Here is a 72089-nt window from a genome sequence, read left to right as displayed (position 1 = left end):
ATGCCCCCCGTGACAGTTACTATTATGGCCATTAGCCATTTTTTAGGTATAGCATGGATATTTTCTTTCAGATTAGAGATACTTACCCGATTTGCTTTATCTTCAGCCTTGTCACTCGTGGCCATCATTCCTATCACTTCCTCTTATGTCTTGCTTTCTTCAATTGCTATAAGGGCAACCCCAATGATTTCATTTCCATAATCAACCTCCAAAGTCCTCCATATATCATGAGCAGATATGCAGGAGGACACCTTGTAGAGAATACTCCTTGGCAAACTTCTATAGAGCAGATCTTTTGATTTAACATTTTTCTTGATTAACTGAGGATCCTCAACATCACATTCCTCCTCTCTTTTGATACTCTTGTTTCCATCACTATCCACTTTAGTGGGTGTAATTGGTCCGTGATTGATAATTATCCATAGGTCAAAATCAGTCACATCCATATGTATCTTTCATTCATTGTAGTGGTGTCCATCAAAAAGAGGGTGTCTACCAATGTGCATTCCTAACTGTACATGGGGGCTCAACTTCAACACCCTCGAATGAATCAATTACAACATAATGACTAATAGCCTCGTCTTTCTTCTCCTCCCCTTTGTCACTTCTACTGTCTTCATATGCTGCAAGGGAGGCTTGTTTCATGGCCTTAGTGAATCCCTTGCCTAGAATTTTGCATTTGTTTAGACCTTGCTCTTTCATCTTGTTCCTTTTTTCTTTTTCAGTTTTTTCATTCTTCCATTCAGTTTTCCACATTGGATAATATTTGACCATGTGGTCCAGTTTGTTACACTTGTAATACCCATCTTAAGAAGACTTGTCAATCTGCTTAGGTTTTCCATTGCTTTCTCTTTTAGGTGTATTCTTGGAGTTCTTTATGAACCTTTTGAACCTAGCAAAAATTGCTAGGTCTAGTTCATCATTATCAGGCTCATCTTCTTCAGACGCTTTAAGAACCAGTGTCTTATACCTCTTTGGTTCTTCCTTGCGTAGTTCCAGACTTCTCATCTCATGAGTCTTTAAGTTTCCAATCAACTCGTCCTGTGAAATCCTGTCAAACTCCTTCGCTTTCTGAATGGATGTGACTTTTGATTCCCATGATGCAAGGAGAATCCTTATAACCTTGTTGACTAGTTCCTCAGGGGTAAATAGCTTTACCAATGATTTTACTTCATTTGTTACGATAGTGAACTTGGTCATTATTTTCTGAATAGGTTAGGACTCCTTCATGGAGAAGAGCTCATAGTTTCTCATGAGCAACTCAATTCTTGATCTCTTCACTTGATTGGTTCTTTCGTAAGCAGTTTGAAGTGCATCCCAGATCTCTTTTGCATTGGAGTAAGCATATATCCTGTTATACTCATCAGGACTAAGTCCATAGATGAGAATCTTCTTCGTCTTTGCATTCTTTTCTATCATCCTGAAGTCTGCCGCCACAAATTCAGAAGAGTCTTTAGGAACATTTTTATTTTTCCCATTTTGTTTGGTGGGAATTACTGGTCCTCGATTCACTATTGTCCATAGTTCATAGTCCTCAGCCGTTAGGAAATCCTTCATTCTTACCTTCCACCAACTATAGTATTTTTTGTTAAATAGAGGTTGTCTGGTAGTTTACTGTCCTTCGTTGATTCCAGGTGGAACACTCATTTTCTTCCAAGATCTCTCTAGGTTTTAACCACGTTTGAGAGAACTCGCTCTGATACCAATTGTTATATTGAGTACATTCCTAAATTACTAAAGAACTTGGTTCTTTATCTTACTCCTTACGCGTAAATAAAATAAATACTAAAAACAAGAATATCAATTTTTACATGAAAATTCACCCCGCTCAAAAGTGCAAAAATCACGATCTACCACGTAGGATTTTAACTTCAACTTCACTAGAACTGATGAGCCAAATGTATTAATTGCGAGACTCGTAAATCAATACCTACACAATTCTCCTACTTCTACTTCTTGTATGAATTACAAGTTACTCTAACTTGCACACTCAAACAATACTCCAACTAACATGTTTCGAATAACATCTTGATTACAACTCAATCTCCTAACACACATGAACTAAACAGACTCGAGAAAAGTGACTTTCAGAACACACTAATTATAGACTTGAGTGTTGAACTGAAAATGCTATGTTAAGTTCTTCTGTTGATGTGCAAAAGGATGGTCTTCACCGTCCATAGGAAAAACATTTAACTTCCCCGTACTCCGAGAGCTTTGGGAGTCCTACATACAGTCAAACTCTCGTTTGCTTGCAATCCTAAAGTTCTAAGGACTCTACGAATCTTGTGACACATGTCTCTCAGATATGCAAGCAGATATTCTTGGGCAACAGTCCTTACCGCATCAAGAGTCCTTTCCTATAATATCGGGTGGCAGTAACTTTGTGTCAAAGTTATCGTCTTGTAAGAACCTTCAACGGTTACTTTGAGAACCTGGTTCTTAGCACACGTTCATTGGACATAATTTTTTAATCATTAAAACCCAATTATCAACGGTATTGAGAACAAGTTTGTACCTTTCTCTTCTTCTTATTTACTTTTCAATGTCAATTTAATGGACTCTCAGTCAAAAGTCATATATGTATGAAATCGCTTGCTAAAAATTGTTTTACATAAGCAATGTTATAAGTTTTACAATTTTTTCTTCTCAAAGAAACAACATAATACATTTCAAATGTTTAGTCGAAAATTTTCTTTCTTCAACTATAAGGGGGTAGAAGTGGTATTATAAGCAATAGTAGTATTATAAGTAGGAAATTACACATAAATACAACTCACATATGTACATTGCAACTAAGTGGCCTATATTTAACTTTGCAAAGTTGTAGCCCAAAAATAATAGGCTAAGATTCAACATCCAACTCCAAATAGGTTCTCGAAATTACTATTTAATTTTTTTTTTTGAAAATGCTCAAGCTTTTAATCTAATCTTCGAATTAGTAATTGTGACTCAAACATTAGTTCAACAAACCAAATCTATTTGGGTGGTAAAAATTAGATTTTTAAGATATCCACCATTGTTGAACAAGTTTAAATAAGTGGGTTTAAATTTTAAATCTGGCTTTATAAGAAATTTGGAATGGATGTTGTTTAGACTTGTTAGAAATAGTATAAGGAGGTTGTATACAAAATTTGAAGTCATTTAATGAAGATCTAGATTGGTCCACCATTGTTGAACAAACTTAAATAACCGGGTTTAAATTCAAATATGATCTTGTGAGAAATTTAGAGTTGGATGTTAGTTAGACTTGTTAGAAATAGTATAAGGAGGTTATATATAAAATTTGAAGTCATTTAATGGAGATTTGGATTGGTTTTGAACAAGAATTGCAACTGAAAATCGTGGAAGAAGCTCGTCTACAGATGCTTATATAAAGGTGTATAAAACTGTATAATAGTATATAAGAAATGTTTATACATCCATATACACTATTATACAAAAATTGACCTCGTCTTCTTCCTTGAGCCTCTTCTGAAATTTAACTCAAATCTACTGCAAATTACTTCACATTTAAGTTTTGAACTCCTCTTGATATTTTCAATCAATTGGAGCAACACTCAATCCAAACAACTAACAAACTCTAAAAACCCAAATCTAAATTTTAACTCAAAGATTAAAAAAGAAAAATTAAAAAACTAAATCGTGAAGAGTCTTAAAAGCCACAAGCCTCTGGAACAAAAATATTCTTAGTTCTTGCAGTAAGTTTGTCTTGTCGTAACATCAAACGTAATGGGTAACTTGACCAACTACATTTAACTCCACAGCTTTTAGAAGTAGTGGTTGTAAGAAAACGGATTTTGAATTAAGGTTTGTCAGCTAATGCTGGTGCTTCCAAAATATGTACAATATGGATTAGGTCGGATAAAACATAAAAATAGGGGTGTACAAAGGAAACCGAAAAATCGCACCAACCCGATAATCCGAGTCAATCCGAGAAAAAAAACCCGACTATGGTTTGGTTTGATTTGGTTTTGTATTGAGAAAAAAAACCCGACCATAATTGATTTGGTTTGGTTTTAACTAAAGAAAGTCAAACCGAAACCAAACCAACCCGACATTACATATATATAAATTTTAGATATATTTAATATATAAATATACTTATTGTGATGTAATAAATATATATTTCTTAAAGAATTTCATAATTTTAACTTTTAAGGTATTATTTCAGTGTTGGACTTACAACTTTTGAATGTTCCAATAAGTTTTATAGCCATTAATATTAGTAAATTAAATAATGCTAACAAAAGCCCAAACTAAAATCAAATCAATACTAATACTAACAAAAGACATTCAATTCAATACTACGAACGAGAATGTATTGAATATCTATTTTTTGTTTTGCAATAATTCAAATAAAAATGCATAACCTATTTTTATTTTTTCTTTAGTGTTTAGTCATGTAATTAATACTCCCTTATTAATCTACTTATTTTAGCATGAATTAATACTTTTAGATTATATTTATTTTTATTATGGCTTTTTAATTAGCAATATTTATATTACATAATTTTATTGTCTTTGTTGTTGAATATTTTAGGATACGTCATGACATATCTCATATTTTGTATTATTTTCTTGGAAAATACTTTATATAGTTGTATCTTACTAGGATTAAAGAAATACTTTGAGCACAAGTTATATGTTTTGTTCTCCGAAGATTTTACCGGAAAAACCCGAATAACCCGAAAAGCCGAAAAAACCCGAGATTGAAAAACCCTAGTTTTATTGGTTTGGTTTGGTCTTTAGATTTAATAACCCGACACAATTGGTTTGGTTTGGTAATTATAAAATCCGAACCAACCCGACCTATGTACACCCCTACATAAAAATATGGGTCATTTTTTGTTATGATGTGAAGTCAAATATATTTTATTGTAATTCTTTTTCTATCATAAGCAATAGCCATCTGGCCATAAGTGATTATAATAATTCTTCGAAAAGTTGATATCCATGGTAAAACTTCATGATAAAGCAACGTATCTACTTGTTTATTTTTTCACGTTTACTCTTTTTAATCGATCAATACCTAAAACGAAAAAAACATTATTTTCAATTCATCAAACCTGATATTTCCATTATGAGGAAGGCTAGTTTGATGGGATTTTATGATTTTATCACTACCAGCGGATGAAACCTTCGAATTCTTCGTAATAGGCTCGACATTCCCTTACTTTCCAACTCCTACAAAAACAGAAAGCATACATTCCAGACCACTTGACTGGCGTATCCATAGATTAAATGCATCTCAAGAACTTAGCATTAACTCCAAATTCCTATTCATGCCTCAAGGCAGAAAATATAGCTACACCTCATTTATTTGCAACAAAGCCCTAAGATATTACGCCATCAGAATTGACAGTCATCACTCATGGCCAGAAACCCAAATCACACCCATTAGAGATGGACATCGGATTGACTGGTGGTACAGCACTTATTTAATGAACCATACATATAAAAGAAACAACTTATGCAGCAACTTCTTTTCTATATCCACAAACTTGCGGAGATCTTCGACAAGATACAATAGTTCTTTGGATAAGTCCTACAAGATACAACCATAGAATTATCATTTTTGTATTTAGGTGCGACGGAAAACCAAGGTTATGCGTCTTCAGCATCACTCATGCTTGGACGAGTATCAATATAGAACTCAGAGTCAACTCCATCAACAATCCTGCCTCTGTTCACAAACATTATCAACAGCATATAAATGTTATATAGGGAACATTGAAAGTGTGAATACCATTTTTAAGGGGCAAATGTTAATGCGAATGAACATAATAATTTTGAAAAAGAGAAATGAACCTTTCAAGGACATATTTCCCTTCTTTATACTTCTGGCTTTTCTCATGGGCTGCCTCCTGTGTGAAAGATGCACCAAATACTAGCCGTTAACAAGTCTAGCAAAACTACCAGTGTATGTATATTGTTTGAGTTTAAATACATTATTACAGTGTAAAAGTTCAGATCACCTAAAAGATAGCTATATGTACATGAAAATAAGGCAGGTTACCTACAACGATAGATTAAAGTGCAGTGATAGTGTAACAAATCTTGACACTGGCAGTGTGTATATTATTTATCTGCACAACAGAACGTGTGTATGGAATGCAGGAGGGACCGTTTCCCTCCATTTTATTTTTGTGTGTATTCCCATGGTCATGTGTTTTGATTCTGCGTCGGTGCCAACAAGACGGGGATTAGAGGGAACAAAGAAGTAGAAGGAAGAAGAGAAATTACATATTTCCAGCCAACAATCTGCCCACAACAACAACAAAATATATCTGCTACTGTGTGCATTCCAGAAAGCATCATCCTCTCCTCATGAGGTCCAAAAGTTATATTTACCCTGAATCATAGACAGACAGAAAGGTGAAAACTTCCACATATACTGGAGGAGAAAAATAATATGATCGGACTGCAAAGGAAAATAAAAATACTAAAAAATTGGTGCTAACAACACACATATATTGCACCATGAAGAAGGCAAAATAAAGGAGATCATTGAACTAGATGTCTTTGATGCGAATCTGAAAATTTGGAGTTCTCAAAATAAACTGTCATTGGAAAGAGATTGCTTCCCAATCCTAACATAAACTAATTCATTCCATCCTTAATTGAACAACCAGCTTGAGCTGAAAGACGATTCACCTTAGCTTCCTATCAGAAAATAGGCTTTAAAAATAGCAGCATCTTTAATGAAGTAAAGTGATCTTCTACCAACTACAGCCACTAAAAAACTCATCCTACACAGCAACTATGCAATAGAAGTACAGAATTCAATCCAGCATGCTACATTATCTTTCATTTTGACTTCCTAGGTTGCTAGCACAATAATATGGACAACTAATTACATCAATAATGAACACTTGAACTATATTTGTAGGCATCCAGGGAAGCCCAATTCTTGAAGATAGGTGGGCAAGAAGAAATGCAAACATACATGTCGAACATGAAATATGTAGCAACCTTGTACAAGCGACCAACAACAACAACAACATACCCAGTATTATCCCACACCGTGGGGTCTGGGGAGGGTAATGTGTACGCAGACCTTACCCCTACCTTGTGAGGATAGAGAGACTATTTCCAATAGACCCTCGGCTGAGGAAAACATAAGCACCACATTAATGAAAATATAGACAAGAAGGGCATGTTGTTGTATAGACAAGAAGGGACAACACCAAAAAGTCATATAAAAGCAGAATAAAAACAACAAGATAGTAAGGTGATCAACAATAAAAGAAAACAACGGCTTGTCATAAAAACCTACTACCAACAGAAAGCGAGACTGCGTGCCAATACTACTGTTATAAACACTCAAGACTACCTACTCTACTAACCTAATCCTCGACCTCAATACCAACCTATTAGGGGCCATGTCCTCGGTCAGCTGAAGTTGCGCTATGTCTTGCCTAATCACCTCTCCCCACTCTTCTTTGGCCTACCTCTACCTCTCCGTAGACCCTCCAATGTCAACCTCTCACACCTCCTCACCGGGGCGTCTTTTCTCCTCCTCCTCACATGACCAAACCACCTAAGCCGCGCTTCCCGCATCTTGTGCTCAATAGGGGCCACACCCATCTTGTCGCATTAACCTCATTTCTAATCCTATCTAACCTGGTATGCCTGCACATCCATCTCAACATCCTCATATCTGCTACCTCCATCTTCTGGACATGAGCGATCTTGACTGGCCAACACTCAGCCCCATACAACATCGTCGGTCTGACCACCACTCTGTAGAACTTACCTTTAAGTTTCGGTGACACCTTCTTGACACACAAAACACCGGAAGCGAGTCTCCATTTCATCCACCCGCCTTAATACGATGTGTGACAACTTCATCAATCTCCCCATCCCCCTGAATAATAGACCCAAGGTACTTAAAACTTTCTCTCCTAAGGATGATCTGCAAGTCCAGCCTCACCTCACGTCACCTCCCCTTCCCCCCTTGAGTCTCACCACTAAATTTACACTCCAAGTATTCTGTCTTGGTCCTGCTCAACTTGAAACCTTTAAACTCCAGAGACGGCCTACATACCTCTAATTGCGCGTTCACACCGCCTCGTGTCTCGTCAATCAATACAACATCATCTGCAAATAGTATGCACCACGGCACCTCCCTTTGGATGTGGCGCGTCAATACGTCCATCACCAGGGCAAACAAAAAAGGGTACAAGCGACCAACACTTGTGTGAAAATGTGGCTAAGCCAAACCGTCATGCTCAAATGCACATAATAACTAGCTGATGCTTTTGAGACATTGAAACTTAACTCAAATGTGAAAAGCTCCTATATGCCTCAAGCTCGTTTCTTTACAATATCCTTTTTTTCCTATTTGTACATTTTTGGTTAAACTTCAAACTCCCGTTGTACTTTGCTATCATCCTCTTCTCAACAACTAATTTCATAACCCCACCCCACCCCACCCAAAAAAAAAAAAAAAAAGAAGAATAAAAACAAGATTATCAAAAATTAACTTGTAAGAATAACAAATTCATTCATAGAACAAGAGTGACTTGGTATCAATCCGAAGTTAAAAAATAATTCAAAGGCACTCACGCATTACTGAATAGGTATGCTTTTCCGCTTCGGCAATGAAAAGCCTGACCAAATAGCATAAAGGAGATTTCATCAGACGTAATTAACAATGCAAATTAAAGTACTACAACTTATGCGGCAAAATTCAACTCAAAAGCAATTTTCTCAGGCAATATACCACGGCAAAGCAAATAAGCTGACAGTTACACAACGAGATAGAAAAGTTGTTGAGTTAAGAGTTAAAGAAGTTTCAGCTAATTTTGGTAGCAAAAAATGGAACTGTCATTAACATAGGCAACAACAGAGAAGAATCTGCAATCTAGTTCTAATCAAAAGCAGTGTTCAATAGGTCATCATTGCAAAGGCCAAATCTTTAACCACTTCCTGGAATTTAAAACTTTCTAAATTAACCAGAAACAGGAAGTAACATTTGCAATAAGCAACATAAAAAAGCTAAGAATTTTAGTTGTAGCCAAAATATACACGGTACAAACAGGGCGGACTTTACCCTGGAAACAAGGTCATCAGAAAGGGCAAGTTGGGTTTTGCAGAATTTGCAATTGTAAGTTCTGCCTTCAAGATCCACCACAAATATCCTCCCCATTTTTAGACTTTATTACACAACCAGGGGTTTGAGGTTTTAGCCACAGAAAAAAGGAGTCCAAATTCCAAAAAACAACAAAAGTACACCGACTTACATTATATGAGTGCGGAACCAAAATGTGATTCTTTTGGACAAATAGTGCTTTAATAGGCGTAGAAAAAAATGACATTTTTATATATAGCGCCCAAATACTGGGCGCTATACATTAACGTTAACTGTGTTGTTAATGTATAGAGCCCAGTATTTGGGCGCTATATATAAAAAGCTGACAGTAACAGGGCGCTATACCCTTTTTTTAAAAATGAGCCGTCTTCTTCAAGACGACCATTCTGCTTCTTCTTCCTCAATATTTTATACCTTGTTCTTCTTGGTCCCCCACTCCCATACTCGCTGCCTCACTATTTTAAAAAAAAAGAAAAAAAATTTGGGTCCCCCGTCACATAAAAGGTGAAGAACGTAGGTCCCACATTCGAGTAGAGCTTCATATTATTGTTGATTCACATTTTCGGAGTCAAAATTTCAATCTATTTGCTTTCCGAAAATTCTAAATCGAGGTATTTCGGTTTATTTTAAGTTGATACTTTTATAATAATGCATATTATTTGATTTGTATGTGTTCTATTTCGGTTTGTGTTTTTTTTTCGAAACTAGTATGTTAAATTTATCTAGATTTAATATTAGTGTTTTATAAAAAAATATAAATTTGTCAAATAAATTTGTCTGTTAATATCCTAATTTATATATATGTGTTTTCATGCCGTTTTGTGTTTTATTTGCAATTAAATTTATTTGTTGTTTATGTTTAGTTTAGATTATTTTTTAGCGTAGTAAAATTTAGACCTTTTTAGCGTAGTAAAATGTAGACCCTTTTAGCGTAGTAAAATTTAGAGCATTGTAGCGTAGTAATGTGTAGTATTTTAGTTTAGAATTCCTTTTGTTTAAGTATCTTATACTGATAGTGGAAAATGCAAACTTTGTACAATTAAGTTAATAATTGTATCAACACACATAATTACTAATGTTAATTTGGTGCCACTGGGCCTCAAAATATCGAGCCCGGAACCCATAGGTGTATATATATATATAATTTGTACAATTAAGTTATTAAAAAATATGAATTTAAATTATAAAACAAACACATAATTATTAATGATAGTTTGGTGCCACTGGGCCTCAAAATATCGAGCCCCGAACCCATAGGTGTATATATATATATATATATATAATTTGTACAATTATGTTATTAAAAAATATGAATTTAAATTATAAAACAAATACATAATTATTAATGATTGTTTGGTGCTATTGGGACTCAAATATCGAGCCTGGAACCCATAGGTATAATTTTTGTATAACGCTAAAAATTGTGTATCTCAAAAAATTAATATTTAATATACAGAATAAAATACAATTAATGTTGTTTTAATTTACAGTTGACGACATGGACGCGACTATACATCCCGGCCTTCGGACGTTGGATCTATTAGCCCTACAGCCCCAGCATAGATCCGAGTATATATAGGACAGACAGTTGCTTACGCAGACTTTCCGGGCCAGGAGAGTGGATCTATTGTGGGACTTTTTGAGTCATAGAGTTCTACATCCCCGCGTGGTCCATTACCTAGAGGAGATGGTATTATATAGGATTATTAGGATTGGCCGGATACAGCTCGACTAGGCTTTGATCACGGCCTTGATTGAGTGGTGGCGATCGGAGACGCACACTTTCCATCTGCCCATTGGCAAGGCCACCATCACACTCCAGGACGCTGAGATTTTATATGGCCTGTTCGCTGATGGCTTGCCAGTTTTACTGCCTGCGACCATGAGATATTATTCGCGGCAGTCTTATTGGGATATGTTGTACATGCTCACGGGTTTCAGGCCGGAGGACGAGATTGTAGCGTCTAGGTCTAGTCGTATGCAGTTGGTACCCATTAGAGACCACCTGGAGCAGATCCACCATACTATCACCGACGAGTCAGCGGAGGTGGATGTACAGCGATATATGAGACTGCTGTTGCTCCTTCTACTTGGGGGGGGGGTCTTGTTCCCGAACACTTCGGGGATCCTAGTGAGCCTCCGTTTTCTGCATCATATTGGCCGGCTCGAGGATACAACCATCTACAACTGGGGTGGTGCTGTCATCTCATATTTGTACAGGCAGATGTGTCGGGCTTGCATCGGCACACAGAGAGACGTTGGTGGCTTTCTGCCGCTTCTACAGGTGACAATATATTCAAATAATATGTCAATTAGTTACAATTCTACCTAGTTATAGTTAATCTTATACTTTACGTCAACTTTGTATGTTAGGTTTGGGCCTGGGAGCGATTTCTGCAGTTTCAACCACCTCTACCACAGCTATCGCCTAATGTAGAAATTCTGCATCTCCCTCTAGCCTTTAGGTGGGTTATGCGTCGTACTCTTGCATGAGAGTATGATGCCCCTCATAATCTCCCCTTCTGCAGGGATATGTTGGATCTATTGGAGGACGCACAGGTGAATATCTAACTAAACTTACCTGTTATAGATTAACTTAGTGTTGCGCATACTAACGGTTTGTGTTCTTATTTGATAGTTCATGTGGACGCCGTACAACGAAGAGGTGATAGGTACCCTGCCAGCGTATTGCACGTTCGGCCAACATATTTGGAGGACTTCTGTCCCGCTCATATGCCTCGATATTGTCGAGCATCTTCCCTCCGAGCGGGTATTTCGTCAGTTTGGCCTGCTGCAGCCTATACCGAGTCCGCCTGCATGGCTTTCTTTACATTATGAGAGGGATGATCGGTCCAGGGCAGACGACGCATTTATGGCATGGCTTGACGAGCAGTTGGGTACTTGGGACAGGCGAGGGGACTTGACCCCACCTCCGCAGCACTTTCCTATTCCACATTATATGGCATGGTACCGCTCTGTTTCCCGACTTTTTATCGGGAACCCAGTTCATCAGGCACACGGTCGGTACGTCCCATACACCGGGAGACACGAGGCCCTGGTATGTTTTCTGTTATTATTAATTATATACCTGTAATTTAGTGCCAAATATGTAGTTTATATTTTTTACTTTGTGCAGGCGATTGGATTGCATACCGTATATCATATGGGGCAGCAGATGCAGAGTCATATCTCCGATCTTGTGGCCATGCAGGAGTATAGTCGTCGATTCATAGATGTGGCTGCCCAGACACTGCAGCGAGCCCGATCGGATCAGCATTTGGCACACGAGGCTGATTATATGGACCCAGCGCAGTACCAGCAAGGTCGTGGTATCCCACGAGTTGATGTGCCCGACGAGCTGGTGGTGTCGGACGACGTGGTCATGGGCGGAGAAGAGGTGGTCCCCAGCAAGGGGGTGTTGAGGCTCCTGCTGATGATGTAGCTGCTGATATGGCAGGTGGCATGCATGAGACGGACATGCCGTCTTACAACCTTGGAATTTATCGCACTCCAGTGCCATCGCAGGTGACCCCATCGGGTCAATTATTGATCACGGGCTCGGATATTCAAGGAGTGGATTGGGGTAGATACTTCCCAGGCCCGTCTACCACTGATGAGGATCGACCGACCCAAGAATTTTATAGTGGGCGCCGACTGAGTTATGGCTCCACATCACATGCGCAGGTATGAGTTTATTAGTATTGAATTTGAATTTGTTTTAACTGTAACTTATTTATTTTCTTTAACTTTATTAATTTCCTTTTAAGGCTTCATGCGATGTTGTGACAGATGACTACATTCAGGATCCAGACACGATGATGGTAAGACAATATAAATTGTTGTGAATTGTTATGTAGTTTTCTATACTAAGTTTCATATTATTATGTAGCCTTCTACTGGACCTGACAGCACCACCGATACATGTCATCCTGCGCCGCATCCGGCTATAAGGAGACTACTTGATGATGATGATCCTGATAGCGCACCCGGGTAGGAGGGGATGCGCCTCAGGCCAGCGGCTGCATTGAGACACACCGGATGCGGGACACATTGATTCGGCCTTCCTTTTTTTTTATTTGGTGTAAATAATATTTTTGTATACATTAACAACAATATTTAATCGAATATGCCCATTACTTTTTTTAGTTCTCCATTCGTTTGATAGTTTCATATAACAACATAAGCATTTAAACTTAACTTCCACTTCAATTAAAATAAAATTTAGTACAACAAACAAGGAAAACATTACTACAAGCACAAACACAAACACAAACATAGCAGGCCAACATAATAAAAATACATGAAATATGAAAAATACACTAAACACATACATGTCAATGTTTAGCCCCGGTTGCCATTTATTCTCCACTCCAACTACTTAAATAGTTCTTCCAGTTGTTCTTTTTCTTCTTCTACCTCTTTCAGTTTCACCTTCACCTTCGCAAGTTCCCGTTTATAATTTTTTTACGTTCCTTTTGTGCTTCACAATTCCATTGTGTTTTCCATTTTTCTTCTCCCACCTCCTTCAGTTTCGCCCTCAAGTCTGCAATAATTCTATTGCTTTCTTTTTCATGTTCCGTTGTCTTAAACACACATTATGAAGATACTGCAATTGTTCTCTGTAGCATTCCTGATAACATGGTTCATCAACCCATTCCTCAAAATCACAAATAGGTTCGCCGGGAACCTTGTAAAACTGGTTCATATAGTGCCAGTAGCGGCGTCCAACTTCACTACCGTCCCAACAATTTTGCATCAAACATGCTTTTCCACACTTGCACTTTGGTGGACGAAGAGGTTGAGCTATTTGTGAAATATTTGCTTTTAGTAAAAAAACCTTACTTTTAATGAAACATTTACTTTTAGTAAATTTTGAGCACACAAAATAACTACAATGAGCCCGTTATTTATAGGCAAGACAACACCCACATAATGTAGTGTTTAACTGCTCTAAATACATAATGTACTATGTAATGGCGCTATATTTTGCGTGTTAAATATCATGATGTTGACAAGACAACTTTATGTCAGCTGGTCAGCTTTTTCAGTTCGACAAGACAACACACATATAGGCGAGACAACACACACATAACGTACTATCTAATGGCGCTATATTTTGCGTGTTAAATATCATGATGTTGACAAGACAACTTTATGTCAGCTGGTCAGCTTTTTCAGTTCGACAAGACAACACACACAAAACTATATATTTAACCGCGCTAAATATACATATAATTTTATTAATTTATTATTTAAATAGGTAAAACGGGAAAGTACAAATCATAATTAACAAGCATAATTTTATTTCATAATTCTTGCAACATAGACATAACAACTAATTATTACAACATCAACTCATGGGTAGTTAGGTACACTAGAAGAACACCCAGCACGAGCTTGATTAGTTTTGCCACCCAAACCAGCTGAAGGACATTTACGATGGTCGTGTCATGTTTGCGAGCATATACCACATTTGCGCGCATAAACGGTATCACTAATATCCATTTGGTTCTGTATAGGCGTGCTCTTCTGCACCTGTATTTTACGCAAATAGGACTTGTTACACGCCATTTTAAATAGTTCCGGAGGCCAATGATGCTCAGTACCCACTGGCTGCAACTGACCACTATATGTGTTTAGGTACTTGGAAACAGTATATTGTTGATCAACATAGTTGGTCTCTGCATAACCAACACGTTGAAAAAACTTGATGGCATGTGAGCAAGGCATGTGGTAGATGGACCATTTCCTAAAAGAGCATAACCTTGCTGATTCATTTATAGTATGTACATTATTACCCCGATTATTATGGATAGCGGTGCGAACTTCAAAAACACCTCTTTCGTTATCATACTGCAAAAATGAATGCCAATGTGCTCGTCGTCTGTATTTCTAAAATCTCTGCATCGGCGCTGGCATAAATTCAACACCCCTTTCCATCAATTCCGTTGCAACTGCAGACCGTTCAACAAACCTCTCCGCCATCTGCTTGAACGACATCCGCACCATGGCTATGACGGGCAATCTCTCTTGCCGACTTCAGTAACCCGTTGAAGGACTCTAACACGTTTATAGTAAGAATTCTCCATCGTCTACCACCATCCGCATGCAAAGTCCACTTTTCCGGGTGATGTCGCATTAACCAACAATAGGCTGCCTCGTCTTCTTGCCTGATAGAATCCATATGCCTCCGGAATTTATGATGTTGGTGGTTTGTTGCTGCCATCCATATCAAATCATGTAGATCCTTGTTGGGATGTGCCTTCTAGAAATTGACCTTAAAGTGCCTCACACAGTAACGGTAGTATGCATAAGGTTCTTGCCATGCAGGCAAGTTCTCCACAGAACTTAATATACCACCGTGCTGATCAGATATTAGACAAATACCTGAACGCTGTTTGACAACGTGCTCTTTAGGTGGTTCAAAAACAGCATCCACGTCTCTGTGCTTTCAATGGCACAAACATCAAAAGCTATTGGAAATATCTGTCCATTAGCATCCACTGCCACGACTATCAATAGCTTGATATCGTACTTTCCATAGACATGAGTTCCGTTTATGGATATTATGGGCCGGCAATGCGAAAAACCATCAATTGCTGGCTTAAACGCCCAGAACACGTAATTGAATATGTATTCTGGTGTTCCCGTACTCCGCTCAAGCTTCCATTCAACAACTGTCCCGGGGTTAAAGTGCTGCAGTGCGGCCATGTACTTTGGTAGAGATGCAAATGACTTATCCCAATTACCGTAGATAATTTCAAACGCTCGTTTGCGCCCGAAAAATGCCTTTCTTTTTGTAATGGTATGGCCATATTCCTAGTGGACTGATGTAATGCACTCTTTGATTTTATACCTTATGGACGCTTCGAGGTGCGGAATAAGTACAAGAGAAATCAAGTCAATATCCAAGTTGAAGTGATTCCCGTTGAATGTGTCCATTTCGCATGTGTGGGTGGAAATGTATTTACCCACTTTCCACATACCTGTCTTCTTCTTGGTCACATGTAACATCTAATTACATGGCCAAAACCACCTGCGGCAAACAGCCTTGTATACCATCGAACTTGACTCCTTACGTTGTGCATTTTACAAGCCCTACTTACGCGCGCTTTATCAGGAAAAAACATCCCCTTTGCAAGCACCGTTGGTCTAGACTCATCCCACATTGCTGTCCGGATTTCATCAAAATCTCTTGTGAGAGCTTCCACACTCGGCACGGTTGGCAAGTTATCAATGTAAGGAATCTCTCTTGAATGAAACGGCACTTCGGACTCGTACACTCTTCGTCTAGGGGGGTCTCTCTTCAAATCAGGTCCTTCCTCCTCATCCTGCGCATTACCATGCTCACGAGGAAAGGATGTCTCGTCTCCGGATTCATCGACATTGTTATCGTAATCACTGTTCTGTTTCTCACTCTGTGCATCTGCCATATCCCGATGTAATACGTTGTTTTTGGGCAATTGAGTGAGTATGGGCAGTTCAACTTGCTCGTTTTCACTGCACAACCAACAAAAATATAAGCTACTGAATTAATAAATGCTTTCCATATGGTTATATCACTTCACTTAGAAGTCGTAATGTGATGAAATTCCACGATGGATGTTTTCAATTAGGTGATGACTACCGGATGTGCCACTTGTAAAATTCATATCCGGCCGGTACCCCCTATTAAATATATGAGCGTTAATACAAATTCAATACACCAAAAATATACATAATTAACACAAATGAAAATTGAAGTTTACCACTCGTCTTGTGAATTATGGAAAGCAGGGTATAAATTATTTTCTCGCTGCTCATTCGCCGGCGGTGATAAGTTTAAATCAAGGAAAACTCTTTCATCCGGAACCTGTCTGGCAAAAACTACTCCAGAATAACCACCCGATGACTGGGGTTATCTCTACTATGCACAACCTCGTTTTTTGGAACGTCTTCGACCTTCACGTACATCTCCAATATTGTGATTACAAGAAATTTCCGGCATTCATCCGGAGTCCTCAGAAAATCACTCAAAGTTTCATCGTCGTCGATGTTAAACTCCGAGTAAAAAGCAACCCCTTACGGAGTGACGGAATACAGATATCTTCCGGTTACTTTAAGTATCACTGAACGTTTCCTCACACTCATTTGTTTGCATAACAACGATATCAATTTATCGTACTCCATTGTAAGTGGCAATTTAACATGATACTGAGCAGGTAAACTGTAGCCCACGGAGTTATTCTCCATCACAACCTCACCCCCCCAATATAATGAAACTCTTATTCTACGCTCTTCAGACATAGTGAAAAAATGCTGGAGAATTTAACAATAATAAATGTTTCAATAAGAGTTAAAATTTTTTTTGAATGAATTTCTATACAATCCTAACCTCTTTATATGGGAAATGGCTAGCCGTTTTATTTTTATTTTTATATATAGCGCCCAAAAAGTGTTTTGAATTATTGAAGTCAGGAATAATTGGTGGGGCCAAAAAAAGGTGTATAGCGCCCAAATACTGGACGCTATACATAAAGTTTTATGTATAGCGTCCAGTATTTAGGTGTTATACCTGTTAGTGTCAGTTTTCTATATATAGCCCCCAAATACTGGGCGTTATACATTAACGGCACAGTTAATGTTAATGTATAGCGCCCGACATTTGGACGCTATATATAAAAATGTCATTTTTTTTACACCTATTAATATGCTACTCGTCCAAAAGAACCACATTTTGGTTCCGGACTCTACATTATATGTGGTCCTGATTGCTCTAATTACAAGGTTACCTACCTGCTATCTTTTCTGATTATGATTGTCTGTGACCTAAAGCTTTTTGGTCTTACTACAGAGGTTAAGTCGCAATATCACTTTTATTTTTTCAAAGTAATTGCATACCTTTTTGAAAAAAAATTACGTACTAACAAATATTTTACCCAAATTCTCCTTATTCACTCAATTATTTGTAAACTTACTTGGTACTGGACGAATTAGATTATTAGAACAGTAATATTATATTTTACCAAAAAATAACCTTTTTTTTAAATAAAAGGTTAAATCGTTTATTTCCAACAAAGTTTTGAAGTGTAATACCTTCTATGCAATTGTTAAGATTTTATATATATATATATATATATATATATATATATATATATATATATATATATATATATATATATATATATATAGTTTGTCCTATGTTTCGGTCTTTCAGAAAGAGGATGCATACATAGATGAGAGTGGAAATTTCAACTGGGAATTGATGGTGCTAACTGCTAAAAGATTGTAGGGAAATTTTAGTTTCGCTGATGCAAGTAAAAGGGACCAACCTTGACTGGTTCGTGTTCTTTCTTTTCTTTATGCTTTTTGTATAATGCAATAAGAATACAAGATATATAAGAGGATCATCGAGGAAAAAAAGGGTATATTTTACACTAACTTCGTTCTATTATCGCCTAGTAGATAATTCATTTGATATGTTTGACCACGAAGTAATTGTGGATGAGTCTAACCTATACTTTTTTTTTTGTCTCAACGGTGAAATCTAAAGCAAGAGAGTTGAAATATTCAATTTTAAAGTGAATTCAAACTAAGGGCGACTAGGGTCGGTCCGGGCACTAAACGGGCCAAGTGGGCCAGACCAAACGATCCTGGTCCCGATCCAAATAGTCTTTTTGTAGGATCCGGCCCGGGATCGGACCCATGAACTCATGGTCCCGGGCTAAACGGTCCCGGCCCGCGGGCTAAGTGGGCCCAACGCATATTTTTTTTTATAAATTAAATAGAAATAAGAGACAAAAAGATGTCAAAAAAATATCTAAGGCAATGCTTTGTAAATTTTATTATAGAATTGTGACCTAAATTTTTTAATTCAAATTTAAAGTCTAAAGACAAAAATATTGTAAAGAAATATTCAAAGCAATGCCTTGTAATTTTATTATAGTATTAAAAAAATATAGCAATATCTTTCTTAGTCTTCCTCCCCCTTATGGAATGAGCACAACAAGGTGCTCATACCACCATTGAAAAGAAAAAGAAACTAATCAAGATGTGCCAAAATACAAGTTACATAATAAAGACTAATTTTTGTTCATACAAGTGACATAGTATCTCTTACAAACTTCATAAATCCATCAAGGTCCGGAGGAATTTTCGTTGGTGGTGACGGAAAAGTAGCTTGGTCATCGCCGCTTCCGGGCGATGCAGTATCCTTCGCAAGTTCAGCTAGCATTTCTTCGTAAGCTTCGTCTTCCTCTGGTTGTGATTTAGCAAGTCCAAAATTTCTTCTTTCCGAACGGATCCAATCTCTGAAAAGTACTGATTTTTCCAAGCTTTCCCTCATAGACTCTCTATAATCACCGAGTTGAAGTCTTGCTTCACTGAAAGCACTCTCCGATGACACTATTGAAGCTTGAATAGTTAAAATATCTCGGGCCATCCTTGAAAGAACCTGAAAGTGTTTTTCTTTGTCCTTCCACCATTCCAAAAGATTAAATGAGCCGTCGGGATTAACTTCCTCAATTCCCTGCAACAAATAAACTTCAAGCTCTTTTAGTTGTGAAAAATCACTACTACTAGAACCTTGAGAACTCCTAAACCTCACCCAAGCACTAAGTGATCTTACTCCCACAATTCTTTTATATGATTGAGAATCAGAAGAAGATGAAGTTGAAATATTTGGTCTAGCATGATTTAATGCAACTTGATAAATAATTTGAGCATTTATTTTAATTGAGGCAATTGCTTCTGGGAGTTTAGACAACTCCTCATCTTCAAGTGCTAAACCATTATAAACAGTTTCATACCAAAATTGAGGACCTTCTAATTTCATACAAGGATTTAACAAAGCAGCAACACCATAAATATGGGGAATAGGGAAAAAATTTGCAAGTTCTGCAATATGAACTAAACAGTTAGAAATAATAGGATAATATTGCCCAAAAAATTCATTTGTAGCAATATGAAACTTTCTAAAAAATACAAGCATTTTAACATTAGTTCAATCCGCATTCGTAAGGTACTCATCATCATTACTTGCATGAGCATTAAGCGTTTAGTTTATGGGGTTTCTATACATATGCAACAACTAAACTTTCATACATGTAATTCTATCTAGTTAGACAAGGTTTTGGAACCTTTCTTTATCTTAGGCCAAATTCATAGCATCTTTTAAAATATTCTCTAAGTCTACTTCTACGGTTTGAATAAAAAAGCCAGTTAAGAGCCATTTTAACCTTTTCAATTTTAATATTTAAAATTCTCATACCGTCACCAAAATTAAATGGTAAATATGACAAATACATCTAACATGAAAAATATTAATAAATGCAGGACTTAGTATAGTGTTAAGCAAGCCTATAACATTTGTATTACTAGTAGCATTATCCATTGAAACTGGTATTATTTTATTACTAATGCAAAAATATCTGCAAATATCCATAACTGTGCTAGCGATAAACTGCCCTGTATGATGTGAATTAATTATTCTATAAGCAATAATGCGTTTTTGCATTATCCAATCCTCATCAATCCAATGACTGGTAACAGTAACGTAATCACAATCGTTGCCACTTCTACCAATATCAATTTCAATAGCAACACGAAAATTTATATGAGTAAATAAATAGAGCAAATATTGTTCATATTCATGTTTATATTTATCAATATCGCTCTTTACGGTTGTGCGAGAAAAACCTTTATAAGTAAGATTAAAAAAAATTCTAATATAATGCACAAAGTTAGGATCAGAAGAAAAACTATAGGGTAAGCACATAACAGTTACCATTTTTGCCAATTCTTCCCAATCTATTTTTGGATCATAATATAAAATACCTCCGGTAACAGTGTTAATTCCCGGTTGAAATTGATTTGAACCGGTGCTAGGGTCAGCCTGGCTAGAAGTAGGTACACTTTTTCCCTCCGCCAAAACTTTCAGATTAAGATATCTAACTCTATCTTGAGGGTGTTTCAATATGTATCTAGCCAAAGTTCCCGTTCCCCCTCGAGATCCAAAATATTTAAAAGCTAACTCCATGCCACAAGTTTTACACTTAGCCTTATTTTGAGAAATTAGTTGAGTAAAAAAGGGTCAAACAGGAGATGTTTCCATCCGTTTGGTAGGTTGTCTAGAAAAAATAGGGCCAGTAACAAGAGTATAAGATGGGGCATCATTTGGATTAGCAGGGTTATCACTAGTTGGGTTAACATCAGGAACAGGACTAGTGGGTGTATCATCATCCGGTTGAGTTTTATCAAAATCTATTTCCTCATCATCATTTTCATCATTAGTTGGACTAGAATAAAGAGCATTCATTAATTCATGGTCTAACTATTCACCAGCTGCAATATCATGGCAAAATTGACTCTCAGTAAATTGTAATAAACTATTATCACTATCAAGAATAGCATGTGTAGGACGGATATGGGGTTTGGTTCAGGGAGTCGGGGGCAGTGGAGGAGGAACAGATTGACCATTAGATTCGCCACTTTTGAATTTTCCCTTATTGTTACCAAAAAGTATTTTTAAGGAAGCCATCTTAATTAATCAACTATAGAAAATAAATAAAACAAACAAAACTATAATATTAAAACTTAAGAGTTGGAATGAATTTACCGAATTGACAAACAACTTGTTGAAAATTGATTATCGTTGAAGACTTGAAGACTTCAATTCACCAACTTCACAATTTTTTCACAAATTGTAACAATAAAGTAAGCAATAGTAGCAATTATAGAAGAAAATTAGAGAGAGATTGTCACACCTCCTTTTTACACACCTGAGGGGTATAAGGGAGTTTTTCCAATTTAAGTGACATTATTCGAAATGAGATTATTTATTTAATTCTAGAGTCGCCACTTAGAATATTTTAAATGGTGTCCCAAGTCACCGGTTTATTTTAAATCCCAAATCGAGGAAATTTCGACTTTCCTTTTTGAAGCCTACGAACCAGAAATTCTAAGTAAGGAATTCTGTTAACCCGAGAGAAGGTGTTAGGCATTTCCGGGTTCCGTGGTTCTAGCACGGTCACTTACCAATTTATACTCGACTTAAATTGTCTAATTACTTATTTTAGAACCTATGTGCAATTATCTTTTTACCGCATTTAAATCACTTGATTTATTCGTAATTAAAGAATTGAGTTACGCGTACGTATACTCTTTTCCTTTGGCACGTCAAAAATCATGTCACGCGAACGTGTCCACAATTAATAATGCTTCGTTGATTCATTAGGAAAACTTGGTTAAAGGTGCGCGAACGGATCCCTTAAGTCTTTTAAGAGTTAAATTTGCAATCATATTACACGAAAGTATATATAATCGCAATACTAATCTAAATCGGGCCTAAAGCAAATTACGATTGTTCAAATTTTTAAAAGCAATATTTGTGAGGGCCATGGATGATTTAATTTATTTATGGCACACCTCAAACATTTTCTATAAGTGTTAGTTCTTAATCTAATCTTACAAGTGCCATGAATTATAAATTTTGTTTGGCATGACACACCTCACTTATTTTAACAAAAGGAAGTTGCGTTTTTATTTTAACAATTAATCACGCTATATTAATTATTAAGAAAGTTTTGCCGAAGTTGCGCGAATACATACCTCAATTTATTTTATAATCATAATTATATCACGCGAACGTGTACACAATCACGATGGTTTATTTATTAATCATGCCTAAAGCATGCTACAAACATTTGTCATTTTATATCTAAGTCGTGAAGTTAATACGGGGGCCACAAATGATAAAATTGTGAATGGCACACCTCAAGCTATATAAACTAAAAATTAATTAATAGCCCATGGAAACCCATTTTTATTATTAACAAAAGTTTGATCGAAGTTGCGCGAAGACATACTCCGAATTGATTATTAAAATCATGATCATGTCACGCGAACATGTACACAATCACGATAATTGCTAATTCAACTGCAATGACTAACTAAATTACAGAAACTACATATCCTCCAGTCCAAGTAATTATCAAAACATAACTCGTGGAAGATTATTATAGAATTCCTTTTGTGAAGATGAAACAGTGTAAAAATCACATATTGCACTTCTTAAAGCACTTGAAAGATGGAAAAATGCTAAACATTATAGAAAAGAAAGAGCTTTCTGTTGGGAAAAGTTCTTGTCTCCTGTGTATATCATTAATCAAAAAAATCACAAATAAGTGTCATCACAATATGTATACGTCTTCCAAATGACACTTATTACAATATTACAAAATGTATATATTAACAATTACTTTATATGGAGGTCGCCGGAATTTCTCGAACTAACTGAAGTCCCACGAATTCCTGTTCTTTCTTTTGTTGTGTGTGTGTGTGTATCTGTTTCCAACAGTGAGGGCGAAGAAGACGAAATAGTGGTCATCTGGGGTGGGGTTCATGACCTTGTATTTTTCAATGGATGCCCGTGTATATCTAGTGTATATCAAGAGTATCTCTAGTGTATATAGAATGTATAGGGACTGTATATCGAGTGTATACCCCCTTCTCCTTTAAGAAGAAGCCATCCCTTTTTTTCGTCTGTGTTTTGAACTTCTCCTCTCGTTTCTTCTTACTTGAATTTTTTTTCTCTCCCTTTTTCTTCTTTTTATTTGTGAAGTGTATTATATAGATGTGTATGTGTGTTTTTGTGTAAGATCGTGTGTGTATGCCAGTGATTGTGTGTGTGCGCATGATGTGAGACGTGAGGGACTGAGCACTAACATGAGGAAGTGGGGATTGGGACATGACCACTAACACGAGGAAGTGGGGAAGTCACTAATATGAGAAAGTGGAAAAGTCACTAATATGAGGAAGTGGAAAAGTCACTAATATGAGGAAGTGGAAAAATGGGAGTTAGGAGGAGAAATCGTGGGGCGGTTGAGGAGATCATGGGTAAAAGGGATATTATTTTGTATCTTTCTTAATTTACTGATTCTTGTTCTTCCGTTAGTTTATTATTTATTTTATTTTAACTTTTCTTGGCACCCCCTTTTTTTCTAAAGTAAAACATATTAAAAGTAAGATATTTTTTTAAAAAAATATTAAGATTAGACCTAAAAGAAATATTTACACTAAACTAGTATAAAATTTGAGTGCGGTAAAAAATTAGGTGTTCACAGCTACCCCTCTTTGCTCGGAAACACGAAGAGTTTTCGGGAAAAGATAAAGTGAACCATGTGACTAATTTTTTGACCATATTGGTATTCAAAAGAGGAAAAAAATAAATAAAAAGAAAAGGTGCAACCGAGTCCTGGTTTTGGATAGCCCACATATCCCGGATTATAAGGGAATCAGGTCGCGTGTAGTTCAGAAATGGATGAGGTGATGAAGTGATGTTCGAGAGTCGAGTGAGGTTCCGTCCGAGGCTTCGATCCGCAATCCTGATGTTACATCAAAAATCAAAACATGGAAAAAACTAGTTAAGCCTATCAACTATGAGTTACAAGATTCCTATCTATAAGTCTTCTGAAGCTAGATCTTGAGTCTTGAATGGTTCTTCATGCAGACTTTGGATTTGAATCTTGACGCTTGCTAGTTGCAGGTGCTAGCCCGTTCTTCTTCAGATTTTCGGATCAAGACCGGACATGTAGTGCGTGTCACCTTAACCATGTCTTGAGAATCTCACATCTTTCATCAACTTCTGCATTTGGATTCACTTCTTGCCTTTCTCTTTCTTTTTTTTTGGATCGTGACTAACTTTTGTTGATTAGCTCGGACTGTTGACTCGCATTCTTGCCGCGAACTTCTTTTGTTGTTGACTTTAATTGTAATCTGAGATGTTTTCCCTTTCCTCCAAGTAGATGCCTGACCGCTGAACTTGAATTATACTCCCATGCTCTCCAGGTGGGCTCCTGATTGCTGAAACTTGAATTGTATTCCCTTGCTCTCCAGGTGGGCGCCTGATTGCTGAAACTTGAATTGTATTCCCTTGCTCTCCAGGTGGGCGCCTGACTGCCGAAACTTGATTTGTATTCCCTTGCTCTCCGGGTGGGTGCCTGATTGCTGAAACTTGAATTGTATTCCCTTGCTCTCTAGGTGGGCGCCTGATTTCAACAAAATAGACAAAAACAAAGAAACATTTCTGCCCCAGTTTGGTAGCTGGGCATATATATAAGTGTAAACTAAATCATGTTACCAAATATCAGTAAGAACTTGAAAGCTGAAACTTGAATTGTACTCCTTTGCTCTCCAGGTGGGCGCCTGATTGCTGAAACTTGAATTGTTGTTCCTTGTTCTCCAGGTGGATGCCTGATTACTGAATCTTCAACTGTTTTTCCTTGTTCTCCAGGTGGACACCTGATTACTGATACTTCAACTGTTGTTCCTTGTTCTCCAGGTGGACGCCTGATTGTTGATACTTCAACTGTTGTTCCTTGTTCTCCAGGTGGACGCATGATTGAAGATATTTCAACTGTTTTTCCTTGTTCTCCAAGTGGACGCCTGATTGCTAGTACTTGGTCATGCTCTTATCTTTAACATCCGTGTTGTTCTCCCTGTTCTTCAGATGCGCGCCTGACTTCAGCAAAAATAGACAAAACAAAAGAAAATTTTCTGCCCCAGTTTGGTAGCTGGGCGGATCTGTGAGTGTTAAACTGAATCATATTACCAAATATTACTAAGAATTTGAAAGCTAGGTCCCATTATCCAGGGGGTCCTAACAACTCTTAACTAAATGACAATTTTAAATCTAAGCTATATCTTTTAAAAGTATGACTTCTACTAAATTTTATTATCTAAGAAGGTCTTAAACTACTCCCCATTATCCGGGAGAGTCCTGACAACTCATAATTAACGACAATTTTAAAGCTAAATTATATCTACTGAAGGTATGTCTTATGCTAAATCTTGTTATCCAAGCCAGTTTTAAACTACGTTCTATTATCTAGGAGGGTCCTGACAATAAAAAATCAAGTCTTATCTTAAGAGTAACAATTTTACAGCTAAATTGTACTCTCTTATAACAACACTTACTTATCTAATGGAATGCTTAAAGTTACGTCCCATTATTCAGGTGGGTCCTGAAAACTCTTATGCGAACTTTGAAGCCAACTTATATCCCTTTTGGTGCACATTTGTCCTATATTCACTACTTATGTTTTTTTTGGATTTTAACCTAGGTCCCATTTTCCAGAAGGGTCCTGAAGTTTCGAATTGAGTCTTGTCTTAAAAAAATGAAAAATTCAAACCAACTTATATTTTCACGAAGTAGAGCTTATGCTAGATCTTGTACTCATGAATGTTTTGAATTAAAGCTAAGTCCCATTTTCCAGGAGGGTCCTGAGAATTTATAGGATCAAACCTGCATGGTACTTGCTTTCCTTACAGGGTGCTTCCTGAAATAAATGCCATCTTTGCCCCTGTTTCAAATCAAAGAAAATCTTGTTAGTTTAAAATGTGGTGGTTAGTTGTGGCATTCTTGCTGGGCATGGTTTTCTCTTTGCCATGCTTTGCTTCAACAGACTGCCTTGAACTGGTCGAAAGGACTGTTTTGACCTCATGACTAATCCTTAACTTCAGGATCCCCAACTATTGTTTTTCACTTCTGACCCTTTTATTCGTAACCATACATCTCTCATGACATTACTGAACCATTCCACTGATTTATCCTTTGCTTACACCCTAGGTCCCACTTTTCATCATACTATCTCCAACATGTCCTATCCGTATTTTGCTTTGTGCAATTTTGAATCTGGTAGTACACTTTGATATTCCTTCTTATTTGTTGGAACAAGGCTAACCTTGGAAGAGCTTTAGAGGAGTAAAAATTAACAGCAATGAAATGCGACGATTTTGAGAATTAAGAATAAAGAAGAAAATCCAAATTTGGATAACTGTTGGAGATAGGAAAAAGGAACTTATCTGAGTGGAGTCACTGGCACCAATGATCATGGTAAGCATTTTGGATTAATCAGCCCAGTCTATTTAACCAATCTCCTTTCCAATTGTTTTACTTTGTTCTCCAAGATTTCCACAACCCAATTTTACTTCCCGCCAACTTACGGACCTTGTTCGACTTGCAGTGCCCCGAAAGGTTTTCACCGACAAACCTCTCTCATTCGTTTGTTCCTCAATTCCTTATCGCCTTATGGTGCCCGCGAAGGTTTTCATCGATAAGACTCTCTTATTTTTACTTTCTCTCAGCTTTCGTCGCCTCATGGTGCCCGTGAAGGTTTTCACCGATAAAACTCTCTCATTTTTACTTTCTCTCATCTTTCGTCGCCTCATGATGCCCATGAGGGTTTTCACCGATAAGACTCTCTCATTTTTACTTTCTCTCAGCTTTCGTCGCCTCATGGTGCCCATGAGGGTTTTCACCAATAAGATTTTCTCATTTTCATTACTTTTCCTGCTTGGACCAGAGTGTTATCCTGATATGAATCACCTCTATTTGCTCAACTTGGCATCTCTCGAAGACTGATCGGAAGGTCTTTCTTTGGACCGTAATGTGGGCTTTTGGATGGGGTTAGAAAGAAAGGGTATCAAAGGCTCAAAACAATTTGACATGGGTTTAAAATTACAACTCTTGGAATCACATTTCTTATTACAAGTACAACTTCTGCCCCAGTTTCTTGCTTGGGGATCTTTTGATATTTTATTTTACTATGACCGAGCCGTGAGGCTGCCTACGTATCCTTAACAGGAATCAGGTCAAACGTAGTTCACACTTGAATTTCCTTGTTGTTATACTTTCTCTTTTCACTTCTTTTCTTTTCCCTTTTCTCTTTTTCTTTCTTCTCTCTCTTTTTCGTTATTGATTCCAAAAGAGGGGTATGAAAGAAAGAAATAAAGATCAAAAGGGGGAAGAAAGGGTAAAGTGTTTAGATAGCAGAACGAATTGCCTTCGTCATTTCAGTCTTCGAAACAATGCCCGGTACAAACAATCAACAATTATAACAAAGAAATCATACATAATATCTCTTGACTGCATCGGAATTGATGGCCATGTCTATGCATTTTCCTTCGATATCTGTTAAACATAGAGCACCATTGGACAATACTCTGGTTACAATAAATGGCCCTTGCCAATTCGGGGCGAACTTGCCTTTTGCTTCAACCTGATGTGGAAGGATACGTTTCAACACTTGCTGACCCACTTCAAACTTTCGAGGACACACCCTTTTGTTGTATGCTCTTGCCATTTTCTTTTGATATAACTGGCCATGACATACTGCTGCCAATCTTTTTTCATCAATCAAGTTCAACTGCTCCAAACGGGTTTTGACCCACTCATCATCATCAATCTTAGCCTCAGCGACAATCCGAAGGGAAGGGATTTCAACTTCTGCAGGTATTACTGCTTCAGTGCCATATACTAACAAATAAGGAGTTTCACCTACCGAAGTACGAACAGTAGTGCGATATCCTAACAACGCAAATGGTAATTTTTCGTGCCATTGCCACGAACCTTCTACCATTTTCCGAAGTATCTTCTTTATGTTTTTGTTGGCTGCCTCGACTGCTCCATTCGCCTTGGGACGATATGGGGTAGAATTGCGATGTGTAATCTTAAACTGTTGACATACCTCTTCCATCAAGTTACTGTTAAGATTAGCACCATTATCTGTGATGATCGCCTTTGGGATTCCGAATCGACAGATGATATTTGAGTGAACAAAATCGACCACTGCTTTCTTGGTCACCGATTTGAAAGTTTTGGCCTCAACCCATTTGGTGAAATAATCAATGGCTACCAGAATGAACCTGTGCCCGTTGGATGCTGCTGGCTCAATTGGTCCAATGACATCCATGACCCAAGCAACGAAGGGCCATGGTGCCGACATTGTGTGCAATTCCGATGGTGGAGAATGAATCAAATCTTCGTGTATCTGGCACTGATGACATTTGCGCACAAAATTGATACAATCTCGTTCCATGGTAAGCTAATAATAACCTGCTCGGAGAATTTTCTTTGCCAACACATATCCGCTCATATGTGGTCCGCAGACTCCCGAATGTACTTCGGACATGACAGCCATAGCTTGTCTAGCATCTATGTATCTTAATAATCCAAGGTCTGGTGTTCTCTTATACAAAACTCCTCTACTTAAGTAGAATCCATTTGCCAACCGTCGAATTGTTCTCTTTTGTTCCCCCGTGGCTTGCACTGGATATATCCCCATTCTGATATACTCCTTGATATCGTGGAACCATGGTTCGCCATCAAGTTCTTCTTCAATCATGTTATAGTAAGCATGCTGATCTCGAACTTGAATATGCAGAGGATCGATATAAGCTTTGTCCTGATGGTGCAACATTGATGCCAGGGTAGCCAAAGCATCGGCGACCTCATTATAGACTCTTGGAATATGCTTGAACTCCACTAATCGAAAACATTGACAAAGATCATGCAAACATTGTCGGTATGGTATGAGCTTCAAATCTCGCATTTCCCATTCTCCTTGAATTTGATGTACCAGGAGATCCGAGTCTCCCAAGACCAAGACTTCCTGGATATCCATGTCTGCAGCTAGCCTTAAACCCAAAATACAGGCTTCATACTCAGTCATATTGTTGGTGCAATAAAATCGAAGCTGAGCCGTAATAGGATAGTGATGCCCTGTTTCAGAAATAAGCACAGCTCCTATTCCGACTCCTTTCATGTTGGCAGCCCCATCAAAGAAAGGTTTCCAGTCTGGTTTTTCAATTTGCTCCAGTTCATCGATATGCATCACTTCTTCATCGGGAAAATAAGTTCTCAATGGCTCGTAATCTTTATCGACCGGGTTTTCGGCTAAATGATCGGCCAATGCTTGGGCTTTCATCGCAGTCCGAGTCACATAGATGATGTCAAACTCTGTGAGCAATATCTACCACTTCGCAAGTCTCCATGTCGGCATAGGCTTTTGAAAGATATACTTCAACGGATCCAAACGCGAAATGAGGTAAGTAGTGTAGGATGACAAATAATGTTTCAATTTCTGAGCCACCCAAGTTAGGGCGCAACATGTCCTTTCCAAATGAGTGTACTTAACCTCATAAGCCGTGAACTTCTTGCTAAGATAGTATATAGCCTGTTCCTTTCTGCCGGTAATGTCATGCTACCCCAGTACACAGCCAAATGAATTTTCCAAGACTGTCAAGTAAAGAATCAAAGATCTTCCTGGTTCTGGCGGAACCAGTATGGGTGGGTTTGACAAGTATCCTTTTATCTTATCAAATGCTTCTTGACACTCATCAGTCCACTTGACCGCAACTTCCTTCTTCAGCAATTTGAAAATAGGCTCACAAGTTGTTGTGAGCTGAGCAATAAACCTGCTGATGTAGTTCAACCTCCGTAACAGACTCATCACTTCAGTCTTGTTCCTCGGAGGTGGCAATTCTTGGATGGCTTTGATCTTTTATGGGTCCAACTCGATGCCTCGCCGGCTGACTATGAATCCCAACAGCTTTCCGGATGGAACACCAAATGCGCACTTGGCAGGGTTAAGCTTAAGGTTGTACCTGCGAAGTCTCAGGAAGAATTTCCTCAAATCCCCAACGTGGTCTCCTTGACGCTTTGACTTTATGATCACATCATCCACGTATACCTCAATCTCCTTATGTATCATATCATGAAACACCGTAGTCATTGCTCTCATGTAAGTTGCCCCGGCATTCTTCTAACCAAATGGCATTACCCGGTAGCAATAAGTTCCCCAAGGCGTGATGAATGTCGTCTTTTCTGCATCTTCTTCATCCATTAGAATCTGATGATACCCGGCATAACAATCCACAAAAGATCCTATCTCATGCTTGGCACAATTATCGATCAAAATGTGGATATTGGGTAGTGGGAAGTTGTCCTTCGGACTTGCTTTGTTGAGATTGCAGTAATCGACGCATACTCTGATCTTGCCGTCCTTCTTTGGCACAGGTACGACATTAGCCAACCAAACAGGATATCAAGTGACCCGAATAACCTTTGCATCCAACTGCTTGGTGATTTCTTCTTTAATCTTCACACTCATATCAGTTTTGAATTTCCTCAACTTTTGCTTGACGGGAGGAAACACTGGATCAGTGGGCAATTTGTGGACCACTAAATCAATGCTCAAACCCGGCATGTCGGCATACGACCATGCAAAAACATCTTTGTATTCGATGAGTGCTTTGATTAACTCTTCCCGGATCTTTGGCTCAAGATGGACACTTATTTTAGTCTCTCTGATATTATTTGTGTCCCCTAAATTGACGGTTTCTGTTTCATTTAGGTTGGGTTTGGGTTTTTCTTCGAAGTGAATTAACTCCTTACTGATCTCTTCGAAGGCTTCATCTTCATCATATTCTGATTCGTAGTCACAATCTACTTATTGAACTATTATTTCGGAATCAGATTAATTTTTAAGACTGTGCTGAGGATTCCTCATGCATGTCATGTCATTAGAACCAGAGTAAAAAGTATTGTACAGAAAAGAAAAGAAAAACAAAAGAAAAACTATCAGGAATGATAAAGAAAGGGAAACCGCATTTCATTAAATGATGAAAGATAACAAGGTTTGCACACTTCAAATAGACTGAAAGATAAAAAATCTGGATTACAACCCTGGAATAACCTAGACAAACTGAAGGAAACTCAAAATAAACTACCAAGACTCCTTTCGAGTGGGGAGAGGAGTAGCCTTCCAATTGTTAAGCTTTGTTTTTGGCCCAACAAATTGCACTTCCACGTTGCTAGAACCCTCTCCAATTTCCACCATGTTCACACTGTCGAATAACTTCTCAAATCTTTCAATTAACTCCTTGTCAGGATCAGTCACAGAACTGGGAATTGCTGTTATTGGGCGACTTCTGGTACCAGACTTGACAAATGATTTGGAAAGACATGGGACTAGCTTTGAAAGGACCCATGCCTTCTGTTTTAGCTTTTTGGCCTTTCTTATGTCTGCGGCAGTGAGCTTGAATCCCAAACCAAATGTTCCCAAGTTTTCGGGAAGAGACACCGGCTGTATGATGCCTTGCAAAGATGAGCCCAAACCTTTACCGAGTACAAAACCATTCTTCAACATCTCATAGGCTACCATGACTGATGCGTTTGGAATGTATTTCCCCTCCGAAACTTTCTCTACCAACATCGTGTCAGAAACCTGGTAGACCCATGGTCCCTGGTCATCTTCCACTTCAATGACTGGTACAATGGCATTGCTACGAGCACATAAACTGTCTTCCCCATGCACAACTATTTCTTGTCTGTCCCATTCAAATTTGACTACCTGGTGTAGTGTTGATGGGACTGCTTTAGCGGCGTGGATCCATGGTCGACCCAATAGTAAATTATAGGAAACAACTATATCCAGCACCTGAAACTCCATTGTGAACTCAACTGGCCCTATCGTCAGCTCTAGCACTATGTCCCCAACTGAATCTTTACCTCCGCCGTCAAATTCCCGCACGCAAATATTGTTCTTATGGATCCTCTCATCTTCTATTTTTAACTTGCTTAAAGTGAAAAAAGGACAGATGTTTGCACTTGACTCGCTGTCAACCAATGCCCAGGTCACCACAAAGTTCTCACATTTTAATGTGAGGTAAAGAGCTCTGTTGTTCTCAGTACCTTCTACAGGCAATTCATCATCAGAAAACATGACACTGTTTGCTTCGAAGATTTTGTTGGCTATTTTTTCCAAGTGATTCACGGAGATCTTATCGGGAACGTGTGCCTCATTCAAGATCTTCATTAAAGCTTGACGGTGCTCATCCGAATGGATTAATAATGACAATAGGGAAATTTGAGCAGGCGTCTTTCTTAATTGTTCCACGATAGAGTAGTCCTGTAACTTCATCTTCCTCAAGAATTCTTCTGCTTCTTCTTCAGTTACGGCTTTCTTTACTAGCGCTAGATTATCTTTAGCTCTTCTTAACTCCTCGGGAGTAAAACACCTTCCCGAGCGAGTCAAACCCTGTACTTCACAGATTTCTTCTTTGACTTCCTTCCCTTTGTACATCACCGTTACCCGTTTGTAATTCCATAGAATAGCCTTGCTGTTGATTATTGGTAACTGGGTTACTGGCTTGATAATAACCTAATTTGCGCGGGCTCCTTCCACGATTATGATGGGTTTGCTGGCCGCTCCCGGTACAATCACCTTCACCTCTTCCTGTTTCATTGCAACTTTGCTTAAAGACCCCTTCTCAACTACCACAAATGGCTCAACACTCTTTTTGCTCTGCTTGAGCACCAACTTCTCATCTGCTGATTGTTCATCTGTCTTGACTCCACTAGGCCGAATCATCATGACGGTCTGTGATGGCTTCTTGGGTTCTCCCTCCGCATGCACTATTTCGATCATATTTGCCTCCTGATGGGCTGGCATCAGATTCCTGTTGATATTGGGTGCTTCGAGAGCTTGAACTTCAATTCTATTGGTATCAATAAGCTCCTGTATCGCAATTTTCAAGTGCCAACACTTTTCTGTATCATGACCCGGAGTACCAGAACAATACTCACAGCTGACAGTATAGTCAAGATTCTTTGGAGGAGGATTTGGCAGTTTGGACTGTATCGGCCTTAGCATATCTAGCTATTTTAGCCTGTGGAATAGACTAGTGTATGATTCTCCCAATGGAGTAAAGGTTTTCTTTTTCTGCAACCTTTCACCCTTGAATGCTTGACTAGGCCTGAAACTTGGTCCGGGAGTGTTTTGGTAGGCTCGTGGATGTGGATAAGTATTTGGTAGGACAGGAGCACTCCATTGAGTGTGGGCAGGAGGTTGGTTGTATGCTTGTGCATGGTGGACGTAAAAATGAGGTTCTGGTGGGAGATAGTAGTGTTGGGGTGGATTGTGGTGATAAGTTTGTTGGTGGGGTCGAGGTTGATTGTAGTGGTAAGGTGAACCTCTGGATCCGGACCAAGTTCCTGAATCAACCATTGTTGCTTCCTCTCTTTTCTTCTTCCCAATCCCTCATATACCGTCCTGAATAGCCTGAGTAGTCGCTTTGATAGTCGAATAACTCATGATTTTATTCAACTTGAGGCCTTCTTCTACCATGCCCCCCATTTTACTACTTCATTGAATGACTTTCCCACAACTGAGACCAAATGGCCATAGTAAGTAGGTTCCAAAGCCTGTAGGAAGTAATCTACCATCTCACTTTCCTTCATTGGGGGATCTACTCTTGCTGCTTGCTCCCTCCATCTGAAACCATATTCTCTGAAGTTTTCACTGTGCTTCTTCTCAAGTTTAGCAAGGACAGTCGATCTGGAATGATCTCAAGATTGTATTGGAAGTGACAAGCAAATGCTTGCGCCAGATCATCCCATGTGTACCATCTCCCATGGTCTTGGCGGGTATACCATTCCAATGCTGATCCACTCAAACTCTGACTGAAGTAAGCCATTAACAATTCATCTTTTCCTCCAGCTCCCCTCATCTTGCTGCAAAAACCCCTCAAGTGGGCTACTGGATCGTCGTGCCCGTTGTATAGATCGAACTTGGGCATCTTGAAACCTGCCGGTAATTGCACATTCGGGAACATACATATGTCTTTGTAGGCCACGCTGACTTGCCCTCCCAACCCCTGCATGTCTCTAAATGATTGTTCTAAGCTTTTAACTTTCCTGAACATCTCCTCCTATTCGGTATTTTTGACTGGTTTATCAGCTTCTATCGGGAGGTTAAAGTAAGGAGTATAGGAAAGGGTTTTTGGAGCTTTGAAAGTGGGCTCCGAGGGGTAGTATTGGTTGTCCTGGGCCTGGAACATAGGTTCGCTAGTAGATTTGTGGAGTGTAGCTGGTGGAGATGCTACGAAGACAGGAGTTACTGGTGGAGGGGGTATGGAATCGGTTTAGGGGTGGAGATTGTGGTGTATGAGAAGTGGTGCCCCGGTAGTGTTGGTAAATGGGAAAGCTCGGGGATAGATCGGTGGCAGGATGATCCTGAGTTTGAGCCGGTGGTGGAGTGAAGGTAGGGTTAGCCGGGTAGGCGGACGACGGTTGTCCTTTAGCCCAGGCCTGATACATTTCGGCCATTTGTTGTTTTAATTTGTACATCTCTTCTTTTATGGCGTTAACATCCAACTCTTCTCCTTCAATGACACTGGTGTCTACATCTGGGATAGACATGATTATTTCTCCTTTGGATCTGGTTTGGTAGGGGTGGGTTGCCAGTATGCTTAGGTGTACTAACTGCTTGAATTCTGATAACAACAACCAAACTTGTTAGTGATTAGAGTTTTAACAAATAAACAACCATACATAGGGATGCAATGCACCTAAGCAATTAGTCATTTCTACCATGTATTTGCTCGGTTGCTTGTGTCATCCCAGCTTTTCCTGCCCTTTCCCTTTTATTGTCACTCACGCCTATCTTTTATTCCTCTCCCCCTTTATTCATTTTATTCTTTTCTTTTGGTTGTGGTCGAATCCTATGGAGATTGCCTACGTATCATGACCCCGCATGAATCAGACCGAGCGTAGTTCTGGCGGAAACAATTATTATTACTTTTATTTATTTTAACAAACAAAACAGTACAAAGACAGAAATGACATTACATTTGGACAATACTTTAAAAAAATGGTTTAAAAAACTCAACATGGACTTAAACTAAAACATGACTATTATATGAAAAGTTCCAACAACTATGACCACGCTTCACTCCACAATCTTTTGCTTTTAATCACTGGAACATCTGCTCATGGTGGGGCTTGACCCGACTGACCTCCTAGTGTACGGTACATCCTCTCTAACTCCATTGCAAGATGACGGGCAAAAGTAGGTGCATGCTCTAGAAACCTCTCATAATCCATCCCTTGGCAGTTCACATAACTTTGAGAGGTGTAAACAGCCAAATCATGGATTTGTGCTCTGAAGTCCTGGAGATTCTGGTCTTGGTTTTGTAACTGCTATTGGCGAGTGGTGGTTATATCTCTTATGTGGCCTTCGCGATCTAAAGACGACTCCAATTGAGCCCGAAATCTGGCCTGATCGAGTCTTGCTTGTGCTCTCTCCCTATCAATACTGTGTGCTGATGTTCTTTATTGTACCTTCTCATTTCTTCCAACTGTGCATGGAGTTGAGCTTCTGAATGTATCCAATAGTCCTTCTCTCTCTTGAATTGAGCCATTTCTTCTTCACATCTCATTACGTGGCATTCCTTACTAGATTTGGCCTCCTCATTTAACTGTATGATTTTTTCCTTAGCTTTGTCTAACGCCTTTTCAGTCTTTGTCAAGATGGAGTCATAATCTTGCATTTTTTCCATCAGATTGACAATGATTTTCTGATCTTTTCAACTTCTCACTGGCGCTTCATAGGCTTTCTTCATCTGTTGAAACTGAGCGCGGAGAGTTTTATTCTCGCTAATCAGACTCTTCTTTTCACCTTCTGCTTCTTGTGCTTGTAAGTCTTTCTCTAAATTGAGGTTTCTCAGGCTTTCTTCTAAGGCATGAATAGTTGCTTTGTACCCCTTTTCCTTTTCACCCCAAGCCAACCGTTCTTGGATTTTGTCATCAAAGGCTTGAACATGCGGTCTTTTTATGGGCCTTCTAGGATCAGGTTCTGGTGCATCATCCACACGGGATCTTTCTCAAACACCTAGCATAACCCCGATTTATCTCACCTTTCGCAGGATCTGGAACTTGGGTATCATCTTTCAAGTATTGACAACCATTCCAAATCCGCTGGATTAAAACCTCAAGGAGAGTGGCTTCGGGGTGTAGCTCAATCACTTGCACACTCAAATCTTCATCATCAGGCACCACTTGGTATCTCTCTAGCTGTCTTAGAACTCTCTGTGGCGCATACGGCTAGATACTTCTTAAACCTAACAGCAGCAAATAACTTTTTAAGGTTGACATGTGTATCACCTCTCTTACCGGGAGCCATCCCAAAGTCCACTCAATTTGACTTGCCATTAAATATCTTAAATGGGATATCCAGGCTTTCACCCCTTCTGGAGATTTATAATCTTTTATTCTTTCTTCATAACTCTCAATAAAATTGTCCTTGCTCGGACCATACGACATGAACTTGGGGTGATGTTGGAGATGTTCAGTCAACCACATTTGCAACAAAATATTGCACCCTTCGAAGAATTTTGCCCTGGATTTACACAAAGCCAACGCCCGATAAATGTCTGAGAGAATGATTGGGGCAAGAGTGTGATGTTCTTTGGTAGTGAGGACTTGTACGACTCTGGCTATGCGAATATCAATCGTCCGCTCTTTGTTTGGGAAGACCATGATTCCCAGAAAAGCCACCATGAAAGCGAAGCGACGGTGAATCTGCCAGGTGTCCTTGTTTTGTTTGTTAATAAGGCCCTTTTCATGAATTTCAAATCCATATGGCTTTCCGAACCTTGAATATAGGAAGTTGAAATAACAACACCCTTTGACAACGTTGCTTTTTCTAATTTGATTACTGATATTTAGAAGACCAAATAATCGGTGTACTGAGGAAGCTTTTGGGAATATAAGATTCTGGTTTCTCAAATCTCCGTCAAAACCGGAATATCCAGCTATTTCTTCTAATGTGGGAGTAAGCTCGAAATAAGAGAAGCGAAAGACATTGTGAACAGGGTCCCAAAAAGTCACTAGTGCCGTAATCAAATCATCATCGCGTGGTTTAACTTTCATAATATCTGTGAGAGCTCCCAAATACTTAATGACCCATTTCTGACCATCTCCTCCTAATTCATACCACCACATCTGAAGCCGAAATAGAAACTCATCTACATCTGTGAATGGTGGATTTTGGATGGTGCTCATTTTGTACCTGCGAGTGATTTTAATTTTAAAAACAAAAATCAAGACTCATTTTGAAAAAAAAAATGAATTCCCAATCAGAAGGATCAGAAATAGTAGGATAATATTGCCCAGAAAATTCATTTGTAGCAATATGAAATTTTCTAAAAAATACAAGCATTTTAACATTAGTTCAATCCGCATTCGTAAGGTACTCATCATCATCACTTGCATGAGCATTAAACATTTAGTTTATAGGGTTTCTATATTCATATGCAACAACTAAACTTTCATACATGTAATTCCATCTAGTTAGACAAGGTTTTGGAAACTTTCTTTATCTTAGGCCAAATTCATAGCATCTTTTAAAATATTCTCTAAGTCTACTTCTACGGTTTGGATAAAAAAGCCAGTTAAGAGCCATTTTAACCTTTTCAATTTCAATATTTAAAATTCTCATACCGTCACCAAAATTAAATGGTAAATATGACAAATACATTTAACATGAAAAATATTAATAAATGCAGGACTTAGTATAGTGTTAAGAAAGCCTATAATATTTGTATTACTAGTAGCATTATCCATTGAAACTGATATTATTTTATCACTAATGCAAAAATATCTGCAAATATCCGTAACTGTGCTAGCGATAAACTGCCATGTATGATGTGAATTAATTATTGTATAAGCAATAATGCACTTTTGCATTATCCAATCCTCATCAATCCAATGACTGGTAACAGTAACGTAATCACAATCGTTGCCACTTCTACCAATATCAATTTCAATAGCAACACGAAAATTTATATGAGTAAATAAATAGCGCAAATATTGTTAATATTCATGTTTATATTTATCAATATCGCTCTTTACGGTTGTGCGAGGAAAACCTTTATAAGTAAGATTAAAAAAAATTCTAATATAATGCACAAAGTTAGGATCAGAAGGAAAACTATAGGGTAAGCACATAACAGTTACCATTTTTGCCAATTCTTCCCGATCTATTTTTGGATCATAATATAAAATACCTCCGGTAACAGTATTAATTCCCGGTTGAAATTGATTTGAATCGGTGCTAGGGTCAGCCTGGCTAGAAGTAGGTACACTTTTCCCCTCCGCCAAAACTTTCAGATTAAGATATCTAACTCTATCTTGAGGGTGTTTCAATATGTATCTAGCCAAAGTTCCCGTTCCCCCTCGAGATCCAAAATATTTAAAAGCTAACTCCATGCCACAAGTTTTATACTTAGCCTTATTTTGTGAAATTAGTTGAGTAAAAAAGGGCCAAACAGGAGATGTTTCCATCCGTTTGGTAGGTTGTCTAGAAAAAATAGGGGCAGTAACAAGAGTATAAGATGAGGCATCATTTGGATTAGCAGGGTTATCACTAGTTGGGTTAACATCAGGAACAGGACTAGTGGGTGTATCATCATCCGGTTGAGTTTTATCAAAATCTATTTCCTCATCATCATTTTCATCATTAGTTGGACTAGAATAAAGAGCATTCATTAATTCATGGTCTAATTATTCACCAGCTGCAATATTATGGCAAAATTAACTCTCAGTAAATTGTAATAAACTATTATCACTATCAAGAATAGCATGTGTAGGACAGATATGGGGTTTGGTTCAGGGAGTCGGGGGCATTGGAGGAGGAATAGATTGACCATTAGATTCGCCATTTTTGAATTTTCCCTTATTGTTACCAAAAAGTTTTTTTAAGGAAGCCATCTTAATTAATCAACTATATAAAATAAATAAAACAAACAAAACTATAATATTAAAACTTAAGAGTTGGAATGAATTTACCGAATTGACGAACAACTTGTTGAAAATTGATTATCGTTGAAGACTTCAATTCACCAACTTCACAATTTTTTCACAAATTGTAACAATAAAGTAATCAATAGTAGCAATTATAGAAGAAAATTAGAGAGAGATTGTCACACCTCCTTTTTACACACCTGAGGGGTATAAGGGAGTTTTCCAATTTAAGTGACATTATTCGAAATGAGATTATTTATTTAATTCTAGAGTCGCCACTTGGAATATTTTAAATGGTGTCCCAAGTCACCGGTTTATTTAAATCCCAAATCGAGGAAATTTCGACTTTCCTTTTTGAAGTCTGCGAACCAGAAATTCTAAGTAAGGAATTCTGTTAACCCGAGAGAAGGTGTTAGGCATTCCCGAGTTCCGTGGTTCTAGCACGGTCGCTTACCAATTTATACTCGACTTAAATTGTCTAATTACTTATTTTAGAACCTATGTGCAATTATCTTTTTACCGCATTTAAATCACTTGATTTATTCGTAATTAAAGAATTGAGTTACGCGTACGTATACTCTTTTCCTTTGGCACGTCAAAAATCATGTCACGCGAACGTGTCCACAATTAATAATGCTTCGTTGATTCATTAGGAAAATTTGGTTGAAGGTGCGCGAACGCATCCTCAAGTCTTTTAAGAGTTAAATTTGCAATCATATTACGCGAAAGTATATATAATCGCAATACTAATCCAAAACGGGCCTAAAGCAAATTACGATTGTTTAAATTTTTAAAAGCAATATTTGTGAGGGCCATGGATGATTTAATTTATTTATGGCACACCTCAAACATTTTCTATAAGTGTTAGTTCTTAATCTAATCTTACGAGTGCCATGAATTATAAATTTTATTTGGCATGACACACCTCACTTATTTTAACAAAAGGAAGTTGTGTTTTTATTTTAACAATTAATCACGCTATATTAATTATTAAGAAAGTTTTGCCGAAGTTGCGCGAACACATACCTCAATTTATTTTAGAATCATAATTATATCACGCGAACGTGTACACAATCACGATGGTTTATTTATTAATCATGCCTAAAGCATGCTACAAACATTTGTCATTTTATATCTAAATCGTGAAGTTAATACGGGGGCCACAAATGATAAAATTGTGAATGGTACACCTCAAGCTATATAAACTAAAAATTAATTAATAGCCCATGGAAACCCATTTTTATTATTAGCAAAAGTTTGATCGAAGTTGCGCGAAGGCATACTCCGAATTGATTATTAGAATCATGATCATGTCACGCGAATGTGTACACAATCACGATAATTGCTAATTCAACTGCAATGACTAACTAAATTACAGAAACTACATATCCTCCAGTCCAAGTAATTATCAAAACATAACTCGTGGAAGATTATTATAGAATTCTTTTTGTGAAGATGAAACAGTGTAAAAATCACATATTGCACTTCTAAAAGCACTTGAAAGATGGAAAGATGCTAAACATTATAGAAAAGAAAGAGCTTTCTATTGAGAAAAGTTCTTGTCTCCTGCGTATATCATTAATCATAAAGGTCACAAATAAGTGTCATTACAATATGTATACGTCTTCCAAATGACACTTATTACAATATTACAAAATGTATATATTAACAATTACTTTATATGAATTAATGAATATAATCCTTAACTGAAAATTGGATGGTTTTCTATTATCAAAATGACGGGCAGTACCGTTTTCTTCTCCTTATAACCAAATTAATCATGTTTCCTTACTTTGTTGTAAATCAAACAGAAAATAATACTTGCAAAATAAACTCAAAATGAATCCACACCATTACCATTAGAGAAACATAAGAAGAAGTAAGAATTGCACCTGAAAAATGAAGTTTCAATTCCTCAAAGCATTCAGCAATTACACAGACAAAATCGACACCGCAGCCATGACAGGAAAACGGACGGGAGCTCGGACCTCGACGGAACCTTGTCGGATTTTTTTTTTTAAAAAAACAGCCGGATCTGATTTTGTAGAACAAAGTCACTAAAATAACTGAAAAATGAGAGGAGAACAGTGGAGAGAGACAAAAATGCGATTTCGTCGGCGTTAATGGAGGTCGCCGGAATTTCTCGAACTAACTGAAGTCCCACGAATTCCTGTTCTTTCTTTTGTTGTGTGTGTGTGTGTATCTATTTCTAACAGTGAGGACGAAGAAGACGAAATAGTGGTCGTCTGGGATGGGGTTCATGACCTTGTATTTTTCAATGGCTGCCCGTGTATATCCAGTGTATATCGAGAGTATCTCTAGTGTATATAGAATGTATAGTGACTGTATATCGAGTGTATACCCCCTGTCTCCTTTAAGAAGAAGCCATCCTTTTTTTTTTCGTCTGTGTTTTGAACTTCTCCTCTCGTTTCTTCTTACTTGAATTTTTTTCTCCCTTTTTCTTCTTTTTATTTGTGAAGTGTATTATATAGATGTGTATGTGTGTTTTTGTGTAAGATCGTGTGTGTGTGCCAGTGATTGTGTGTGTGAGCATGATGTGAGACGTGAGGGAGTGAGCACTAACATGAGGAAATGGGGATTGGGATATGACCACTAACATGAGGAAGTGGGGAAGTCACTAATATGAGGAAGTGGAAAAGTCACTAATATGAGGAAGTGGAAAAGTCACTAATATGAGGAAGTGGAAAAGTCACTAATATGAGGAAGTGGGAAAGTCACTAACATGAAAAAGTGGAAAAATGGGAGTTAGGAGGAGAAATCGTGGGGCGGTTGAGGAGATCATGGGTAAAAGGGATATTATTTTGTATCTTTCTTAATTTACTGATTCTGTTCTTCCGTTAATTTATTATTTATTTTATTTTAACTTTTCTTGGCACCCCCTTTTTTTCTAAAGTAAAACATATTAAAAGTAAGATAATTTTTTTAAAATATTAAGATTAGACCTAAAAGAAATATTTACACTAAACTAGTATAAAATTTGAGTGCGGTAAAAAATTAGGTGTTCACAGAGATTGTGATAGATTGATGATTTTGTAAGAAAAAAAATGAAAGAATGAGGGTATTTATAGTTGAAAATAGGAAAAAAGTGTAACTATAAAAAGTTTGGAGTTCAAACAAAGTTGAAAGGGTTAAATGACTATTTTGGAAGACCCAACGACCATATTTTAAATGCCCAAATGGGCAGGATTTTTTTTTAAAATTTTTTGACCGTTTGGCCCGCCAGGGACCGATCTGGTCCTGTCCCAAACGTTCCCGGTCCTAGCAGTCCCAAAGTAGAGAACATGCCCAAAGTAGTACTAATGTTTTACATGGGACATTACAAATTAACGGTACAAAAAATATAAGAAGAACTAATGTGAGTTCCCTTTCAAATATAGGTGGGCAAGTTACCACCTTTATTCGATCTTTGTTATTCATAACCAAGTAAGAGAAACTTCGTCTTACATTCAAACTCACAATTATGTAGTAAAAAAAAAGAAAGATGTTTTAAAATGTAGGCGAAATGGCTTTATGGCCACTTAAATTTGTATCAGTTTGTAAAATCGATATATAAACTCTTGAGTTTCCTATTTGAACACCTTTACTTGAAAAAATGGCTATTAATAAACACTTGTGATAGTGCGTGTTGTTCAATTGCTGCTGATATGGATTTAATTTAATATTTTATATAGCCACATCATCCATTTATTCACATTTTGTTGACACCTATATGTTCAAGGTCCTAATTTGTGGGCCCTGTCTTTTTCCAAAATTAATTTATTAAATTTCTATTTTTTTTCTCTTTACCTTCTTTTATTCTTCACCTCCTAGGCACGAACTGTAAACAAAATCTCCGATAGTGGAGACTGTAAACATAAGCTCCGATAATGGAGACTGAAGTTCAATCGAATTTCACTTATTTGGAAAGAACCTTCACCGATCTCATTATTAACGCAAGTTCCTCAGCTTTCGGTGATTGGAACAGTGATAGATCTGGCGAGTTTCCAACCGCTTCTTCACAAAGTCGGCGGCTATTTTTGTCTTGCGCTTTTGAAAATTCTGACGAATTAATCGAGCAGCTTGTCTCCGGTCTCGAGTCGACGGCTATTTCGTAGGGATAGCAATCTGGAGATTGGACTATATCATCTGGAGTTGAAAGTTTGTTGGAATAGGGGTTTGCTTGTTCTTTGGGGAGATCTCTTGAGCATTATTTTCTTCAGGAAATTTTTGAATAAATGAAGGGCTGTCAACTTAAATATTATTTTTTGTAGCTCTTGTGTAGGGCTTTGTTGTGGTGAGTGATTAGTTTTCTATGCATTGAGACTAGTTTTCTTCTGGTTATTAGAGTTTGGTGTTGATATCTTGGAAGGAGTTATGCGATTGCGTTGGGGGTGTGATAAGGTTCTGAGCTCTTTCCTTTGTTTGGGTTGTGTTCTATGTTTTGCTAGTGGCTATGTTCCAAAATTAAAACGCTTGGCTTTATTAATATGGTAGAATAGAAAGGGGAGGGGGAAGGGGAGGTGGGAGTTTGGTAGGGAAGACGAGGGGAAAAGAGAAGGGAAAGGGAAATGTCTCTTTTTTCTTTTTCTTTTTTAATAAAAACAATACTATCCACGCGTCTTTATAGCGTGATTTGCACACAATTTAGTCATGTCAGCTGCGCCCTTCCACTTAGGCATAGTCAATGGTCAAATGTGTTTATTAGTATTCATTGCATCAAGTTGGAGTATTCAAATGAGAAAAATGCAGGTTCATGTATCGGCTTTTAAAAGTCCTACAAGTTTAAGTGGTTAGGAAGCTATTAATGTAAGAACAAATTTTAGGCAAGGTAGAACAAAATGTAGGAACAAATTTTAGGCAAGGTAGAACAAAATGTAGGAACAAATTTAAGGCAAAGTAGAAACGAAAAACATGTTTAAATTTCATTTTCTATTCGTCTAAGCCTAATAGTACCGTTCATTGTATTGAATTCTAAACTTTGCTTTAGAAAATGGTTAACTGTGTTTAAAAAATGTAACAGATGTTAAACATTTAACATCAATATCCTCATTGAAAGAAGCAGCCAGAACATTGTTTCCGTGGGTTTTTCCCCCCAAGATGATTTTGCTTTCGAAGAAGAGAAAAAGTCCATGGCAAAAAAAAAAAAAAAAAAAAAAAGAAAAAAGAAGAAGAAGAGGAAGCCAGTAATTGTTGGTAAGAAAGGATTGAAGTTATACACCCTAACAATGTATAAACTTTTTACACTATCAGTATAGTTTAAAATTCCAAGAAAATGTCCATTTGAAAGTGTGTCTCAAATCAATATTCTAATTAACGCCATAATGTTCAAGAAACAAAATGAAGGTAAACACAATTTAACTGAAGAGCAAAAGAAAAGGAGAAATTGATTGCACAACAAGGTCATATACAATATCAAAAATGGAATAATCTGATCATACTTTAGGAAGCTGAATTCTTCGCAATCTGCCACTGCTTTACATTCAAAATGGAAAATGTGGATGACATCAAGCTGTGGCTACAAGAGCGGGTTCTGCGACTGGAGCAGGCACATACCATCCATGATGGATCTCAACTGCTTTCTTTCTTCTAGCAAGCCGAGATTTTCTTCTTGCTCCAGTGTTCCTGTGAAGTGACCCAGCTTTGACTGCTTTATCGATTGCTGAATATGCCTCCGCGATCAACTTCTCAACAGAAATAACTTCCTCTGACTGTGCATCGGTTTTCTTCTTCAATGTGTCCAATGCTTCCAAAACCTAGAAATGAACAAAGGTTAACTTCCATATGCTGAGATGAAGAAGCCTGCATCAGCTATATCTTTTTCTCAATATGTTTGTCGGCGTTTCTGGAAAATGCTTCTTTTAATCTTTCTCGAAGTATTATTTTCATGCTGTAAATGCAGCACGTGGGATCCATGAAAATTGATCTCTGTGGCACAAAACTGAGAACACTAATTTTTTTCAAAAGTGCGACATTAGAAATGAACTCAAAACAGATTCATGGATCTGTTTTATAAAGGACAGATTTATGGAACTTAATCAGCATTACTTTATTAGCAATGGCTTTATTTTATCAAACTTCTCAGGATACCTGATTCTTTTCACTTAGTTTGTTCATCACTCTCAATTACCACTTAGATCTCCACAAATCAATCAAGTAGAACCGGAACCTTGGTTCCAGTTCAAGTTTCAGTTCAGAGAGAAACAACTCTTGTTAAATATTGAACCCGTTTTTCCCTATTATAGTCCCTGACTGTTATCTCTTTGTCTATTCACTTTGCCTGATGATGCAAGGACATACTCAAATTAGCTTCCTACATTTTTTAATCTTAAAAACTAAGTAATATTGTGACTTTGTCAAGCCAGAAATCTTGAATTTCTTGAGTCATACAGACTCTGGGATCACCTAGTATCTACTGCACCATATAGACGTATAGATGGCGGGAGCAAAGGACAGAATCCTGATGACGAAAACATCTTCATATTCCAAATATCCATGACCTTGGAGAATAATATAATTTTCTTCCAGGACTCTGAAAATGGGGAAAAAAGGTGACCAAAAGGAAAACAAAAGGAAATGAGTTACCTAACTCCATAAGGGAGCTCTAATAGCCTCCAACTTGACCTAAACAGTTGAAGCTATGACTCGGCCACAAACGCTGGAGTTTGAAGCCATGCTGACTACGGAATCATGACACTCAAGTGCATACCGAGGCACACAACTAGTCTTCACATGTGAAACAATACAAAAAGGGTTCCATTATAGCTATCCTAATATATTGGACAAAACGTGGAAAATTTATAAAACAGTTACCTAACTTTCAAAGTGACATTCATGAAATTAGACACCTTGACCTCGCATAATACTGAAGATAGTAATCTACAGTAAAACACTCATGAACGGAAGATGGTCTTTTGCTCCAAAATTTTAACCTTCACCTCAAAAAATATATAAGAAACATCTCTGAGAGCAGAGAGCCAGTGCAAGAGGTAATAATTTTGATATATGCAAAAGTCATATTTTTTGTACTGGACAACTGCTATCCAACAGTGGACGACAGCCTATGCAAGATCGCTTAGCACAAAATGTCTAATCAGTATTGCCTTACTGTTTTATTGATATTTAAATTCAGATTATTCTCCAAAGTTTAAATATTGACTCCAACTTTTGCTTTTTTGGATCAAGGATCAATAACCCATAAGCAGCATAGTTTTTAACAGTTCGGCAAGACAGTGATTCATGCTGTGCGACAGGCAAAATGGTTACTAAGACCTTAAAGATCAAAAGCAAGGAATCAGATTAACAAATGGACTACCCCCACTCATCCACTCACTCTTGCCCGTGCTACTTGATACAATTCAATAGGACTTGGTGTACCACATGAGACGTATCAAAAGATGGGAGTTAAAAAATGTTAAACATGCACTCAAATAAGATTAAACAATTTTTTTGATGAACTAACTTACTGTTTTCCATCCTTCAACAAAATTATCATTAATTATAGAAAAAGGGATAAATAAACAAACCTCAAAGCTAAAATAAAATTTCAATGCTAACATCATTTTGTAGGTCCTGTTCACATGAAATTGGGAAATTTTTCCTTCTTGTTCTTTTATATGTATAATTTTTGACGTATAGCTCTTCCTCTTATGTTAGGAGGATCAAGAGAACATTTTTCCTTTGTCAAAGAAAAAGCAGCTCAGACAGTTATTTGTCAATATCTTGTTGCAACATGTTGCTGATTCAATAAGTGCTTAACTTCTAGCAAAAATAGGATGTTTCCAGCTTCCACAAGTATGTGGGAGGGAGCGCGGGTGACCACTTATGTTGCTTTATGATAGAGCTGTTCTGCACATAATTCTTGCTCCCTCTAAATGTTTCTTTAATTATCTACAAAACACATTAAAATCTTTAGATCAACTTCAACCAAACTGAGAAGCAAAGAGGGGCCCTTCACCTAGCCTATCTTGACACCACAAGTGAAACTAAAAAGATAAACACCAAAACAGAAAAAAATTGCACGGTAAAAACTAAAAACCACATTACAGAACAGCTAAACAAACATGTTGCGAAGAAAAATTAATGGGAACAACGAAAAATTAATGAAGAAAAGTAAATTGTACAACAGAAAAATTACCAGAAAACAAAATAGTTGACAATTCAAACAAATACTGATGTCCCATTTTATGTATCATAGTTTGAATGGACACGGAATTTAAGAAAGATTTCTTTTTTTGAAAATTTATGGTCTAAAACAAGTTATAGACATTAGAAAGATGTCATAGAAAAGTTTGCCACCTAAATTGGGACGGATGGAGTACCAAACATAAATAAAAGCCAGAACTAGCGAGAGCCCATTAAAAGGGAAAGAAGTAGGAGTAAATAGGGAAAGGAACTAACCGTCTTCATCCGAGTCTTGACCTCAGATTTTTTAGCCTTGTTGTAAAGCCGCCTCTTTTCAGCTTGTCTTGCCCTTTTCGCTGCTGAATCCGCTTTCTTCGTTGGAGCCGCTTCGCAAACGATTGAACGACGAAACGGCATTTGCACCGAAGTCAGCGATACACTCCCTTCAAAACTCAAAGAAAACAACCAGTAGGGCCATAAAGCTCTAAATTCTACCAACCATTTGTGAAATTAGTAAATGAAGTGAGTTACCTTTGGAGAAGAGATTGAGGGAAGTGTTGGCAGAGAAACTGAGGGGCTTCAATGCCGCAGCGTTGGGGTGAGGTCCATTGAGAGAAAGGGTATTGAATTTTGAAGCCAAGTTCCAACAACAGGAAGAAGAAGATAAGCAAGCTCCCGCCATGGCTCTTTCTCTGGATTTCTTCTCTCTCACTTCAGCAGAAGCTGGAGAATTTTGGTATCCCATCTTATCCACACGTCTATTTCTTTTGATTTGGATTCTGGGCTCTTTTGGAGGCCTGATGTCTTTTCTAAGCCTTGTTGTTTTACTCTCCGATTGGCCCAAGAAAAAGAGAAGGCCCATCAAAAGTGAATTAGATATAAAAATTGCACGGGCTCTATTTGGTCGCCCCCGTTTAACTTATACTCATTTTTTTTAAATTTTTAACTTGTACCCACTTTTTAAACAACTTCAGCCCCCTTTCTCCTCCTCCTTCTCCCAGTGATCTCCATATCTCTCCAGAACTTATCATTGATGTAACCATATAATGGCTCGATTTATCATGTGTTTCATTGGTTTGTTTTTTTTACTAGTCTGTTGCGCACACAGTTATGAAGCAAGAAAAGTACTCTTGAACAACATGAAAGAGAAGAAGACTGATCTTAATCATCCTCCTCAAGAAGCTAATCTGCTACTAAATGCCCTTCCCCAAGGCAATGTTCTGCCTTCTAAGTTTCCAAAAAATGGAGTTCATGCTAAGTTTTTTAACAAGAAGTATATTAACAGTCATCGACAAATTTAATCATATTTACCTGGTTCTGAAGAATAGCCAAACTTTTAGTATGCATAAGGGATTGTGGCAGGACACCATTTGAAGGAGGCAATCCAATCAAACCAAATTGACATCGAATCATATGGAAAGTCAGTTAAAACTTCAACTCCAAGAAGGCTGAAGTTCGCCAATTACAAACAAAAACTTCAGCTCTAGAGCTGAAGTTCGCTAGTTACAAACAAAAACTTCAGCTCTAGAGCGGAAGTTCGACAGTTACAAAACAAAAACTTCAGCTTTAGAGCTGAAGTTCGCCAGTTACAAAACAAAAATTTCAGCTCTAGAGCTGAAGTTCACCAGTTACAAAAACAAAAACTTCAGCTCTAGAGTTGAAGTTCGCCAGTTACAAAAACAAAAATTTCAGCAATTACAAACATAAACTTCAGCAAATAGAGAACAAAACTTCAGCTACTATGCTTAAGTTCAACAATTACAAACAAAAACTTCAGCACACTTGATTCAGCACACTTGCTACTTCAGTCCCGTCTACTAGAATGCTGAAGTTTTGTGTGATTGCCTTTGCTACTTCAGCCCCGTATGCTGAAGTTACGCGAAAAAGTGGGTACACTTGCAATTTTTTTTGCAAAGCGGACACAAGTTAAAACGTGACTCAAAAAGCGGGTATAGATGCAAATGCCCCGAATTAGATTCTCTATATATATATATATATATATATATATATATATATATATATATATATATATATATATATATATATATATATATATATATATATATATATATATATATATATATATATATATATATATATATATATATATATATATATATATATATATATATATATATATATATATATATATATATATATATATATATATATATATATATATATATATATATATATATATATATATATATCTATCGATTGCTTTTATTTAAGCTATTGAATATGCGGCTATTTAAGTTAATTCTTCAATTATTTTGCCAACCCAGTGATAAGGATAACACAATTCAAAGTTCTCAATGAAGGTCTCTCTAGTCACTAATCCTGAAATTAGCATGGTGTGACCCCCAAAAGGAGGCGATCTTGGAGGAATCTCTCCATTTTTTACGGTCTTAACAAAGTGTTCCCCTTTTTTTTACTTGAACACCATAGTTCTTCAATTTTTAAAGCTTGAAATTCTTGTTTGGTGGTGAAAAATAAAAGTTAATGATTGATTATTGCTTAAATCGTTTGAGTATTGATAATTTATGCTTAACTTTTAGTTCAAACCATAGATTTTGGTGATTTATTGTAAAAATCTTAAAACTCTATTATTGGATCTTAGAAAGTATTGAATAAGACAAAATAGGTCTTTTTAATGTGATGCTATTCGATTAAATTGGTGAATGAGAAATGTTTGTGTTGGTATTTAAAAGTTTTGATTCAAATTTGAGATCATTTGGAGCAAATTTGGGATGGTTTGATCGAAGTTGAAGTTGCAAATTCGAAGAACACTTTATAAAAACAACCTAGAAAAAGTATGCCAATCTGGTAGACTTCGACCAACAACTTAAAATATAGGTAGAGAAAATATAGCATCATCTCTACCAACCTGATAGAGAAGTACCTAAAGAGCAGAAGTATGATAATCCGGTAGACTTTATGAATAACTTAACAGACAGATTAATAATAGCATCAACTCTACCATTTCGGTAGAGAATTCCTCAAGAGCAACAAGATGATAGTCTGATAGACTTCGATGAACAATGCGGTAAGAAAAACCCTTGAAAACCTGTGTGCGATTCCGAGGTCATTTATTAAATACCACCAATTTTGAGGACATTCGGCTTAGACCAACCATAAAAAATCTCTTTTGTGTCAATCACTTCACTAATCTGAATCCAACAATCTTTCCTCCACGACTATCCCAATATTAACTTATCAATTTTCCCTTTTCGATGATAACAAACTTAGAATTGATATTCCCTTTTGAGAACCAGATTTTCATATGTTCCCCCTATGAATCAGATGCCTTGCCCCCGTGGATCAGTTTCCTTCCTTTCAATTTTCTTTCCCCTTTTGGTATCATTAAAAGAATTATACATGGCATATGCAATCTCTAAGTTTTAAGTCATTTCCTCACCTGCGATGGATTTTCCACAGGTGCGGTGCCGCAGGTGCGAAGAAAGGTCCGTAGATGCGGTTTGAGTGACAGAAAAAGAGCTAATGGAGAGGGTTTGAGTTCATTATCCATTTTGGACCTTGAGAGCTCGGAAATTGGCGATTCTTTAGAGGATTTTCAGAGGGTGATTTGGGGTAATGATTCCTAACTCATTTTGGTTGTATTCCATTAATCAATAATTGTTTTCTTTATTTAATTAAGGAATTTGGGTTCTAATTAGGGAAAATTTGAGAAAAGTTCTTAGACCGAATTTTGGGCGTTTGATCGAGATTTTGGCATTTGATTGGAGTAATTTTGGTATGGTTAGACTCTTAAGTGAATGAGTATTCATAATTTTTGACTTTTACCAGATTCCGTGACGTGGGCCCGAGGAGGCTTTTTGGGCGTTTTTCTAATTTCTTGCTTTAGCTTTGATTTCGTTAGCTAGATTAGTTTCTTGTAGCTATATTTATGTTATGTAATTAGTTTTGGCTATATTTGAGCCATTCGGAGTCGGATATTAGTAGAAAGAGCTTTGTGACAGATTGATTTGAGTTTTGTTCGAGGTAAGTGGTTTGCCTAACCTTGTGTGGGGGAACTCCCCTTAGGATTTGGTACCGTTTTGATATGTGAGCATCGTGTACGTGAGGTGACAAGTATGTACACGGGCTATTTGATGTAAAACTCCATTTTTCATTAATCCATAACTTGTTTTCTCCTTATTTGAGCTACACTAGCATATGAACTATCCCGTTTAGTTTAGAATAGCATGTCTACATGATTTAACTGCCTATTTTAACTCTGTGCAGCATGTTTAGTGAAACTTTTCTGCTTTCCCTTGACTTGCATTTAGTCTAAATTGTAGTTTTTCCTTGCTATAACTGTTATTTCTGTTGATTGAGTTGCATATTTACTTTGGGACTACGGAACGGTATTCCGGAAGATCCTCTTGTACTGCACATTTACTTTGGGACTACGGAACGATATTCCGGGAGATCCCCCAGCACTGCGTATGTACTGTGGGACTAAGGAATGGTATTCTAGGAGTTTCCCCTGCACATTTTACATTTGGGACTATGGGACGGTATCCTGGAAGATCCCCTGTTGCTATTACTATGTTCTGAGCTGTTGTCTTTCATTGATTCTATTCCTATTAGCTTTTCGTATTTATTTTTTCTATGATATTTCATTCTGTCTTATTTTTTATATTTATACAAGTAGGTCCCTGACCTGATCTCATTACTACTCGACCGAGGTTAGGCTTTTCACTTATTGGGTACCGTTGTGGTGTACTCATGCCTTTTCCTGCACATATGTTTTGTGTGCAGATCCAGGTTCATCTTACCAGCCTCATCACTAGTTGCAGTCGCGGTTGCTTATTGGAGACTTCAAGGTACATCTACACGCGCCCGCAGATCTTCTGAGTCCCTCTCTATCCCCCATGTTCATTTTCCTTCTTTTCTTTAGAAATGATGTATAGAACAGTTAAGATTTCTTAGTAGATTGTGATTTGCAACATTCTGGGTTTTGGGAAAATGATTATTGAATATGCCGAGTGGCACCATTTATGCTTATTAACACTATCTGTTTGTTGTTATCTTTGTGTTTTTATTTCATTTCCGCATTATTAGGCTTACCTAACCGTAGAGACTAGGTGCCGTCATGACAATTCATGGAGGGAAAAATTGGGTCGTGACAAGTTGGTATCAGAGCTCTAGGTTCATAGGAGTCGTGAGTCACAAGCCGGTTTATTAGAGTCTCGCAGATCAGTACATAGACGTCTGTACTTATCTTCGGGAGGCTATAGAACTGTTAGGAAAATTCCACTTCATTTGATTCATTGTAGTGCGAGATTATTGACTTCGAAATTCTAATCTTCTATCTTCTATTCTCTCACAGATGGTGAGGACACGTGCAACTGGAGATGACCAGGCACCCGTGCCCCTACTAGAACCGCCCGAGGCCAGGATTGGGGTAGAGGCCAAGGACGCACATATGGTGCAACCAGAGCACTCGAGTGAGCTGCTATAGAGGAGCCACCATCAGCTCTAGTCGGAGCATAGGAACCTAAGACGCCTTCTATTACTACTCCAGCTTTTCAGGAGACCCTTGCATAGTTCATTAGCGTGTAAAGAACTCTAGCTCAGGCAGGGTTCATTCCCCTTGCTACAGCCATATCGCAGGTCGGGAGAGGAGCATAGACTCCCGCTGCTCGCACCCCAGAGCAGGGGATTCAAGTTGATCAGATCCCAAAGGTTATACCAGTACGGCCTGTAGCCCCAACTCATCCCGAGAGTAGGGCAAGAGTTTCAGAGGAGGAGTAGCGGAGGCTCGAGAGGTACAAGATGTACGACCCTCCTACATTCAGTGGTCTAGCATCAAAGGATGCTCAGAGATTTCTAGAGGAGTGCCACCGTATCCTCCGCACTATGGCATAACAGAGTCGAGTGGGGTTTCTTTCACTATTTTTCAGCTTCGAGGAGAAGCCTATCAGTGGTGACGTACTTATGAGTTGGACAGTCCGACTAAGGTAGCTTCCCTTACATGGACTCAGTTCTCGGACATGGTTTTGAGAGAGTATGTTCCTCAAAGCCCCAGAGACGCATGTACATGAAGTTTGAGCAGTTGCGCCAGGGTGCTATGACTATTTTAGAGTATGCAGTCTATTTCAGTGACTTGAATAGACATGCACCAGCCTTGGTTTTTACAATTTGAGAGAGGGTTCGCCGGTTTATTGAGGGACTCATTCCTAGCATCGGGACTAGCATGTTCTGGGAGTTAGAGATGGATATATCGTATCAGCATGAGGTGAATATTGCTAGGAGAGTAGAGGGAATGCTTGCTCGGGATAAGGAGTAGAGAGAGGCCAAAAGGTGTTGAGAGTCGGGCCATTATTCTGGTTCCCGTGCCCCAGCTGCAGTTTGCCATAGTAGGGGTTATATGAGTCGTCCCGTTCATTAAGCTCTTCTAGCCGCCAGTGGTATTCCAGCTCCTCCTAGACCTTAGGAGCCTTATTATGCACCTCCAGCATCTAGAGTGCCTCCTGCACGGGGTGCTATCAGTAGTCCATCTAATAGACCTGGCTCGAGCCAGTCACAGCTGCCATGTCCTCCTAGAGCTTGTTTTGAGTGTGGCGACACTTGCCATATGGTGAGGGATTGCCCCAGACTTAGGAGGGGTGCACCTCCACAAACTTCTTAGCCACAACATGCTCCACAGGGTTCCCAGGCTATGATTATGGCACCAGCTGCCATTCCACCTGCTCAGCCAGCTCGAGGTAGAGGTCGGGGAGGTAGAGGTCGCCCTAGAGAGAGAGGTTGATAACTAGGGATTTTGATACATTTTACACTCCTTCATGATCAAGTTTTGATTAAAAATGTGTACAAAATAGTCCCAAAGGCTCACAAGTTATGCTTGATTGCAGGTTTGATCAACAATGTGACAAGATGTCAAAAACCAGCTCAAAAAGGAGTAAAACTTGCACAAGTATCAAGACAAGACAAAGCTCAGTCAAACAAGACAAATGCAGCCGCACACCATTTTGTACGGTCCGCACAAGTGAAGTTCAGAGAGTGTGCATCTCATGCCAAAAGGCAATGCGGCCATAAAGGATTTAGTATGGTCCGTATTGGATTCACTGTGGCTGCACTCGATTTAGTGTGGTCCGCAGAGCCATGGTTCAGAGAGTTGCAAGTTTGAAGATTGAAGCCCAATGCGGTCCGTGCTCCATTTCATGCGGACCGCACTTGAAGCCACCGCGGCCGCACTCAATTTTGTGCGGTTCGCATTGCCCAAGTTCAGAGAGCTGGATATTAAAGTCAAGAGCCTTAGTGCGGCCGCACTTGATTTTGTGTGGTATGCACTAGCCCCGCAGGGGTATTTTTGTCAAGAATTATTAGCTTAGTATAAATAGCTTCTTTTCTTATTTTTAGGTCATCAGATAATTTGTACTGAAGGTTGCTCGTGACTTCGTTTATTTTAGCTATTTTGAGCAATTTTAGCTTCATATCAACATTGAATCTTCAAGTTTAATTTAGTAATTAATTAATATGAGTTTTTATTCATCTATTTCTTTGTTTTCTTCTCTAATTATGAGTAGCTAGACCCATAAGCTAGGGTTGTGGCTCAACCCTAGTGTGGGTAATTGATGTGTCTTGTGTTTTAGGGCTTGATTAACTATGGGTGTTTGATATTTTGACTAATTTCATGTTTAATTGCTGAATTAGTGGTCGCAAACACTAGTTTGTGTTTAGTTAACTTTGGCTCTTCTTGAGAAAGAGAGCCTATGTCTCTGAAATTTGTCTAACAAGGAATTGGGGCGTACTCAAGAGATTGATAGCCCCAATTAAAGGTTTAAACCTAGAGATAGTAATATCCGACTTGAACCTTAATTGCTTGTGTAAATTTGCATACCCAATTGGTCTTGAGAAAGTCAATTCCAGGCCAAATCACTCGAACTACCGAGAGGTGTAGAGTGAGTAGAATCGTGAAATGATTATATTATACTCCCCAAATATGAAAATCATGCCTTAGACTCAAGTATCCATCAATTGACCACCTAGGCGAAAGTCACTACCCTAGTGCCTTTTATCCATTTGAACAACTCGCAATAGTTTAACCTTAGCTTATTTAGTTTAATTGAGAATTGTATTTTTATGCAATTAGAAGTAAATCAAACCAAAAATGTGTAGAAGTGCAATTAAGAGCAAATACGCAAATCTCATTTTGATAGACACCCGACTCCAATATCTAGCTCCCTGTGGAAATCGATCCCGACCTTAATCGAGTAAAAGTTGCTTTGACCTCTCTCGCTACTCAATAGTAGTGCAGGGTTGGCCTCGATCAGAGGTCAGGCCAGATACTATGCCCTTCCTGCTCGTACAAAGGCCGTTACTTCTGATTCTATTATTACAGGTACTGTTCTGGTCTGTCATAGAGATGCATCGGTTCTATTCGATCTAGGCTTCACTTACTCTTATGTGTCATCTTACTTTGCCCTGCATTTAGGCGTATCTCGAGATTCTTTGAATTCCCCTGTTTATGTGTCTGCTCTTGTGGGAGATTCTCTTATTGTAGATCGCATTTATTGATCATGTTTGATTATTTTTAGTGGTTTTGAGACTAGATTATTGCTCACCATGGTAGATTTTGATGTTATCTTGGGCATCGAATGCTTGTCACCCCATTATACTATTCTTGATTGTCACGCCAGGACCATGACGCTGGCTATGCCAGGTTTACTGCGATTAGAGTGGATGGGTACCTTAAATTACACTTCCAGCAGAGTTATCTCATTTCTTAAAGTGCAGTAAATGGTTGAGAAGGGGTGTGACACATATCTAGCTTATGTGCCCTACAGTTGAGTCAGTACCAGTAGTGAGGGATTTCCCTAATGTTTTTCTAGCTAATCTTCCAAGCATGCCTCCCGATAGAGATATTGATTTTGTCATTGATTTATTGCCGGGCACTCAGCCCATCTCTATTCCTCCTTATCGTGTGGCCCCTCTTGAGTTGAAGGAACAGTTACAACAATTGCTAGATAAGGGCTTCATTTAGCCCAGTGTGTCACCTTGGGGTGCTTCTATCATGTTTGTGAAGAAAAAGGATGGTCCTATACGTATGTACATTGATTATCGCTAGTTGAACAAGGTTACAGTGAAGAACCAGTATCCTTTTCCTCGTATTGATGACCTATTTGATCAGTTACAAGGTGCTCGAGTATTTTCCAAGATTGATTTGAGTTCAGGTTATCCTCAGTTGATAATTCGGGAGCCAGATATCTTGAAGACTACTTTCAGGACTCTATATGGTCATTATGAGTTCCTTGTTATGTCATTTGGGCTGACCAACGACCCAATAGCATTTATGAATTTGATACACATTGTATTTCGACCTTATCTTGACTCATTCGTCATTGCCTTTATTGACGACATTTTGGTGTACTCCCGGAGTTGGGAAGATCATGAGCAGCACCTGAGAACAGTGCTTCAGACCTTGAGAGAAAAGAAATTATATGCAGAGTTCTCAAAATGTGAGTTCTGGTTAGATTCTGTGGCATTTTTGGGTCTCGTGGTGTCGAGTGAAAGGATCAAAAAGGATCCTAAGAAAGTGGAAGCGGTGCAGAGTTGGCCCAGACCATCCTCAACTATAGAGATCTGGAGCTTTCTTGGGTTGGCGGGTTATTACCGTTGATTTGTTGAGGGATTTTCGTCTATTACAACACCCATGACCAGGTTGACCCAGAAAGGTGCTCTGTTCAGGTGGATGGAAGAGTGTGAGGATAGCTTCCAGAAGCTCAACATAGCTTTGACTACATCCCCAATATTGGTATTACCTTCAGGTTCGGGGTCTTATACAGTTTATTGTGATGCGTTGTGAGTTAGCCTCGGCACGGTGTTGATGCAGGACCGTAGGGTGATTGCCTACGCGTCCAGACAACTGAAAGTGCATGAAAAGAACTATCATGTCCATGACCTTGAGCTAGTAGCTATTGTTCATGCCTTGAAGATCTAGAGGCATTATTTGTGTGGTGTCCCTTGTGAGATCTACACTGATCACCGTAGTTTGCAGCATATATTCAAGCAGAATGATCTTAATTTGCGTCAGAGGAGGTATTTAGAGCTACTTAAGGATTATGACATCACCATTTTGTACCACCATGGGAAGGCCAATGTAGTGGACGATGCTTTGAGTCGCCGGGCAGAGAGTTTGGGAAGTTTAGCATATCTACCAGCAACAGAGAGTCCCATGCCATTGGATGTTTAGGCCTTAGTAAACTAGTTTGTGAGATTGGATATTTCTGAGCCTAGTCGAGTATTGGCTTGTGTGGTCTCTCGGTCTTTTCTGTATGATCGTGTCAGGGAGCGTTAGTATGATGACCCCTATCTGCTTGTCCTGAAGGACACAGTCCAGCACGGTAATGCTAAGGAGGTTACTATTATGGATAATGGTGCATTGAGGATGCAAAGCAGGCTATGTGTGCCTAATGTGCATGGTTTGCATGAGTTGATTCTTCATGAGGCTCATAGCTCGTGTTACTCTATTCATCCGAGTGCCGCGAAGATGTACCAGGACTTGAGGCAGCATTACTGGTAGAGGAGGATAAAGAAGGACATAGTGGAGTATTTTGCTCGGTGCCTAAATTGTCAGCAGGTGAAGTATGAGCATCAGCTGCCAGGTGGATTGCTTCAGAAGTTAGAGATTCCAGAGTGAAAATGGGAGCGGATCACTATGGATCTCATTGTTGGACTCCCACAGACTCAGCGGAAGTTTGATGCAGTTAGGGTGATTGTGGATAGACTGACCAAGTCAGCTCACTTCCTTTCTGTGATGACTACCTATTCTTCTAAGCAACTAGCTCGAGTTTATATCTATAAGATTGTCCGACTTCATGATGTGCCGGTATCTATCATCTCGGATCATGATATGAAGTTTACATCACGGTTTTGGAGATCCGCAACATGAGTTGGGTACTGGGATGGAGTTGAGCACCACATTTCACCCTCAGATGGACGGGCAACCCAAGCGCACTATTCAAATTCTTGAGGATATGCTTTGTGCGTGTGTGATGGATTTTGGAGGTTTTTAGGATCAATTATTGCTACTTGCAGAGTTTTCCTACAACAACTGTTATTAGTCCAACATTCAGATGGCACCGTATGAGGCTCTGTATTGTAGGCAGTATCTATTTCTGGTGGGTTGGTTTGAGTCGGGCGAGGCAATATTATTGGGTATGGACTTGGTTCAGGATGCCTTGGAGAAGGTTAAGGTGATTCAGAATAGACTTCGCACAGCCCAGTCCAGACAGAAGAGTTATGCGGATCGGAAGGTTCACGATGTTGCATTTATGGTTGGAGAGCGGGCCTTGTTTCGGGTTTCTCCTATGAAGGGCGTTATGAGGTTCAAAAAGAGGGGCAAGCTGAGCCCAAGGTTTATTGGCCCTTTTGAGGTGTTGCGGCGGGTTGGGGAGGTTGCGTATGAGCTTGCCTTACCTCCTTAGCAGGAGTTCATCCGGTATTTCACGTTTTGATGCTCCGGAGGTATCACGGTGATCCGTTTCATGTGTTAGATTTCAGCTCAGTCCAGTTTGACAAAGATCTATCTTATGTTGAGGAGCCAGTGGCTATCTTGGACAGGCAGGTTCGAAAGCTGAGGTCAAAGGACATTACATCAGTAAAGTTTCAGTGGTGGGGTCAGCCGGTCGAGGAGGCGACTTGGGAGACCGAGCAGGATATGCGCAGCTGTTATCCTCATCTTTTTACCACTTCAGGTATGTCTCTATGCTCATTCGAGGATGAACGATTATTTTAAGAGGGGGAGGATGTAACAACCCGGCCGGTTGTTTTGAGAGTTAGAGCCCCGATCCCCTATTAACTGTTTCCCCGTATCTATTTATGATATTGTGACTCACCTGGAGGTTTCATTTTGGTTTTTGGAAGTGTTTGGGACACTTATTCCCTAAACAGAGGCTTAAGTCTTAGAATTTGGATCGTAGTCGGAATAGTGTGAAGATGACTCCGAAATGGAATTCCATCAACTCCGTTGGGTGATTTTAGGCTTAGGGGCATGCTCAGATTGTGTTTTGGAGGTCCGTAGCTCATTTAGGCTTAAAATGGCGAAAGTTTAATTTTTGAAGTTTTGGGCTGATAGTGGAATATTTGATATCGGGGTCTTTCGATTTCGGAAGTTGGAATAGGTCCGTAGGGTTGAATGACTTATGTGCAAAATTTGGGGTCAATCAGACGTGGTTTGGTTGGTTTTGGCATTGGTTGTCGAATTTGGAAGTTTTAAGCTCATTAGGTTTGGATTGGAGGATGAATTGTGTTTTTAGCGTTGTTTTATGTGATTTGAGGGCTCGACTAAGTTCGTATGGTGTTTTAGGATTGGTTGGTATGTTTGGTTGAGGTCCCGGGGACTCGGGTGTGTTTCAGATGCTCAACGGATTGAAATTGAACTTAGGCCAAATTGATGAGTTGCTGGTTCCTGATGTTTTCACACCTACGGAGGGGAGACCGTGAGTGCAGACATGCAAGTGCAGAAGAGGAGGTGCAAAAGCGGAAAGGAGAAGAGCTGCCTGGTGTCGCAGGTGCGAAGAAGGTTCCGCATCTGCAATGATGCAGAACCGTTCCAGGACCCGCAGAAGTGGACGAAAGTCCGCAGGTGCGACCCCTTGATCGCAGAAGCGGACTTTGAGTTTTAAGTCATTTCCGCACCTGCGATGGACTTTCCGCAGGTGCGGTGCCATAGGTGCGAAGAATGGTCCTAGATGCAGTTTGAATGGCAGAAAAAGAGCTAAGTGCGAGGGTTTGAGTTCATTATCCATTTTGGAACTTGAGAGCTCAGAAATATGCAATTCTTTGGAGGATTTTCAGAGGGATCTTTGGGGTAATGATTCCTAACTCGTTTTTGGTTGTATTCCATTAATATATAGTTGTTTTCTTCAGTTAATTAAGGAATTTGGGTGAGAAATTGGGGAAAATTTGAGAAAAGTTCTTAGGCCGAATTTTGGGGTTTTCATCGAGATTTTGGTATCGGATTGGAGTAATTTTGGTATGGTTAGACTCGTGAGTGAATGTGTGTTCATAATTTGTGACTTTTACTCGATTCCGAGATGTGGGCCTGGGGAGGCTTATTGGGCATTTTTCTAATTTCTTGCCTTATCTTTGGTTTCGTTAGCTATATTAGTTTCGTATAACTATATTTATGTTATGTAATTGGTTTTTGCTAGATTTGAGCTACTCGGAGTCGAATATTTATGGAAAGAGCATTGTGACGGATTGATTTGAGCTTGGTTCGAGGTAAGTGGCTTGTCTAACCTTGTGTGAGGGAACTCCCCTTAGGATTTGGTACTGTTTTTATATGTGAGCGTCGTGTATGTGAGGTGACGAGTACGTACACGGGCTATTTGATGTAAAACTCCATTTTTCATGAAGTCATAACCCGTTTTTTTCCTTATTTGAGCTACACTTGCATATGAACTATCCCGTTTAGTTTAGAATAGCATGCCTACGTGTTTTTACTGCCTATTTGAACTCTGTGCAGCATGTTTAGTGAAACTTTCCTACTTTCCCTTGACTTGCACTTAGCCTAAACTGTAGTTTTCCTTGCTGTAACTATTATTTCCGTTGATTGAGATGCATATTTACTTTGGGACTACGGAACGGTATTCCAGGAGATCGCCTGTACTGCATATTTACTTTGGGACTACAAAACAGTATTCTAGAGATCCCCTAGCACTGCGTATTTACTTTGGGACTACAGAATGGTGTTCTAGGAGACCCCCATGTACATTTACGTTTGGCACTACGGGACGATATCCTGGGAGATCCTCTATTGTTATCACTGTGTTCTGAGCTGTTGTCTCTCATTGATTCTATTCCTGTTAGATTTCCGTATTTATTTTTACTATGATATTTCATTCTGTCTTATTTCATTATATTTAAACCAGTAGGGTCCTGACCTGATCTCGTCACTACTTGACCAAGATTAGGCTTGGCACTTAGTAGGTACCGTTGTGGTGGGCTAGAATAGCCACCGGCTCCTCCTCATAAGTCAAACCGTTGCCCAATTGGATTGAGCTAAAATCTAATACATAGGATGGATCACCGTGACACTTTCGGATCATAGACACATAGAATACCGGATAGACTGCTGATAAGCTAGGTGGCAATGCGAGCCTGTAAGCCACCTTACCCACTTTCTCAAGAATCACAAAGGGTCTGATATACCTAGACTCAACTTGCCCTTCCTACCAAACTTTATCACACCCTTCTTGGGTGAAACCCGGAGCAATACCCTCTCTCCAACCATGGAGGCAACATCACAAACTCTACGACCAGTATAACTCTTCTTCTAAGACTGAGATGTGCAAAGTCGATCCTGAATAATCTTGACCTTATCCAAAGCATCTTGAACCTAATCGATACCCAACAACCAAGCCTCTCCTAGCTCAAACCAACAAACTGGCGAGCGACACCGCCTCTTGTACAATGCCTCATATGGAGCCATCTGAATGCTCGACTGGTAGTTGTTGCTGTAGGCAAACTCCGCAAGCGGTAAGAACTGATCCCAAGAGCCCCCAAAATCCATAACGCAAGAGCGAAGCATATCCTCCAATGCTTGAATAGTGCGCTCGAACTGCTAGTCCATTTAGGGGTGAAATGTTGTACTCAACTCAACCCTCATGCCCAACTCACATTGTATGGCTCTCCAAAAGTGCGAGGTGAACTGTGTACCTTGATCAAAAATGATAGACACGGGTACATCGTAAAGATGGACAATCTCGCAGATGCAGATCTCAGCTAACCACTCTGAAGAATAGGTAATGTCACTAGAATGAAATGTGCCAACTTGGTCAACCATCCACAATGACCCATACCACATCGAACTTCTTCTGAATCCGTGGGAGTCCAATAACAAAATCCATAGTGATACGCTCTTACTTCCACTCATGAACCTCTAGCCTTTAAAGCAAACCACCAAGCTTTTGATTCTCGTACTTAACTTGCTGACAATTTAGACACCGAGGTACATATGCAACTATATCCTTCTTCATCCTTCTCAACTAATAATGCTACCGCAAATCCTGATACGTCTTGTTGGAACCCGAATGAATAGAATTTCGGGAAATGTGGGCCTCCTCAAGAATCAACTCACGAAGTCCATCCACATCGAGCACACAAATACGACCCTACATCCTCAAAACCCCATCATCTCCAATGGTAATTTACTTGGCAACACCATGTCGCACCGTGTCCTTAAGGACAAGCAAATGGGGATAATCATATTGATGCTCTCTGATGCGCGCATACAAGGAAGACCGAGTGACTATGCAAACTAGAACACAATTGCGCTCCGAAACATCTAACCTCATGAACTGATTGGCCAAAGCCTTAACATTTGATTCTAGCGACGTCTCCCCAACTGGAATATATGCAATGATACCCATACTCATAGCCTTTCTACTCAAGGCATCGGCCACCATATTGGCCTTCCTGGGATGATACAAAATGGTGATATCATAGTCTTTCAATAGTTCCAACCACCTCTTCTACCTCAAGTTTAGATCCTTTTGCTTGAACAAATACTATAGACTCTGATGATCCGTGAATACCTTACATGACACACCGTAAAGATAGTGCCTACAAATCTTCAGCGCATGAACAATGGCTGCCAACTCTAAGTCATGAACATGGTAATGCTTCTCATGAACCTTCAACTGCCGCGACACATGTGCAATCACCCTGCCATCCTGTATTAATACTGCATCGAGCCCAATACGAGATGCATCACAATACACCGTGCAGGATACTGAACCTGTGGGCAACAACAACACTAGCACCGTAGTCAAAGAAGCGTTGAGCTTCTGAAAGCTCAACTCATACTCATCTGACCATCTGAATGGGGCACCCTTCTGGATCAATCTGGTCAATGGGGCTGCTATGGATGAAAACCCCTCCACAAACCGGTGATAATAACCCGCCAAACCTAGGAAACTCCAGATTTTTATAGTTGAAGTAGGTCTAGGCCTGTTATGAACTACCTCAATCTTCTTAGGAACCACATGTATGACCTCTACCAATACAACATGCCCCAAAAGGCGACTCAGTCTAACCAAAACTTACACTTTGAAAACATGGCATATAACTAGCTATATCTAATAGTCTGAAGTACAATCCAAAGATGCTGCTCATGCTCCTCAGTCCTCTAGACTGCAAGAGTAGATCAAAATATCATTAATGAATACAATCACAAAAGAATCCAAATAAAGGCTAATGAATACAATCACAAAAGAATCCAAATAAAGGCTTGAACACCCGGTTCATCAAATCCATAAATGGTGCTAGGGCATTTGTCAACCCAAATGATATTACTAGGAACTCATAATGCCCATACCGATGTTACAACCCATATCCACATGTGTTAGTTCATGCCATACATTAGTTAACATAAATCCAAGAAGGAATTATCTTTGAGATAATAAGAAGTCAATCCTATTGGTCTTAAGTGATACAAGAGTGTATAAGGGTGATTAACAAGTATTAGAAGTTAAATGAATCAAGGATGTTGTAACTCATATTTTCAGGTAAATCTAGCAGTGCTTAATACACTAAAGAGGTCATTTATTAAGGTATTTTAATCATATAATATCCGTATCATAAGTCTTGAAGTCAAACGAGTTATGAAACAAAAGTCGACAAAAGTTGTCGCAACTTAGGTTCATAATTTTACTTAAACATTAGGTCAAATGTTTCTAATCTTTTATCCTAATTTACAAGGAATTACGGGGTGATCTATCAACCAAATTAAATATCTATGAGTCTAGTTTCCAACGCATTAAACCGTTCATCGATACGATCTCGGAGTAGAGAGATATTCGCGTTTTCGCGAGACTGCGCCAAGCACCTCTCTATGGGGCCCACTAAGGCGGTTTAAGATATTTGGACCTATATAGGATGCCTCCAACCCGTTTTAAGTCATTTCTTCTCACTATTTTCAGACCTTAGAACCCTAGGAACATCCTCTCAAGGTTCTCTCAAGATTCAAGACCCAAAAAAGGGCAAACAACACAAATCAAGTGTCGGGAATTCCGTGGCGCTAGTAAGTCTCTTGTTCTTCTTGTTGTTGCTCATTTTTGTGTCGTTCCAGCTCGTGTGGGAGGTTGTTTTAAAGGGTTTATGTTCTGTAAATACTCCCTCATGTTCTTAATATCAATCCTAGGTGATTTCAAGCCTTCTAAAGTGATTCTAGTGCCGAAAAACACTAATTGATCGCTAGTTTCGCTTTTTTGTTGTTGTGGCAGCATTGGAGGGATATTTCATGGAAATTTAAGGTAAAATTGGAGTTGTTCTTTCTGTATAAAGGTAAGGAACCTCTTACTCTATATGTATTTAATATTATCCAAGTTGCGGCTAAGCCATTGAAGCTAGAACTTGTGAAATATATATCGAAAGGCTTGGTAGTAATGTTATTGTTTTGTGGACTGTTTTGCATTGCTGTTGGGCTGCATATTTTACTACTATTTTGTGGAGTTTTGGAGGAGGAATGGTGTGGAGAAACATCATATATATGTAGGGTTGTGGGATGATAGTTATTAGTAACATTTTCGGGTCGTTTGACACGACTACGGTGGTGGTTGTATGTATGGAGTGATTAGGCTGTGCCTGGACTATTTTGGGAGGCTCAATATGTTTATTATTGATGTTGTTTGGGCTGTTTGGTGACTGTTTTGAATGGTGTGAAGTCATATATATAGGGGAGGTGCTGTCCGTTTCATCGTAAAATAGGTTGTGGTCGATACATAATAGTTATGACGCTTAAATGATAACGATAGTATCGTTTCTCTTATTGTAGACTAAGGAGTTTTGACAATTGCATAGCTTGAGATTGGGGCAGTATATACAAGGTATGTGAGGCTATCCCTTTCCTTCTTTTGCACGACTCCGATTGTACATAATGTAATGAACGAGCTTCCAAGATACTCTACTCTTAGAAGCTAGCAGTACTTACATTGTTTTCCCTCTTATGGAACGATTGATGTTAATGTTGCTTCTCTTATTCTTATGTTATCAATGTTGTTGGTACTTCCTGATTCTTATAAGGTTCATAGTGAAGAGTTAGTCCTAATAACGTGTACAGAGGATACCGACCTTACGTCACTCCGAAAGGTTTAGAATGTGATTCCATGAGTCGAGCATGCATTATATATATGTATCTATTTTACTCTACCGAGCCACGCTATAGTTGGCCGGGTACGGCACCTATTGTGCAACCACTGATCAGTTGGGTTTTACCGAGCTCCACGTGGCCGGGTACGATTCTACCGAGCCTTATGATGGCCGGGTACATTTTTTACCGAGCCTATTATGGCCGGGTATGATATGATGATGATGATGCCCACAGAGGCGAATGTTTTAAAGGTTTATGTATTTATACATATGTATCATGCATTTCATGTTAGTAGCCCTCAGAGGTACTAAGATGTTACAGGTTGTATATTCTCTATCCTTGCTTACATTACTGATCGTATTTATGGTTCCTTGCCTTACATACTCAGTACTTTATTCGTACCGATGTCCTTTTATTTGTGGACGCTGCATGTCGTGCTGCAGGTCCTGATAGACAGGCAGGTGCAGCTCCCCCACCACAGTAGGCTGTCCAGTTCAGCGGTGATTGGCGAGATCCCTTCTCCGGACTTGCCTTGGTCTTGGTATGCATTTTTGTTATAGACATTATGGGTATGTCGGGGCCCTGTTCCGGCTATGTTGCAGCACTTATGTTCATTTAGAGGCTCATAGACAAGTGTCGACTCATGTATAGTTTGGTATGCCTTGTCGGCTGGTTTTTGTTATATAGTCTTTCATGGTAGCGTGGTAGCTCATACCTTATATGTAGTTTCTTGATTGTCTGGTCATCCCCTGCTATGTATGTTCATGCCGTCATATTTTATTGCTGGTTGTCCATGATCCAGGTCTACCATTTATATTGATCTCGTCAGCCCTAAAAGATAATAATGAAGGTTAGATGAAATGTACGTTGGTGCTCGGCAAGTATGGTCGGGTGCTAGTCATGGCCCTCCAGTTTGGGTCGTGACAAACTTGGTATCAGAGCAAGTCTGTCCTAGGGATTGTCTATGAGCCATGTCTAGTAGAGTCTTGATTATGGATGTGTAGCGCGCCACATTTATAATCAGGAGGCTACATGACATCTAGGGTTGTTACCTTCTTCCTGAATCTAGATCGTGCGTAGAGTTGAGTCGTAAGTGTTTGTCTCTAATATTCACCTTGTTTTTTTTCAGTGATGCCTTCGACTTTAGGCAAGATACTAGGTCTAATGAATCCTTTATCAAGCAAATCTTGCAACTGCTCCTTCAATACCTTTAACTTCGGCAGGGCTATACAGTATGCTGGAATACAAATGGGCTTAGTGCCCGGAGCCAAATTAATATAGAACTCAATATTTCTATCGGGTGGCATCCCCAGAAGATTTGCTAGATACCCCTTTTCGACCATATGTCAAGCCTTCATATAAGAGATAACCCTGCTGGCAGAATGGCCAAGAGTCCCCCTTTACTCTAATAGAGGCAACCCCAACATGGCTAAGATCACTGGCTCGGCGTGACAATCCAATATAGCATGATAAGGTGACAAACAATCCATATCCAGGATAACATCAAAATCTACCTGTACAAATCAAGGATATCTAAGCTAGTCTCAAGCCTCTTCAGTTCCTGTGGTTGCTAGAAGCACCACAAAAAAAATATTGAAGGCTAAAAGACCCATTGCAGGTACAGGGTGTCCATCCAACATCCCCAAAACCACAACCAATCAGGCATTTTCTTCACCAGTACCACAACCTATTTTTTTAAAACAAAGGCTCCTTCTCCGAGGAACCCACTTATATTAAGAATGAAAGCGTCTACCAACTCATTCAAATTGAACCAGAATTCTAGCATTCCAACCCCCAAGAGGTAGCTAAAAAAATACTTAGCCCTTCAACCAATTTCATTCAAAACACCCACAAACATACCCAAAAATACTATGAGTTCATTCTCACAGATACCAGATCCTGCTTATTTAAACCCCACACAGAAAAGTAGACCCAATCATATGTCACACATACTACAGTGTGGAGTAACAAAATAAACTCACCAAAAGAATAGGAAACCCATCCAACCAAATACAAAAGACTTTCTCAACCTTTTGATCCATAATTTTACAATTATTATGACTACCAAGCGGCGTGGATGAATGCTTTCACCTTCCAAAACCAACTTGGAAAGCATTCATAGTTTATCCTCTGGAGTAAACAATTAACCTTTGAATTACCTTAGTGGTTTATACATCAATGGTGGCATGCATATGGTCATAGAGCTGGAAATTCTCCCAATGCCAGTAAAAGAAGGATATGATTATTTCTGCCACAAATTTTCTAGTAAACAGCAAATACCCATACTCCTCCCATTTTCCCACATATTTCATATCACATGGATATACTCCCAAAGGTTTTCCTTCCACAAGCCAGAAGGACATAAAGGACTACCATGGTTAGCCCTCCAAGGCCACTACAAATGATATAAAATGTGGGATTCATCCGAAGCCTATATGTCAGCAGTAGACAAGTGATTTCTATCTCATCTGCAGTATCCATCTATAACATATGTTGTCAAAATTTATTTTTACAACAAAAGTCTATTGAAAGCGCACAACTAGCCGGTTCCAGCAGTAGGCTTGATTTTATTCAGCAAATGGAGAAAATTCTTGATTCCCTCAAGATATAAATTCCAGGTCAACAAAATCAAGTATATTCGTCTGAAAAATCATCATCATCATCATCATCAGAAGACCCTGATTTAATGTCCTGAAAAATTAATCAGAAATTACATCAGCATGACAACACAATGACATCACAACTGACGTCATCCATGACATCAGCTAGCACTTACTCCTAATGATATCATAGATGATATTAGAAAACACTATGTAATTTTTAGTTTTTTGGCTATAAATAGCCCCTCATATCACTTATAAGAGACACCTTACACTATCATTTGAGAAAGAATTCTCTCCCTCTCTCTAGAATTGGTTAGAGCTCTCTCTCTCTCTAGTATATTAATATAAGTTTTTAACTTTTATTATCAATTTTTCAATTTCAATAATAATCAAGTTTATATTTATTTTACTCTTGCCCACGTTTACATTTATATTACTCTGCATTATGGTCAGTTAAATCACCTAATTTACTTTATCGCATTTTATTTACATGGTTGGGTCTGCCCATAAATTTATTTGCTTGCACTCTAACTGTATCTTCTGCATGTTTAATTATATTATTATTATTTGCTTCATGTCCTTGCAATTATTTAATTTTTCCATAATCTTTTAGGGGCCTCGCTTTCGTTCCCCTTGGTATCAGAGCCATGGGGGGAAGTAAGGATTATTATTCTCGTTTTTAACTTGCTTTTATGTGGTATTAATTTATCAGACTTATATATATATATATAACTTCTTTTTATATAATTCTTAAATCTTATATTTTTCATAAGAAGATCACTTAAGGTTATCACTGTGATCCTTCCAGATCTGCACTATAAGCAGTTTTCCTGAGTAAAGTGGATATGATAATTCTCATTTGGGTTGCAGATAGTTATTTATAACCTTTGAGTCATCCTAAAGAACAACTTCTTAAGAAATAATTAGATTTAATTATTATATATATAAGAGAAGACATGCATCCATAGATTTGATTTTTAGATCTAACTTTTATGCATAATATTCAGTTAAGAACTTGAATATTATCCTTATGGAACCCAATGATCTCTTGAACCAAGAACATGAAGCATTAAACTTATCATCGTTAATTATTTGCAGATCTAACCCATGTCTTTCTTCCATCCTTTCTCCTCTCCTTCAAAAAATTTCTTCTCTTCTCTAACTTCTTCATCTTCCTTCTCATCCTCATCCTCCTCCAATACCAAACTCAAAGAAGAAATTAGCTTTTCTGATTTGCAGCAATCAATTGATGACTGGAAGATCCCTAAACATCCACATTTCACAATTTACAAGTCTTCATGATGGCCCTTTGTCACACCTCCTTTTTGCGCGCCCGCCCCGAAGGGTTAAATGCGCGGGTGGAGTTTTTCCAATTTAAGTGACAATATTCGAAAATGGGATTATTTATTTAATTCAGAGTCGCCACTTGGGAAAGGTTTGGCTTTTGGTGTCCCAAGTCACCGGTTTATCTTGAATCCCAAATCGAGGAAATTTTCGACTTTTCCAAATGAAGTCTGCGAACCAGAAATTCTAAGTAAGGAATTTTGTTGACCCGAGGGAAGGTGTTAGGCACCCTCGAATCCCGTGGTTCTAGCACGGTCGCTTAAATTGTTATAATGGCTAAATATCTGATTTAAATACATGTTGTGACTTATGTGCTTTTATTAAGTTTAAACCGCTTTTATTATTATCATTTATTTTTATAGAATTGCAACGTCGTGAAAATGCATCTCGAACCACGTCACAATCAATGCGCCCGTAGTTGTTAACACATTTTGACTCCGTTGAGATTTGGATTCGGGTCACATCAATGTGCACCCAAGTTTAATAGTGTAATTTATTAAGGGCGCCTAAGGGGGTCTAGCGCGTTATTATTTGTAGAAGGCCATGAAATTTATTAAATGGCCCATCCTGAATTCTAGATAATTATCAAGGTTATTTATTGAGGGCCCCGCGATTTACATCTCATTTGGCGAGGCTCGTCTCATTATTTTAGAAGGAACATCCTAAAACGGTTACATTTCTGATGTGTTTATCTCTTAAAAATAGAAGAAAAGATGCGTGCTATTTTTAACTATGTGTTTGGCCCAAATCCGGATTTTAGCTAATCGTCCGATTAATTATTTACGGACTGAAGAAACATTGTACCTCATGAAAACATGCTTTGAACTTGATAAAAGAAATGTATATGGGATTGATGAAATGCTACGACTGTTACAAGAGCTCCCTAACTTTAACTTATTCAGACAAGATTAATTAAAATTACTTGTTAGGAAATGCGACTAATGGTATTTGAAACTCATCCTGTAAACTGCTTCACGCAAACTGAAACTCAAGAGTTTGAAACTGTATTGTCTTTAGCTAGATCTAAACAATCATTTGCCCTTACATATTCGAAACATGCTTAAATAGCGAGTTTGAGTTAACAATTGTATTAAAATGGCTGCACATTTCATGGATTGTATTTACATCTTATGTACTACTAAACGAATAAAATGTCACAGTTTCAGATTGGCATAAACTTTAATTAAGTACAACCTTACTAATGTGTCTCTATTAGGCTAACAGACCAAGAAACTACATATCTTAACAACATTAAAAAGCAATTCATAAGCAATACAACAGGTGCTTCTAACTCCTTCAAATCTTTTGATTCATGCTTTCATTGTTACATCAAATGCGAGTCTTAGTATGTACCTGGATATTGGATACAACAGAAGGAGCAAGGGGTCAGTAGGGCAATAGAAGCGATACCAAACAGCAGCAGTAACAGCAGGTACCAATAGAACAATTCCCAGTGCAAGAGGCCAGTAAAGCCAATGAAGGAAAGACAGAATGAGACAAATTCCCAGTAGTAATGGAGTCAGAGAATCAAGCAATCCAATTCCAGGGGAAGCCAACAACACAAATCCAAACAATAGACTTAACTGACACTTGAAGGAAAACAGGACTAACTTGGACAGTTTGAACAAAATGAGAATCGAACAAACAGTAGGGAGAAGACAATTCCTGATTTTTGTGATATCCCTTTCCCTATCTCCTTTCTTTTCAAGTTCTAATGTCAGTCCTTAATTTGAAATCTATTTGGATTATCAAAGAGAAAACTTTTCCAGTTTCTGTTTTCAGAATTTGAACTCTCAGATGTTCCCTCTTAGTGTCTCTCTCTATCTCTGTATGCTTTTTCTGTGTATCTCTATCAGCTCTCTCTTTCAAAACTCCTCACAGTGTGTGTATTTTTCTTTTTCAGTTCTGATTCCCCCCCTTCTTCTGTATGTCTATCCCTTTATAAGCCTCAAAACTATCTCTTTTAACAGCCTGTTTTCAGAATATCACAGTACCCCTCCCATGTGCCTTCCATTTTCAATTCCAACTTTAGCTAATTAAGTATTAAACCCCATCAACATTCCCTGGCAGATTTAACTTTTAAAAGGTTTAAATACTTCTTTAAACTAAAGCCAAGTATGGGCAGTAGAATGTATCTGACAGCATATGCTGTCAAATTGTTTAAAACTTAACAAAAACCTTTATGCAGGCCACAGGCTGTGCACAAAGCACATGAGGTGCACCAATGCACATGCTGTGCACGAGTGCACATGCCTCCCAATTCAGAATTTAAACCAAACATCCCTTTTTACATTACTGATCAATTCAACAGCTATAAGTAAACAAAAACTGGTTCTTAATTGACTCAACACATGCTTAGCAGAAGTAAGTCGATTTGTTATTGTTCGGACAGTTGAAACTAATTGACGACATATGTCG

The 72089-nt window shown here is 38.5% G+C and overlaps 4 protein-coding genes across 4 annotated transcripts; all 4 read right to left on the bottom strand.

The window, feature by feature from the left end:
* Window positions 1-1215: 1215 nt before the first annotated feature.
* Window positions 1216-1557, bottom strand: LOC138873222 (uncharacterized). Its single transcript, XM_070151669.1, has one exon. It carries the CDS (start codon window positions 1555-1557, stop codon window positions 1216-1218), a length of 342 nt encoding a protein of 113 aa, XP_070007770.1.
* A 3679-nt stretch (window positions 1558-5236) lies between these two features.
* Window positions 5237-9233, bottom strand: LOC104242502 (protein yippee-like At5g53940). Its single transcript, XM_009797567.2, has 5 exons — window positions 9059-9233; window positions 8572-8615; window positions 6247-6355; window positions 5812-5867; window positions 5237-5686 (listed from the first exon to the last, which is right to left on the bottom strand). Exons 1-5 carry the CDS (start codon window positions 9152-9154, stop codon window positions 5608-5610), a joined length of 384 nt encoding a protein of 127 aa, XP_009795869.1. The 5' UTR covers window positions 9155-9233; the 3' UTR covers window positions 5237-5607.
* An 11934-nt stretch (window positions 9234-21167) lies between these two features.
* LOC138873221 (uncharacterized) lies at window positions 21168-37760 on the bottom strand. The gene is made up of 3 exons (XM_070151668.1): window positions 36942-37760; window positions 36039-36217; window positions 21168-21372 (listed from the first exon to the last, which is right to left on the bottom strand). Exons 1-3 carry the CDS (start codon window positions 37758-37760, stop codon window positions 21168-21170), a joined length of 1203 nt encoding a protein of 400 aa, XP_070007769.1.
* Window positions 37761-44859: 7099 nt separating this feature from the next.
* On the bottom strand, window positions 44860-48406 carry LOC104236907 (small ribosomal subunit protein bS20c-like). Its single transcript, XM_009790954.2, has 3 exons — window positions 48153-48406; window positions 47898-48064; window positions 44860-45253 (listed from the first exon to the last, which is right to left on the bottom strand). Exons 1-3 carry the CDS (start codon window positions 48364-48366, stop codon window positions 45005-45007), a joined length of 630 nt encoding a protein of 209 aa, XP_009789256.2. The 5' UTR covers window positions 48367-48406; the 3' UTR covers window positions 44860-45004.
* Between the last annotated feature and the right edge of the window lie 23683 nt (window positions 48407-72089).

Source organism: Nicotiana sylvestris, chromosome 7 (assembly GCF_000393655.2).
Source record: "Nicotiana sylvestris chromosome 7, ASM39365v2, whole genome shotgun sequence".
NCBI classification, from domain to species: Eukaryota; Viridiplantae; Streptophyta; class Magnoliopsida; order Solanales; family Solanaceae; genus Nicotiana; species Nicotiana sylvestris.
Note: the sequence above shows the minus strand (reverse complement) of the source record. Positions and strands in the feature narration are given on the sequence as shown.

Excerpts from the sequence above, each read along its gene's own strand:
- LOC138873222 (XM_070151669.1), bottom strand. The coding sequence starts at position 1,557 with ATGAAGGATTTCCTAACGGCTGAGGACTATGAACTATGGACAATAGTG.
- LOC104242502 (XM_009797567.2), bottom strand. The coding sequence starts at position 9,154 with ATGGGGAGGATATTTGTGGTGGATCTTGAAGGCAGAACTTACAATTGC. Across the intron at positions 8,616-9,058 it reads CTGATGACCTTGTTTCCAGG|GCTTTTCATTGCCGAAGCGG; the intron begins GTAAAGTCCGCC and ends CTATTTGGTCAG. Across the intron at positions 5,687-5,811 it reads GGGAAATATGTCCTTGAAAG|AGGCAGGATTGTTGATGGAG; the intron begins GTTCATTTCTCT and ends GTTTGTGAACAG.
- LOC138873221 (XM_070151668.1), bottom strand. The coding sequence starts at position 37,760 with ATGAGCACCATCCAAAATCCACCATTCACAGATGTAGATGAGTTTCTA. Across the intron at positions 36,218-36,941 it reads ATTATAAATCTCCAGAAGGG|ACTGAAAAGGCGTTAGACAA; the intron begins GTGAAAGCCTGG and ends ATCTTGACAAAG. Across the intron at positions 21,373-36,038 it reads CAGTTGGAAGAAATGAGAAG|TCCAACTAATGATGAAAATG; the intron begins GTACAATAAAGA and ends TCTTTATTCTAG.
- LOC104236907 (XM_009790954.2), bottom strand. The coding sequence starts at position 48,366 with ATGGGATACCAAAATTCTCCAGCTTCTGCTGAAGTGAGAGAGAAGAAA. Across the intron at positions 48,065-48,152 it reads CCTCAATCTCTTCTCCAAAG|GGAGTGTATCGCTGACTTCG; the intron begins GTAACTCACTTC and ends TGAGTTTTGAAG. Across the intron at positions 45,254-47,897 it reads TCAAGACTCGGATGAAGACG|GTTTTGGAAGCATTGGACAC; the intron begins GTTAGTTCCTTT and ends GTTCATTTCTAG.